This window comes from Notamacropus eugenii, assembly GCF_028372415.1.
Source record: "Notamacropus eugenii isolate mMacEug1 chromosome Y unlocalized genomic scaffold, mMacEug1.pri_v2 SUPER_Y_unloc_2, whole genome shotgun sequence".
NCBI classification, from domain to species: Eukaryota; Metazoa; Chordata; class Mammalia; order Diprotodontia; family Macropodidae; genus Notamacropus; species Notamacropus eugenii.
The window spans coordinates 758127-830215 of record NW_027325120.1 but is presented as its reverse complement, the minus strand read 5'-3'; the positions used below and the strand labels follow the sequence as shown (position 1 = coordinate 830215).

Here is a 72089-nt window from a genome sequence, read left to right as displayed (position 1 = left end):
ATTTTAAAGTGAGATTTGGATTTAGAACCTACATTTTGGAATAACAGTTTAAAAGAGGAGTTTGAAATTGGAATTTAGAATGAGACTAATAGAAATGAATTTGGAAGAGGAAATCAGTTTTGATTTGTTAATGAAATTTGAGTATTGAATTGGAATTTGAAACATGAATATACAATTGGTATTTCAAAGCAGAATTTGGATTGACAAGGTATAACTGAAATTTGGAATCGAAATTTTACTATCAAATTACAATGTGAAAATTGAAATAGGAATTTGGAATAAGAATTCAGAATTGAAATATGGAATTGTAATTTAGAAGTGGAATTTGGAATTGGAATTTAGAATTATAATTTGCAATTGGAATTAACAATTAGAATTTTGAATTAGACAAGGGAAGAGCAATTTGGCAGTGTAATTCCAAATTTAATTTGGCAATGAAATTTGAGCATGGAATTGAAATTTGCACCATCAATTTAGACTAAGAATCTGAAATTAGAATTTGGGATAAAATTTTAGAATTAAAATTTGGAATTAGAATTTGAGTATTTAATTTTGATGTGAAACTCGAAATAAGAACCTAGATTTTGGAATTACAGTTTGAAATAGGAGTTTGAAAGTGGAATTTGGAATTAGACTATGACAAGAAATTGAGAAGTGGAACTTCAGTTTTCATTTGGTGTTGAAATACAGGTATAGAATTGGAATTTGACATAAGACTTTATAATTGGAATTTAAAAGTAGAATTTGGATTAATAAGATATAATTGGAATTTGAAATCAGAATTTTAGTATGAAATTGAAATGTGAAATGTGGAATACGGATTTGGGATAAGCATTTGGAATAAGAATTCAGAATTGGAATATCGAACAAGATTTTGGAAATGAAATTCAGAATTGGAATTTGGTATTGGAATTTGGAACAGGAATTTGGTATTGGAATTAAGAATTGGAATTTTTAATTAGACTATGGAAGAGGATTTTGGAAGTGGAATTTCGATTTAATTTGGTGTTGAAATTTAAGCATTGAATTGGAATTTGCAACCTTAATTTAGAATACGAATTTGAAATAAAAATTTGGAGCAAAGCTTAGGATTAAAATTTGGAATTAGACTTTTTGCATTTGACGTTAAGGAGAAATTGGGAATAGGAACTTTAATTTGGAATTACAGTTCGAAATAGGGACTTGAAATTGGAATTTGGAATTAGATTATGGAAAAGGAATTTCAAGGTGGAATTTCAGTTTTAATTTGTTATTGAAATTTGAGTATAGAATTTTAGTTTGAAACATGAATTTACAGTTGGAATTTGAAAGTAGAATTTGGATTAATAATACAATTGGAATTTGTAATCAGAATTTTAATATGGAAATGAGGTGAAATGTGGTATAGGATTTTGGAATAAGAAATAAGAATTGGAAACTGGAAATATACATTGGAATTGGAATATGGAATTAGAAGTTGGAAGAGCACTTTGAAAGCTGAATTTAAAATTGGAAGTTGGAACTGGATTTAGAAGTTGGAATTAGGAATCGGAATTGCGTACTAGACTATAGAAAAGGAATGTAGAAGTGGAATTTCAATTTTAATTTGGCATTGAATTTAGAGTTTGGACTTGGAAATTGCAACATGAATTTGGACTAGAAATTTGATATTAGGATTTGGGATAAAGATTTAGGGTTAAAATTTGAAATTGGAATGTTAGCATTTAATTTTAATGTGAAATATGAAATGGGAACCTAGATTTGGAAATAGAGTTTGAAATAGGATTTTGAACTCGTAATTTGGAATTACACTATGGAAAAGGAATTTGGAAGTTGAATTTCAATTTTCAATTGGTATTGAAATTTGAGTATGGAATTGGAATATAAAACATGAATTTACGATGGGAATTTGAAAGTAGACTTTGGGTTAGTTAGATATAATTGGAAGCTGCAATCGAAATTTTAGTTTGGAATTGAAATATGAAATGTGCAATAGGATTTTGGAATTGAAATAAGAATTGGAATGTGTAACTTGAAGTTGGAAATAGAATTTAGCGTTGGGATATGGAACTAGAATTTGGAACCAGAATTCGGAATTTGAATTAAGAATTGGAATTTGGATCAGGAATGTGAAACGGGAATACAGAAATGGAATTTTGACATGGAATTTAGAATTGGAATTTTGAATTGAATTATAGACCTGGAATTCGGGTTTGAATTAAGAATTGTAATTTCGAATTAGACTAATTAAGAGCATTTTGGAAGTGGAATTTCAATTTTAATTTGGTATTGGTATTTCAGCATGGAATTGGAATGTGCAACATGTATTTAGACTAGGAATTGGAAATTAGAATTTGGATTAAGGTTTTAGGATTAAAATTTGGAATTAGAATTTGAGTATTTAATTTTAATGTGACATTTGGAATAGGAACCTAGATTTTGCAATTACAGTATCAAATAGGAGTTTCAAATGGGAATTTGGAACTAGACTATAGAAGAGGAACTGGGAAGTGGAATTTCAGTTTTCATTTGTGATTGAAATATGAGTGTAGAACTGAAATTGGAAACATGAATTTAGAGTTCTAATTTGAAAGTAGAATTTGGATTAATAAGATAGAATTGGAAGGTGGAAACGGAATTTTAGAACGGAATTGAAATTTGAAATGTGGAATATGGTTTAAAATTACAATTTGTCATAAGAAGTCAGAATTGGAAATTGGAACTGGAAGTTTGAAGTGGAATTTAGAATTGGAATGTAGAATTGGCATTTGGCACTGCAATTTGGAAGTGGAATTTCGATTTGGAATATGGAACTGAAATTTGGAAGTGGAATTTCAGTTTTGATTTGGTAATGATATTTGAGCATGTACTTGGAATTTGAAACATGAATTTACAGTTGGGATTTGAAAGTAGAATTTCGATTAAAAAAGATATAATTGGAATTTGGAATTGAAATTTTAGTGTCGAATTGCAATATGAAAATTGAAATAAGAATTTAGAATTAGAATGTGGAATAAGAATTCAGAATTGGAATATGGAACTGGAAGTTTGAAGTGGAATTTGGAATTGGAGTTTGGAATGGAATTTGCAAGTGGAATTAACAAGTGGAATTTTGAATTAGCCTATGGAAGAGGAATTTGGAAGTGGAATTCCAAATTTAATTTGGTATTGAAATTTGATTATAGAATTGGAACTTGCACCATGAATTTAGATTAGGAATATGAAATTAGAATTTGGGATAAAGTTTTAATATAAAAATTTGGATTTAGAAACTGAGTATGTAATTTTAATGTGAAATTTCGATTTGGAACCTAGAGTTTGGAATAATAGATTGAAAAGGGGATTTAAAATTGGAATCTGGAATGAGACTTGTGGAAAGGAATTTGGAAGTGGAATTTCAGTTTTCATTTGGTAATGAAATTTGAGTATAAAAATGGAATTTTAAACATGAATTTAAAATTGGGATTTCAAAGTAGAATTTGGATAAATAAGATATAATTGAAATTTGGATTCCAAATTTTTATATCAAATTGTAATGTGAAACTTGAAATCGGAATTTGGAATTAGAATTTGGAATAAGAATTCAGAATTGGAATATGGAACTGGAAGTTGAAAGTGGAATTTGGGATTAGATTATGGAAGTGGAATTTGGAAGTAGAATGCCAGTTTTAATTGGATATTGAAATTTGAGCATGGAATTAAAATTGGTAAGATGAATTTGGACTAGAAATTTGAAATTAGAATTTGTGGTAAGAAATCAGAATTTGAATTTGGAACTGGAATTTGGAAGTGCTATATAGAATTGGAATGTGGAATTGGAATTTGGAAGTGCAATTTGGAAGTGGAATATAGAATTGGAATATGGAACTGGAATTTGCAATTGGAATGAAGAATTGGAACTTGGAACAGGAATATGGAAGCGTAATTTAGAATTATAATTTGGAATTGGAATGTGGACCTGCAATTTGGAATTGGAATTAAGAACTGGAATTTGGAATTGCAATTTCAAATTAAACTATGGAAGAGGAATGTGGAAGTGAAATATACATTTTAATTTGGCATTGAAATTTGAACATGGAATTGGAATTTGCAGCATGAATTTGGACTAGAAATTAGAAATTAAAATTTGAGAAAAAGCTTTAGGATTAAAATTTGAAATTTGTTTGTCAGCATTTAATTTTAATGTGAAATAGGGAATGGGAACTTAGATTTTGGAAATACAGTTTGAAATAGGATTTTAAAGTTGGAATTAGACTATGGAAAAGGAACTTGGAAGCTGAATTTCAGTTATAATTTAGCATTGACGTCTGAGTATGGAAATGGAATATGAAACGTGGATTTTCAATTGGAATTTGAAAGTAGACTGTGGGTTACTGAGATATAATTGGAAGTTGCAATCGGAATTTTAGTTTGGAACTGAAATGTGAAATATGAAATAGGATTTTGGAATTAGAATTTGGAATAAGAAATCTGAATTGGAACTTCAAACTTGAATTTGGAAGTGGAATTTAGAATTCTGATATGCAACTGGAATTTGGAACAGGAACTTGGAATTTGAACGAAGAATGGGAATTTGGATCAGAAATGTGAAACTGGATTTTGGAAGTGGAAATTTAGCATTGGAATTTGGAATTGGAATGTGGACCTGGAATTGGGAATTTGAATTAAGAATTGGAATTTTGAATTAGATTACGGAAGAGCACTTTGGAAGTGTAATTTCAATTTTAATTTGGTATTGAAGTTTCAGCATGGAATTGGAATTTGCAACATGAATTAAGACTAGTAATTGGAAATTCGAATTAGGATGAAAGTTTTAGGATTAAAACTTGGAATTAACATGTGAGTATTTAATTTTAATGTGAAATTTGGATTTAGAAACTAGATTTTGGAATTACACTTTGAAATAGGCGTTTTAAATTGGAATTTGGAATGAGACTAGTAGAAGGGAATTTGGAAGTGGAATTTCAGTTTTGATTTGGTAATGAAATTTGAGTATAGAATTGGAATTTGAAACATGAATTTACAATTGGAGTGTGAAAGTAGAATTTAGATTAATAATATATAATTGGAATTTGGAATCGAATCTTTAATATCAAATTGCAATGTGAAAATTGAAATAGGAATTTATAATTAGAATTTGGAATAAGCATTTAGGATTGCAATTTGGAATCGCAATTTAAAACTGAAATGTAGAATCGGAATTTGGAACTGGAATTTGGAAGCTGTAATTGGAGTTGGAACTCAGAATTGCAATTTTGAATTACACTATAGAAGAGGAATTTGGAATTGGAATTTAAATTTCAATATGGCATTGAAATTTGAGAACGGAATTGGAATTGGCAACATGAGTTTTGACAAGGAATTTTAAATTGGAATTTGGGATAAGTAATCAGAATAGGAATTTGGAACTTGAATTTGGAAGTGGAGTTTAGAATTCGGATATGGAACTGAGATTTAGAACCAGGATTTGGAAACCGAATTAAGAATGGGAATTTGGAATGGGAATGTGTAAGAAGAATTTGGAACTGGAATTTGGACGTGGAATTTAGGATTGGAATTAACAATTGGAATTTTGAATTATACTATGGAAGAGGAATATGGATTATTAATTTCAAATTTAATATGGTATTGATATTTGAGCATGGAACTGGAATTTGCGCCATGAATTTAGACTAGGAATCTGACATTAGAATTTGGGATACAGTTTTAGGATCAAAATTTGAAATTAGAATTTGAGTATTTAAATTTAACGTGAAATTTGGATTTGACACCTAGATTTTGGAACAACAGTTTGAAAGAGGAGTTTAAAATTGGAATTTGAAATGAGACTAGTGGAAAGGCATATGGAAGTGGAATCTCAGTTTTGATTTGTTAATGAAATTTGAGTATAAAATTGGAATTTGAAACATGAATTTATAATTGGTATTTGAAAGTAGAATTTCGGTTAATAATATATAATTGGAATTTGGAATCGAAATTTTAGTGTCTAATTGTAAGGTGACAATTGAAACAGGAATTTGGAATGAGAATTTGGAATAAGAATTCAGAATTAGAATATGGTACTGAAATTCGGAAGTGGAATGTAAAATTGGAACATAGAACTGGAATTTGGAATTGAAATTAAGAATTGGAATGTGGAACAGGAATTTAGAAGCAGAATTTCAAGGTGGAATTTAGAATTGGAATTTAGCGTTGGATTGTGGAACTAGAATTTGGAACTGGGATTTTGAATTAGACAATGGAAGAGAAATATGGAAGTGGAATTTCAGTTGAATTTGGCGTTACAATTTTAGCATTGAATAGCAATTTCTACCATGAATTTACACTAAGAATCTGAAATTAAAATTTGGGATAAAGTTTTCAGATTAAAATTTGGAATTATATTTGAGTATTTAATTTTAATGTGAAATTTGGATTTGAAACCTAGATTTTGGAATAACACTTTGAAAGAGGACTTTGAAGTTGGAATTTGGAAATAGACTATGGAAAAGGAATTGGGATGTGAAATGTCAGTTTTCATTTCTTATTGAAACATGAGTATAAAATTGGAATTTGAAACATGAATTTACAAAAGGAATTTAAAAGTAGAATTTGGATTAATAAGATATAATTGGAAGTTGGAATCGGAATTTCACTATGTAAATGAAATGTGAAATGTGTAATAGGACTTGGGAATAATAATTTGGAATTAGAAATCAGAATTGGAATTTGGAACTTGAATTTGGAAGTGGAACTTAGAATTGGAATGTGGATTTGAAATTTGGAACTGCAATTTGGAGGTGGAATTTAGAATTGAAATACGGAACTGGAATGTGGAAATGGAATTTGGAATGGGAATTAAGAGTAGAAATATGGAATGGGAATGGTCCACTGGAATTTGGAACTAGAATTTGGGTGTGCCATTTAGAATTGGAATTTGGAATTGCAAATAACAATTGGAAGTTTGAATTAGACTATGGAAGAGGAATTTGGAAGTGGAAATACAAATTTAATTTGGTATTGAAATTTGAGCATGGAATTCTTATTTGCACCATCTGTTTAGACTAGGAATCTGGAATTAGGATTTGAGATAAAGTTTTAGGATTAAAATTTGGATTTAGAATTGTTGTATTTAATATTAATGTGATATTTGGAATAGGAACCTAAATTTGGAATTATAGTTTGAAATAGGTGTTTGAAAATGGAATTTGGAAATAGACTATGGAAAAGGAATTTGGAAGTGCCATTTCACCTTTACTTTGTTATTGAAATTTCAATATAGAATTTTAATTTGAAACCTGAATTGTAGAATTTGGATTAATAAGATATAATTGGAATTTGTAATCGGAATTTTATTATGGGAATGAAATGAGAAATGTGGAATAGGATTTAGGAATTATAGTTTGGAATAAGAAATCAGAATTGGAATTTGGAAATCTAATTTAGAATTGAAATGTAGAATTGGAATTTTGAACTGCAATTTGACAGTGGAATTTAAAACTGGAATTTGGAATTGGAAATAAGAACTGGAATTTTGAATTAGATTATGAAAGAAGAATTTGGAAGTGGAATTTCATTTTTAATTTAGTATTGAAATCTGAACATGGAATTGGAACTTGCAACATGAATTTGGAGTAGAAATTTGATATTATAATTTGCGATGAAGTTTTAGGATTAAAATTTGAATATCGATGGAAACTTAGATTTTGGAAATACAGTTTGAAATAGGATTTTGAACTTGGAATTTACAATTAGACTATGGGAATGGCGTTTGGAAATTGAATTTCAGTTATAATGTGGTGTTGAAATTTGAGCATAGAATTGGAATACGAAACATGAATTTACAATTGGAAGTTGAAAGTAGACTTTGGATTAAAAGATATAATTGCAAATTGGAATTGGAATTTTAGTTTGGAAATGAAATGTGAAATGTGCAATAGGATTTTGGAATTAGAATTTGGATTAAGAATTCCGAATTAGAGTACATAACTGGAAATTGCAAGTGGAATTTAGAATTGGAATTTGGCATTGGAATGTGTAGTTGGAATTTGGAGTTGAAATTAACAATTGGAATTTGGAATTGGAATGTGGAACTGGAATTTGGACGATGAATTTCGAGGTAGAATTTAGAACTGGAATTTGGCATTGGACTGTGGAACTGGAATTTGAATTTAGAGTTTTCCATTAGACTTTGGAAGAGGATAATGGAAGTGAAAATTCAATTTAATTTGGTGTTGCAATTTGGGCATTGAATTGGAATTTGCACTATGAATTTAGACTAGGCATCTGAAATTAGAATTTGGGATAAAGTTTTAGAATCAAAATTTGAAATTAGAATTTAAATATTTAATGTTAATGTGAAATTTGGATTTGGAACTTAGATTTTGGAAAAACAGCTTGAAAGAAGAGTTTGGAATTAGAATTTGGAATGAGATAATGAAGAAGAATTTGGAAGTGGAATTTCAGTATTGATTTGGTAATGAAATTTCAGTATATAATTGGATTTGAAACTTGAATTTACAATTGAATTTTGAAATTAGAATTTGGATTCATAAGATATAATTGGAACATGAATCTAAACTTTAGTATCAAATTGCAATGTGAAAATGAGAAATGGAATTTTTCGTTTGAATTTGGAGTAAGAATTCAGAATTAGAATATGGAACTGAAATTTGGAAGTGGAATTGAGAATTGGAGTATGGAAGCAGAATTTGGAATTGCAATTTGGAATTCCATCTGCAAGGATGGAAAAGGAACAGAGCACTGAGACATGGAATATGAAGACTATGTTTATGACCTTAAGGCCCTGGAGACGTCTGTGCCCGGATCGACTGAAAGCAAACTCTCTGGACAGCCCCACAGTGAGGACTGCGAACTGGAAGCAGATGATCAAGCAGAGGAAATGGAAGAAGATTACAATGATGAAGCAGATGGAAAGAGTGAGAATCACTGACGCAATGAGTACCCTGACCAGGAAGAAGGAACCAGTAACACAGAGAGCACCAGAGGGTATGATGCAGAATGTGGCAGTTTTACTGAAGAGGAAAGATATATCATTAGACCAAGGAAATGGAACAACTATCCCTATGATGTGCTCCATAAGTTTGAGTACGACAACTCCCAGGACTTCGATTCAAACTGAGGATCACTCAAGCATTCACCACTTACCTGGGGTCAAGGCTTTGGTGGCTCTGCCCATACACCTCAGCCACTTGGTTGCTGCCCCTGCACCTGCGCCAAACTCTTATCAATTATCTTGGAAGGCCAAAGGAGAAAAAAAAGTATGTGGGCGTGTTTGGCTCTAAGGTCCAATTCTGTGCTCTCGAGAATTTGGAGATACAGCGGAAAGGAATAAATAAATAAGTTCGGATCGATTACATTAACAATAAAAAAGATGAAACATTTAAAATTAAACATTCTTTATTTATTTTTCTTTTTCTTAAACTTCTTTATTTAACTTGTAACATTCATTTTCACAAAATTTTGGGTTCCAAATTTTCTCCCCATTTGTCCCCTCCCCACCCCAAAACACCAAGCATTCTAATTGCCCTTATCACCCATCTGCCCTCTCTTCTGTCATCCCTCTCTCCCCTTGTCCCCTTTTTCTCTTTTGTCCTGTAGGGCCAAATAACTTTCTATACCCCTTTACCTGTATTTCTTATTTTCTAGTAGCAAGAACAGTACTCGACAGTTGTTCTTAAAACTTTGAGTTCCAACTTCCCTTCATCCCTCCCTCCCCACCCATTCCCTTTGGAAAGCAAGCAATTCAATATAGGCCAAAGGTTTGTAGTTTTGCAAATGACTTACATAATAGTCAGGTTGTGTAAGACTAACTATATTTCCCTCCATCTTATCCTGCCCCCCATTGCTTCTATTCTCTCTTTGGATCCTGATCCTCCCCATGAGTGTTAACCTCAAGTTGCTCCCTCCTCCCAATGCCCTCCCTTCCATCCTTCCCCCCCACCATGCTTATCCCCTTCTTCCCCACTTTCCTGTATTGTAAGATAGGTTTTCATACCAAAATGAGTGTGCATTTTGTTCCTTCCTTTAGTGGAATGTGATGAGAGTAAACTTCATGTTTTTCTCTCACCTCCCCTCTTTATCCCTCCAGTAATAAGTCTTTTGCTTGCCTCTTTTATGAGAGATAATTTACCCCATTCCATTTCTCCCTTTTTCCTCCCAATATGTTTCTCTCACTGCTTAAATTCGTTTTTTTAAGATATGATCCCATCCTCTTCGATTCACTCTGTGCATTCTGTCTCTCTCTGTGTGTGCATGTGTGTGTGTGTGTGTGTGTGTGTGTGTGTGTGTGTGTGTGTGTGTGTGTGTAATCCCACCAGCTACCCAGATACTGAAAAGTTTCGAGAGCTATAAATATTGTCTTTCCATGTAGGAATGTAAAGAGTTCAACTTTAGTAAGTCCCTTATGCCTTCTCTTTGCTGTTTACCTTTTCATGATTGAAAGTCAAATTTTCTTTTCAGCTCTGTTCTTTTCATCAAGAATGCTTGAAAGTCCTCGATTTCATTGAAATACCATTTTTCTCCCTGAAGTATTATACTCAGTTTTGCTGGGTAGGTGATTCTTGGTTTTAGTCCTAGTTCCTTTGACTTTTGGAATATCCTATTCCATGCCCTTCGATCCCTTAACGTAGAAGTCGCTAGATCTTGTGTTATCCTGATTGTATTTCCACAATACTTGAATTGTTTCTTTCTAGCTGCTTGCAATATTTTCTCCTTGACCAGGGAACTCTGGAGTTTGGCCACAATGTTCCTAGGAGTTTCTCTTTTTGGATCTCTTTCAGGAGGGGATCTGTGGATTCTTTCAATATTTATTATGCCCTCTGGTTCTAGAATCTCAGGGAGGTTTTCCTTGATAATTTCATGAAAGATCATGTCTAGGCTCTTCTTTTTTGATCTTGGCTTTCAGGCAGTCCCATAATTTTTAAATTGTCTCTCCTGGATCTATTTTCCAGGTCATTTGTTTTTCTTTTTTCTTTTTTTTTTTCTTTCTTTCCCCTTATTTATTTATTTATTTAGCTTTTAACATTCATTTTCTCAAAATTTAGGGTTCCAAATTTTCCCCCCTTATGTCCCTTCCCCCCACCCCAAAACACCGAGCGTTCTAATTGCCCCTGTCTGCCAATCTGCCCTCTCTTCTATCATCCCTCTCTGTCCTTGTCTCCATCCTATACCTCTTTACCTGTATTTCTTATTTCCTAGTGGCAAGCACAGTACTCGACAGTTGTTCCTAGAACTTTGAATTCCAACCACTCTTCTTCCTTCCCTTCCCACCCCTTCCCTTTGGAAGGCAAGCAATTCAATATAGGCCAAATCTGTGTATTTTTGCAAATGACTTCCATAATAGTAGTGTTGTGTAAGAACTAATTATATTTCCCTCCATCATATCCTGTCCCCCATTACTTCTGTTCTCTCTTTGGATCCTGACCCTCCCCATGAGTGTTGACCTCAAATTGCTCCCTCCTCCCCGTGCCCTGCCTTCCATCATCCCCCCCACCCTGTTTATCCCCTTAACCCCCACTTTCCTGTATTGTAAGATAGGTTTTCATACCGAAGTGAGTGTGCATTTTATTCCTTCCTTTAGTGGAATTTGATGAGAGTAAACTTCATGTTTTTCTCTCACCTCCCCTCTTTATCCCTCCAGTAATAAGTCTTTTGCTTGCCTCTTTTATGAGAGATAATTTGCCCCATTCCATTTCTCCCTTTCTCCTCCCAATATATTTTTCTCTCACTGCTTGATTTCATTTTTTAAGGTACGATCCCATCCTCTTCAATTCACTCTGTGCACTCTGTCTCTATGTATGTGTGTGTGTGTGTGTGTGTGTGTGTGTGTGTGTGTGTGCGTGTGTGTAATCCCACCCAGTACCCCGATACTGAATAGTTTCATGAGTTACAAATATTGTCTTTCCATGTAGGAATGTAAAAAGGTCAACTTTAGTAACGTCCCTTATGACTTCTCTTTGTTATTCACTTTTTCATGCTTCTCTTCATTCTTGTGTTTGAATGTCAAATTTTCTTTTCAGCTCTGTTCTTTTCATCAAGAATGCTTGAAAGTCCTCGATTTCATTGAAAGACCAATTTTTCCCCTGAAGAATTATACTCAGTTTTGCTGGGTAGGTGATTCTTGGTTTTAGTCCTAGTTCCTTTGACTTCTGGAGTATTCTATTCCATGCCCTTTGATCCCTTAATGTAGAAGCTGCTAGATCTTGTGCTATCCTGATTGTATTTCCACAGTACTTGAATTGTTTCTTTGTGGCTGCTTGAGATATTTTCTCCTTGACCTGGGAACTCTGGAATTTGGCCGCAATGTTCCTAGGAATTTCTCTTTTTGGATCTCTTTCAGGTGGTGGTCTGTGGATTCCTTGAGTACTTATTATGCCCTCTGATTCTAGAATCTCAGGGCAGTATTCCTTGATAATTTCATGAAAGATGATGTCTAGGCTCTTTTTTTGATCATGTCTTTCAGGTAGGCCCATAATTTTTAAATTGTCTCTCCTGGATCTATTCTCCAGGTCAGTTGTTTTTCCAATGAGATATTTCACATTCTCTTCCATTTTTTCATTCTTTTGGTTTTGTTTTGTGATTTCTTGGTTTCTCATAAAGTCATTAGCTTCCATCTGTTCCATTCTAATTTTGAAAGAACTATTTTCTTCAGTGAGCTTTTGAATCTCCTTTTCCATTTGGCTAATTCTGCTTTTGAAAGCATTCTTCTCCTCCTTGGCTGTTTGAACCTCTTTTGTCAATTGAGTTAGCCTATTTTTCAAGGTGTTATTGTCTTCAGTATTTTTTTATGTCTCCTTTAGCAGGGTGTTTACTTGCTTTTCATGCTTTGCTTGCATGTCACTCATTTCTCTTCCCAGTTTTTCCTTCACCTCTCTAACTTGATTTTCAAAATCCTTTTTGAGTTCTTCCATGGCCTGAGCCCATTGAGTGGCTGGGATACAGAAGCCTTGACTTCTGTGTCTTCCCCTGATGATAACCATTGTTCTTCCTCATCAGAAAGGAAGGGAGGAAATGCCTGTTCACGAAGAAAGTAACCTTCTATAGTCTTATTTTTTTTCCCCTTTTCTGGGCATTTTCCCAGCCAGTGACTTGACTTCTGAGTGTCCTCTCCACCCCCACCTCGCCTCCAGATCCGCCCAGCCAGTACTTGGGGTGTGAGATTCAAATACTGCTTCTCAGCCTCAGGGCTTTGGGCGGGGCCAGGTCTGCTATTCAGTGTGAGGTTAAGTTCAGGTGCTCAGGTCAGGGCAGGGCCGCCTCTCGGGCTCAGTTCCCTCAGGGGGTTTATGCAGAGACTTTCGACAATGGATCCAGACTCCTGCCTGCTTGGGGAGCCCAGGTCTGCTCCCGCCTCTGCTGCTGCCTCCCGAGGGGGCCTGAGTTATGGGGGCACCCGACACCCCTCTCGACCCTCTAAAGAGATCGTCTCACCGACCCTTGACACCTGTGGGTGGGGGGCCCGTGCAGCTGCTGGAGATTCCGTCCCTGAAGCCTACTCGGATCCGCTCCTTTCCGTGCCACTCTGCCAAGGCAGGGTTGGGCTGTGCTCTGGGTCCTGGGCCAGAGGGACCTTTTGCGAGAGGTTTTCAGGCTCTCTGGAGCAGAAATCTCCTCCGCTCCAGTGTTCTGTGGCTTCTGCTGTTCCAGAATTCTCCGGTGGTCCTTTTTTTACAGATATTTTATGGGCAGTGGGTTCGGAGGTAGCTTATGTGCGTCTTTCTACTCTGCCATCTTGGCTCCGCCCCCAAGAAACTCCAGTTGTTTTTCCAATGAGATATTTCACATTATCTTCCATTTTCTAATTTGTTTTGTTTTGTTTTGTTATTTCTTGGTTTCTCATAAAGTCATTAGCCTCCATCTGTTCCATTCTAATTTTGAATGAACTATTTTCTTCAGTGAGCTTTTAAACCTCCTTTTCCATTTGGCTAATTCTGCTCTTGAAAGCAATCTTCTCCTCATTGGCTCTCTGAACCTCTTTTGCCAATTGAGTTAGCCTATTTTTCAAGGTGTTATTTTCTTCAGCATTGTTTGGGGTCTCCTTTAGCAAGGTGTTGACCTGCTTTTCATACTTGACTTGCATTTCTCTCTTTTCTCTTCCCAGTTTTTCCTCCACCTCTCTAACTTGATTCTGAAAATCTTTTTTGAGCTGTTCCATGGCCTGAGCCCTTTGGGTGGGCTGGGATACAGAATCCTTGATTTCTATGTCTTTCCCTGATAGTAGGCATTGTTCTTCCTCATCCGAAAGGAAGGGAGGAAATACCTGTTCACCAAGAAAGTAACTTTCTATAGTCTTATTTTTTTTTCCTTTTTCTGGGCATTTTTCCACCTAGTGACTTGACTTCTGAATGTCCTCTACACCCCCAACTCGCCTGCAGATCCGCCCAGCCAGCGCTTAGGGTCGGAGATTCAAATGCTGCTTCCCAGCCTCAGGGCGTTCTGCAGGGGTGGGGCTGCTATTCAGTGTGAGATTAAGTTCAGGTGCTCAGTTAGGGGCAGGTTCGCCACACAGGACTCAGTACCCTCAGGGGGTATGCGGAGACCTTTAACAATGGATCCGAGCTCCTCCCTGCTCTGAAAGCCCCAGTCTGCTGCTGGCTCCGCTGTTGCCTCCCGAGGGGGCCTGAGTTATGGAGACACCCCGCTCCCCTCCTAGTACGCCAAAAAGACTCTCTCATTCACCCCCGGTGCCCATGGGTAGAGGGACCTGCGCGGCCACTGCAGATTCCTTCCTTGAAGCCTGCTCGGATCTGCTCCTCTCAGCGCTGCGTGGCCAAGGCAGGGCTGGGTTTTGCTCTGGGTCTGGGGTGCGACAGACGTTTCGTAGGTTTTTCAGGGCTCTCTGGAACAGAAATCTCGTCCGCTCCATTGTTCTGTGGCTTCTGCAGCTCCAGAATTTCCTGGGAGTTCTTTTTTACAGATATTATATGGGCTGTGGGTTCGGAGGTAGCGTATGTGAATCTTTCTACTCCGCCATCTTGGCTCCTCCCCCTAAAATTAAATATTAGAAAAATAAAAGCATTTTAATGAAAGATACAATAAAGAAATACATAAATAACTGGGTAAATAAATAAATTGCTCAAAGAAATAAGAGCTCCTTTGCCTCTTAACGGCAGTGCCTCCTACTTGTACCAGAAGGAAATCCACTTTCACCTGACACTGCCAGAAGTTCTTTTCTTTTCCCGAAACTTTAATTTAGCCCTTTGTAGAATCTAAACGATTTTCCCCTCCAGTGTGAAGAATTGACTTGCCATGTCAAATGAACAACGTTCCTAAGATTGGATCTTGGTGAGAAAAGGGAAACTTTTGAAGCCAGTATATCAAGAAAGAGATTTTGGAGATGTGCTTCACGTGGAAAGGTTGGTCTTCAAAAATTCCTATCCTGCTGATGAAGGTGGGTCCTACTTCATGCTGCTGAGACATTTCTGTGGAAGACACTAGGGCAAGGGGAGCCAACACTGCCAAAGGCTTGATTGAAAGAATAAACCTTATAGACACATGAAAAGAATGCATGCGTGTTTAATAAGGTGATTTTTTGAACGGAATACATGCTAGTATTTTCCTCCCATTTCCCATCCATGGCCTTACTTTGATCCCGCTTGCAGAGCTGGGAGTCCTTTGACAGAAATGCCGAGGGAGCTGCGTGTGTACGTAAACTGATGAATTGACATGAATTTGATGAACTTCTTATATGGAAATAGTTTTGGAACATGGAAAGAAAGAAGTAGAGGAGAATTTGGACAAGGTGCCCTTACAAACTCTCCAGAACATGGTGGACACTTTGAAGCAGAGAGGACTCAGTGATTTCAGACCCACAGTTGGTTCTCCTTCCTGGCCCACAGTCCCCATCCCAGGCCTGAGAGAAACGCTCAAGGGAATGCCTGCTACGGTAACGGCATAACACACCGAGAGGAGCAAGTCTTATGCCTGGCCAGCAAGCTGCTCGTCCTCCTGTGGAGCTCGAGAGTAGAAAAATGAGGCGGGAAAGCAGGTTATGAAGCAAGTCTGATTTATTCAAGCAAGCACTCTGGTTATATAGTCTCTGCCAGCCAGCCCAATGAACCATGGTAAGACACACAAACAAACCTGAAACTATAGTAATGAACACAAGCTGGAACTATAGTAACAAACACAAACCAGGGGTGGGGCTGTCCCTTCCAGCTCCATCTTGTTCACCCTTCCCTGTTCTGGACTCAGTTTACCTGATGTCCCTCAGTGTGGCGTCCCAGATGGCATGGCGGTCAGTACCCCTTACAATTGCCCAGGGTTGGAACATTTGATTCTGAATCATGGAATATTCACCTCATCCTGTCCACAGATATGAATAGTGTTCAGTGTGGAAGGGTCCCGAAGGACTTGCCTGACAACAAAGATCGTTTGGACTGTCTTCTGGCTGAATTGTGAGGAGCCAGACCTTCACCTCAGTCAAACACCACTGGGAAGTGCATGGGGGGAGAGAGGGCAGAGTGGGAGTTGGGCATCTGGAAAGATTCAGTCAGCAGAAGTGGGAACCTCCCTTCCTCTTCTGAAGATGTAAGGATCCTGAAAGCTTTTACATCTGGAAATGGTGTCCTCCTCTGGAGTTCACAAACAGGCTTTGGATGCAGCACGCCCTTTGCAGACGTGGGCATTTTTGCTGAGTATGGAAAATGCCGTAAAGGATTTTCTGATGTCACAGACAGACTCCTTTTCTGCAGTCTCTCCAAGCTATCCTTGGCAGGGCCTCTACGCTCTTCCTTCTCTCCTTGACGGAGACCTGGATTCTTCATTATCCGCCCAAGTGAAGAATGGGAGCTACATAAAAGTTGTCAATGATGCTGATGGCTAAGCTGACTGTGGAAGGAAATGACTGCACATGACACTAACTGTGATTTTGCCTTTATTGCAACTCGTGTTGATCAATAAAGCTATGTATGGTTACGAAAGGCAATGAGAATCAAATCTATCTCCTTTATTCTGCGTCTAAAAAAATCATCCCACCAAACCTTAACGATTTCAGAAAAGGATTTGTTCTATCAAACTGGGACTGGAGTGAGAAGATGCAGCAGAGGAGTTAGAACACATGGTATGGCCTGAAGGCTGCTTCTTCTTCAGCCCTGCACTAAAGAATCACTGAGGTCCCTTCTGGCCAAACTTTCCTCAGTCAGTGGCGCTATTGTGTTCTATTCTATCCTTAAGAGACAGTGATCTCTGGATGCAAACACGAGGCCAGGGTGGTTAGCTGAACATGTGAAAACGAAAGTGTTGCGGGGCTGAATAGTGAAAAGTCCTTGGTTCTTGATAATATTGAGAGAAGGGCTCCTGAGCTCTTCTCTGAATGCACTCCTTTGGGAGTTTTGTAAAGCGGCTGCTTTCTTATTCAGGATCAACTTTTTAAATACCTGAAGTTATTACATTCGAGGTCACTGAAACTAAGGTTATATATTTTCTCTACCATCTGAGTGCATGAATGCCCCACAGAGTCCATCTGGAGATGTGCAATCATGTCTCTGCGTCTCTCCCATTTCTCCAATTCCATCATCCTTGGAGTTCGCTAACTTATCCTGGGTTCAAGAGAGCGCGCTTTCTGCTGGGGACAATTCTTTACTCCTTTGAGAAAATGTCCGGGTGATTTTTCACTTTTTTTGTGGTCAAAATTTTGTGAGTTTGTGACGCTGGAGCTGGAGTCAAATGGCTGGAAGTGGAATTTCAGTTTTCATTTGGTGTTCAAATGTGAGTGCAGAATTGGAATTTGAAACTTGAATTTATAATTGGAATTTGAAAGTAAAGTTTGGAGTAATAAGATGTAACAGGAATTTGGAATCGAAATTTTAGTATGTTATTGAAATGTGATATGTGGAACAGGAATTTCTAATTAGATTTTGGAATAAGAATTCAGAATTGGAATTTGGACCTGGAGTTTGGAAAGGGAATTAAGATTTGAAATGTGGAAATGGAATTTGGAACTTAAATTTGGAAGTGGAATTTAGGATTGGAATGTGGAATCGGAATTTGGACATGAAACATAGAATTGGGATTTGAAACTTTACTTTCGAAATGGAATTTGGATCTGGAATGTGGAATTGGAACTTGGAACTGGAATTTGGAAGTGGAATTTAGAAATGGAATTTGGAACTGAACTTTCAAAATGGAATTTGGAACTGCAATGTGGAAGTGGAATTTAGAACTGGAATTTAGATTTGGAAGTTGAAACTAGAATTTGGAACTGGTATTTGGAAGTGGAATTAAGAATTGGAATTTGGAATTGGAATGTGGAACTGGAATTTGGAAGTGGAATGAAGAACTGGAATTTTTAATTAGTCTATGGAAGAGCAATTTGGAAGAGGAATTTCAATTTTGATATGGCATTGAATTTTGAGCATGAAATTGGAAGATGAATTTAGACTAAGAATTTGCAATTAGAATTTGGGACAAAGTTTTAGGAGTAAAATTTGTAATTAAAATGTTAGTATTCAATTTTAAGATGAAATTTGGCATGGGAAACAATATTTTAGAATTGCAGCTTGATAAAGCAGTTTGAAATTGGAATTTGGAGGTAGACTATGGAAAAAGAATTTGGAAGTGGAATTTAAGTTTTCATTTGATGTTGAAATATGTCTTAAAACTGGAATTTGAAACATGAATTCACAATGGGAAATTGAAAGTAGAATTTGGATTAAGAAGATACAATAGCAATTTGGAATAGGAATTTTAGCATGGAATTGAAACCAGAAATGTGGAATTGGATGTTGAGATTAGAATTTGTAATGGGAATTCAGAATTGGAATTTTGAATTGGAATATGGAAACGGAATTTAGAATTGGAATGTGCAAATGGAATGTGGAACTGGAATTTGGAATTCGAATTAAGAATTGGAATTCCGAAGTAGACTATGAAGAGCAATTTGGAAGAAGAATTTAAATTTTAACTTGGTATGGAATTTTGAGCATAGAATTGAAATATGTAACATGAATTTAGACTAGGAATTTGAAATTCGACTTTGGGATAAAGTTTTTGGAGCAAAATTTCGAATGAGAATGTAAGTATTCAATTTCAACGTGATATCTGGAATGGGAACCTCTATTTTGGAACTACACTTCCACATAGTAGATTGAAATTTTAAAATGGAGTTAGAGTATGGAAAAGGGATTTGGAAGTGAAATTTCAGTTTTCATGTGGTATTGAAAATTTGGGGATAGAATTGGAATTTGAAACATGAATTCACAATAGGAATTTGAAAGTAGAATTTGGATACATAAGATATAATGGTAATTGGGAATCAGAAATTTAGAATGCAATTGAAGGGTGAAATGTGGAATAGGACTTTGAAATTACAATTTGGAATGAGAAATCAGAATTGGAATTTGCAACTGGAATTTGGAAGTATAATTTGGAAATGGAATTTAGAATTGGAATTTGGAACTGGAATTTGCAACTGGAATTTGGAAGTGGAATTCAGAATTTGAATTTGCAATTTGAATGTGGAACTGGTATTTGGAATTGCAATTAAGAATTGCAACTTAACAGTCTATACAGTCTATGGAAGAGAAATTTGGAAGAAGAATTTCAATTTTCATTTGAAATTGAATTATGAGCATGGAATTTGAATATGTAACAAGAATTTACACTAGCAATTTGAAACAAGAATTTGGGATGAAATTTTAGGATTAAAAATTGGAATTGGAATTTTATTATTTTAATATAGTGTGAAATTTGGAAATGGAACCTAGATTTTGAAATTACTGCTCGATATAGTAGTTAGAAATTGCAATTTGGAGTTACACTATGGAAAAGGAATTTGGAAATGGAATTTCAGTTTTCATTTGGTATTGAAATAAGTATTAAAATTTGAATTTGAACATGAATTCACCATGGGAAATTGTAATTAGAGTTTCGATTAATAAGATGTAACAGGAATTTGGAATCGAAATTTTAGTATGTTTTTTAATATGTGATATTTGGAAAAAAATTCAGAATTGGAATTTGGAATGGGAGTTTGGAATTGGGATTCAGATTGCAAATGTGGAAATGGAATTTGGAACTGGAATTTGGAAGCGAAATGTGGAACTGTATTTTGGAAGTGGATATCATAATTAGAATTTGGAACTGGAATTTGGAACTGAAACTTAGAAGTGGAATTTGACATTGGAACATGGAACTGGAATTTGTCCTTTGAATTAAGAACTGGGGTTTAGAATTAGATCATGAAGAGCAAATTGGAAGAAGAATTTCAATTTTAATTTCGTATAGAATTTTGAGGTTGTAATTCGAATATGTAACATAAATTTAGACTAGGAATTTGACATTAGAAATTTGGGGTAAAGTTTTAGGATTAAAATTTGGAGTTAGAAGTTTGGTATTTCATCATAGTGTGAAATTTGGAAAAAAGAACCTAGATTTTGGAATAACAGTTCGATACACTCATTTCAAATTGGGGTTTGAAATTAGACTATAGAAAAGGAAATCAAAACTGGAAATTCAGTTTTCATTTGGTATTGAAATTTGAGTTTATAATGGGAATTTGAAACATGAATTTACAATTGCAATTTGAAATAGACTTTGGATTAATAAGATGTAATAGGAATTTAGAATCAGAATTTCAGTATGTTATTGAAGTGTGATATGGGGAATAGGAACTTGGAATTTCAATTTGGAATAATATTTCAGAATTGGAATCTGAAAATGGAGTTTCGAAGACCAATTTTGATTTAAAATGTGGAAATTGTATTTGGAACCAGAATTTGGAAAGAAACTTTTGAATTGGAACGTGGAATTGGAATGTGGAACTGCAATTTTCAACTGGAATTAAGAATTGGAATTTAGAATTAGATTATGAAGAGCAATTTGGAAGAAAAATTTCAATGTGATTTTGGCATTGAATGTTGATCAAGAATTGGAATATGTAACATGAATTTTGACTAGTAATTTGAAATTAGAATTTGAGATGGAATTTTAGGATTAAAATTTGGAGCTATAATTTTATTATTTTATTAGAGTATGAAATTTGGAAAAGGGACTGAGATTTTGGAATTATAGTTCGATATAGGAGTTTGCAATTGAAATTTGGAATTAGACTATACAAAAGGAATTTGGAAGTGGATTTTCAGTTTCCAATTGGTATTGAAATTTGAGTTAAGAATTGGTATTTGAAACATACATTTGCAATTGCAATTTGAAATAGAGTTTGGATTGAAAAAATGTAATGGGAATTTGGAATCGGAATTTTAGTATGTTATTAAAATGTGATATGTGGAATAGGAATTTGGAATTAGAATTTGGAATAAGAATTCAAAATTGGAATTTTGAATTGGAGTTTGGAAGTGGAATTTAGATTTGAAATGTGGAAATCGAATTTGGAACTGGAATTTGGAGTTGGAATGAAGAATTGGAATTTTGAATTTAACTATGAAGAGCAATTTCAAAGAAGAATTTCAATTTTAAGTTGATATTGAATTTTGAGTATGGAATTGGAATATGTAACATGAATGTAGAATAGGAATCTGAAATTAGCATTTAGAATAAAGTTTTAGGATTAAAATTTGGAAATAGAGTTTTATTATCTAATTTTAATATGAAATTTGGAATAGGAAGCTATAATTTCGATTTGCAGTTTGATACACTACTTTGAAATAGGAATTTGGATTTACAGTATGGAAAAGGGATTTGGAAGTAGAATTTCAGAGTTTCATTTGATATTTAAATTTGAGTATAGAATTGGAATTTGAAACATGAATTCACAACTGGAATATGAAAGGAGAAGTTGGATTGATAAGATATAATTGGAATTTGGAATCGGAATTTTAGTATGGAATTGAAATGTGAAATGTGGAATAGGATTTTGGCATTAGAGTTTGGAATGAGAAATCAGAATTGGAATTTCTAATTGGATTTTGAAATTGGAATTTTGAAGTGGAATTTAGAATTGGAATGTGGAAATGGAATTAAGAATTGGATGTTCTAATTAGACTATGGAAGAGGAATTGGGAAGTGGAATTGAAATTTAAATTTGGTGTTGTAGTTCGAGACTGGCACTCGATTTGCAACATAAATTTAGAAGAGAAATTTGAAATTAGATTTTGGTACAAAGTTTTGGGACTGAAATTTGGAATTAGAATGTTAGTATTTAATTTAAATATGAAATTTGAAATGGGAAACAATATTTTGGTATTATAGTTTGATATAGTAGTTTGAAATTGGAATTTGGTGTTTGAGTACAGAAAAGGGATTTGGAAGTGGAATTTCAGTTTTCACTGAGTGTTCAAATTTGAGTATATACTTTGAATTTGAAACATGAATTCACAACTGGAATTTGAAAGTAGAGTTTGAATTAATAAGATATAATAGGAAGTTGGAATCGAAACTTTAGCATGGAATTGAAATATGAAATGTGGAATAGCATGTTGGAATTAGAATTTGTAATGAGAATTCAGAATTGGAATTTGGAATTGCAATTTGGAAGTTGAATTTAGAATTTTAATATGAAAATTGAATTTGGAACTGGAATTTCGAAGTGGACTTTAGAATTGGAATTTGGAATTGGAATTTGGAACGAGAAAATTGAATTGGAATTTGGAATTGTAAGGTGGAACTTTAATTTTGGTTTTAAATTAAGAACTGGAATTTGAAATTGGAATGTTATACTGGAATTTCTCATTAGAATTCAGAACTGGAATTTCAAATTAGATTATAAAGAGCAATTTCGAAGAAGAATTTCAATCTTAGTTTAGTATTGAATTTTGAGCATGGACTTGGAATATGTAATAAGGATATAGACTAGCAATTTGAAATTAGAATTTGGGATAAAGTTGTAGGATTAAAATTTAGAATTAGAATGTTCTTATTTTATTGTAATATGAAATTTGGAGAAGGGACCTAGATTTTGAAATTACAGTTTGATATAGTAATTTGAAATTGGAATTTGGAATTGGATGATAGAAAAGGAAATCAGAAGTGGAATTTCACATTTCATTTGGTATTGAAATTTGAGTTTAGAATTGGAATTGGAAACATGAATTTACAATTGTAATTTGAAAGTAGAGTTTGGATTTATAAAAAGTAATAAGAATTTGGAATCAGAATTTAAGTATGTTATTGAAATGTGATATCTAGAATAGGAATTTGGAATTAGTATTTGTAATAAGAATTCAGAATTGGAATTAGGAACTGGAGTTTGAAAGGAGAATTTAGATTTGAAATGTGGAAATGGATATTGGAAGTGGAATGTGGAAATGGATTTTGGAATTGGAATTAAGAATTGGAATTTCGAATTGGCTATGAACAGCAATTTAGAAGAAGAATTTCAGTTTTAACTTCGTATTGAATTTTGAGCATTGAATTGGAATATGTAACATGAATTTAGACTACAAATTTGAAATTAGAATTTCGGATAAAGTTTTATGAGTAAAATTTAGAATTAGAATGTTAGTATTTAATTGCAGTGTGAAATTCGGAATGGGAGCCTATATTTTGGAATTACACTTCAATAGAGTAGTTTGAAATTGGAATTTGAAGTTAAGAGTATGGAAAAGGGATTTGGAAGTACAATTTCAGTTTTCTTTTGGTATTGATATTTGAAGATAGAATTGGAATGTGAAACATGAATTCTCAATAAGAATTTGAAAGTAGAATTTGGATAAATAAGATATAATTGTAATTTGGAATCGGAAATTTAGTATGGAACTCAAATGGGAAGTGAGGAATAGGGCTTTAAAATTGGAATTTGGAATGAGAAATCTGAATTGGAATTATCAACTGGAATTTGGAACTGGAATTTAGAATGGTAATTTGGAATTAGAATTTGGAACTAGAATTTGGAAGTAGAATTTAGGATTGGATTTTGGAATTGGAATTTGGAATTGGAACTTGGAACTGGAATTTGGAAGTGGAATTCAGAATTGGAATTTGGAATTGGAATGTGGAACTGATATTTGGAATTGCAATTAAGAACTGTAATTTTGAATTAGTCTATAGAAGAGCAATTTGGAAGAAGAGTTTCAGTTTTAATTTGGCATTGAATTGTGAGCATGGAATTGGAATAGGTAACATGAATTTAGACTAGGAATTTGAAATTAGAATTTCGGATAAAGTTTTAGGAGTAAAATTTGGAATTAGAATGTGAGTATTTAATTTTAATGTGAAATTTGTAATGGGAAAGAATATTTTGGTATTACAGTTTGATATAGTAGTTTGAAATCGTAATTTGGAGTTAGAGTATGGAAAACGGGTTTGGAAGGGCAATTTCAGTTTTCATTGGGTATTGGAATTTAATTATAACTTGGAATTTGAAACATCAATTCACAATTCGAATTTGAAAGTAGAGTTTGGATTAATAAGATGTAATAAGAATTTAAGGTCAAAACTTTAGTATGTTATTGTAATGTGACATTTGCAAAAGGAATTACAATTTGAAATAAGAATTCAGAATTGGAATGTGGAACTGAAATTTGGAAGGATAATTAAGAATTGGAATTTCGAATTAGACTACAGAGAGCAATTTAGAAGTGGAATTATAATTTTAATTTGGTATTGAATTTTAAGCTTGGAATTACATTTTCAACATGAATTTAGAGTAGAAATTGGAAATTAGAATTTGGGATAAAATTTTAGGAGTAAAGATTAGAATTAGAATAATAGTATTTAATGTTAATGTGAAATTTGGTATGGGAACCTATATTTAGGAACTACAGTTCGTTATATTCATTTGAAATTGGAATTTGGAGTTAGAGAATAGAAAAGGGATTTTAAGTGGAATATCTGTCTTCACTTGTTATTGAAATTTGAGTATAGAATTGGAATGTGAAACATGAACTCACAATTGGAATTTGAAAGAAGAATTTGGATTAATAAGATATAAATGGAATTTGGAATCGGAATTTTAGTATAGAATTGAAATGTGAAATGTGGAATAGGATTTTGGAATTAGAATTTGGAGTGGCAGATCAGAATTGGAATTTAGAACTGGAATTTGGAAGTGAAATTGACAATTGGAATTTGGAATTGGAATGTGGAAATGGAATTTAGAGTTGAAATTTGGAACTGGAAGTTGGAAGCTGAATTTAGAGTCAGAATTTGGAATTGGAATTGGAATCTCGAACTGGAATTTGCAAGTGGAATTTGGAATTGGAATTTTGAATTAGAATATGAAGAGCAATTTGGAAGATGAAATTCAATTTTAATTTGGTGTTGAATTTTGAGCAAGAATTGAAATATGTAACATGAATTTAGACTAGGAATTTGAAATTAGAATTTGGGATGTGATTTTAGGACTAAAATTTCAGATAAAAATTTTATTATTTTATGATAGGGTGAAATTTGGAAAAGAAACCTATATTTTTGGAATTACAGTTCAATATAGTAGTTTGAAATGTGGAGTTGGAACTAAACTATAGAAAAGGAATTCAGAAATGGAATTTCAGTTTCCATTTGGTATTGAAATTTGAATTTAGAATTTGAATTTGGAACGTGATTTTACAACTAGAATTTGGAAGTAGAGTTTGGGTTAATGAGATGTAATAGGAATTTGAAATCAAAATTTTAGTATGCTATTGAAATGTGATATTTGGAACAGGAATTTGAAATTAGAATTGGGAATAAGAATACAAAATTGGAATTTGGAAATGGAATTTAGAATTGGAATTTGGAATTTGAATGTGGAACTGGAATTTGAAATTGGAATTAAAATCGGAATTTCGAATTAGACTATGGGAGAGCAATTTAGAAGTGGAATTTCATTTTTAAATTGGTACTAAATTTGAGCTTAGAACTGAATTTACCACATGAATTTAGACAAGGAAATTGAAATTAGAATTTAGGATAAAATTTTAGGATAAAATTTGGAATTAGAATTTTAGTATTTAATTTGGATGTGAAATTTGGAATGGTAAAATATATTTTGTAATTAAAGTTTGATATAGTAGTTTGAAATTGGAATTTGGATTTAGAGTATGGAAAAGGGATTTGGAAGTGGAATTTCAGTTTTCATTTGGTATTGAAATTTGAGGATAGAATGGGAATTTGAAACATGAGTTTACAATTGGAATTTGAAAGTAGAATTTGGATTAATAGGATATACTTGGAATTTGGAATCAGAATTTCAGTACGGAAATGAAATGTAAAATGTAGAATAGTATTTTGGAACTAGAATTTGGAATGAGAGATCAGAAATGGAATATAGAAGTGGAATTGAAAATTGCATTGTGAAATTGACATTTGGAACTGGAATTAGGAAATGGAATTTGGCATTGAAATTTGTAATTTGAAAGTGGATCTGGAACTTGGAATTGGATTTCAGAATTTGATTTTTGAATTAGACTATGGAAGAGCAGTTTGGAAAAGGAATTTCCACTTCAATTTGGTATTGAATTTTGAGCATGAAATTGGAATATATAACAAGAATTTAAACTGGAAATTTGAAATAAGAATTTCAGATAACGTTTTAGGATTAAATTTTGGAAGTAGAAATTTGGTATTTAATTTTAATGTGAAATTTCGAATGGGAAACCTATTTTGGAATTCCAGTTTGGTATAGTAATTTGAAATTGGAATTTGGAGTTCGATTACGGAAAAGGAAGTTGGAAGTGCAATTTCAGTTTTCATTTGTTTTGAAAGATGAGTCAGAATTGCGATTTGACACTGGAATTTGCAATTGGAATTTGAAAGTGGAGTTTGGATTAGTAAGATGTAAAAGGAATTTGGAACCGAATTTTTAGTATGTTGTTGAAATGTGATATTTGGAATAGGATTTTGGATTTAGAATTTGAAATAAGAATTAATCATTGGTATTTGGAACTGAAATTTTGAAGTGGAATTTAGATTTGAAATATGGTAATGGAATTTGGTAATGGAAATATGGTAACTGAAATTTGGGAGTAGAATTTAGAATTTGAATTTGGAATTGGAATAAGGATCTGGAATATGAAATTGTAATTACAATTGGCATTTCGAATTTCACTATAGGAGAGCAATATGGAAGTGGAATATGAATTTAAATTTGTTGTTGAAATTTCAGGTTAAAATTGGATTTGAAACATGAATTTGACTAGGAGTTAGAAATTAGAATTTGGAAAAATGTTTTAGGATTAAAATTTGGAATTAGAATTTGAGTATTTAATTTTAATGTGAAATTTGGAATGGGAATCGATGTTTTGGAATTATAGTTTGATATAGTAGTTTTAAATTGGAATTTGGAGTTAGAGTATGGAGAAGGGATTTGGAAGTGAAATTTCAATTCTCATTTATTATTGAAATTTGAATACAGGCTTTTAATTTGAAACATGAATTCACAATTGGAATTTGAAAGTAGAATTTGGATTCATGAGACATAATTGGAATTTGGAATTGGAATTTGGAATCGGAATTTTAGTTTGGAATTGAAATGTGAAATGTGGAATAGGATTTTGGAATTAGAACTTGGAATGGGAAATTAGAATTGGAATTTCAAATTGGATTTTGGAATTGGAATTTGGAAGTAGAATTTAGAATTGGAATGTGAAAATAGAATTACGAAATGGAAATTTTAAGGAGACTATGGAAAAGCAAGTGCTAAGTGTAATTTAAATTGAAATTTCGTGTTGAAATTTTAGTCTGGCACTGTATTTGAAGCATGAATTTAGAAGAGAAATTTGAAATTAGAATTTGCGAAAAAGTTTTAGGAGTCAAATTTGGAATCACAACGTTTGTATTCAATTTTAATGTGAAATTTGGAATGGGACACTGTGTTTTGGAATCACAGTTTGATATTGTACTTGGAAATTGGAATTTGGAGTAGAGTATGGAAAAGGAATTTGATAGTTGAAATTCAGAGTTTTGTTTGGTATTGACATATGAGTTAAAAAATGGAATTTGAAACGAATTTACCATTGGTATTTGAAAGTAGAGTTTGGATTAGCAAGATGTAATATGAATTTGGAATCAGAACTTTAGCATGTTAGTACACCATGGAAGAGGAATTTGGAAGTGCAATTTTAATTTCATATTGCAATTTGAGCTTGGAACGGGATTTTCAATCTGAATGAGGCTAGAAATAGGAAATTAGAATTTGGTATAAAGTTTTCAGAGCAAAGTTTGGAATTAAGACGTTAGTATTTAATTTTAAGGTGAATTTTGGAATGCGAACTTCTATTTTGTAATTATAATTCGATGTAGTAGTTTGAAATTGGAATTTGGAGTTAGAGTATGGAGAAGGGATTTGGAAGTGGAATTTCACTTTTCATTGGGTATTGAAATATGAGTATAGAATTTGAATTTGAAACATGAATTCACAATAGAAATTTGAAAGTAGAATTTGGACTAATAAGCTAGAATTGTTATTTGGAGTCGGAAATTTAGTATGGAATTGAAATGTGAAATGTCAGAAAGGATTTTGGGATTACAATTTGGACTGAGAAATAAGAATTGGAATTTAGAACTGGAATTTGGTAGTATTTAGACCTGGAATGTGGAATGGGAATTGAGAACTGGAATTTGGAAGTGGAATTTAGAATTGAAATGTGGAAATGGAAGTTAGAATTGGAATTTGGCACTGAAATTTGGAACTGAAATTTGGAAGTGGAATTTCGAATGGGAACATGGAATTAGAATGTAGAAAATGAACTTGGGATTGGAATTAAAAACTGGAATTTTGAATTAGTCTATGGAACAGCAATTTGGAAGAGGAATTCAATTTTAATTTGGAATTCAATTTTGAGCGTGGAATTGGAATATGTAACAGGAATTTACAGTAGGAATTTGAAAGTAGAATTTGGGATAAAGTTTTAGGGGTAAAATTGGAAATTAGAATCCTACTACTTAATTTAAATGTGAAAGTTGGAATTGAAAACTCTAATTTGGAATTACAGTTTCATATAGTAGTGTGAAATTGTAATTTGCAGTTATACTGTGGAAAAGGATTTTGGAAGTGGAATTTCAGTTTTCATTTGGTATTGAAATATGAAACAAAATTAGAATTTGAAACATGAATTTCCCATTGGAATTTGAAAATAGAGTTTGGATTAATAAGATGTAATACGAATTTGGAATCCGAATTTTAGTGTGTTATTGAAATGTGATATTTGGAATAGAAATTTGGAATTAGAATTTGGAATAAGAATTCAGAATTGAAATTTGGAGCTGGAATTTGGAAGTGGAATTTAGATTTGAAATGTGGAAATAGAATTGCGAACTGGAATTTGGAAGTGGAATTTAAAATTGAGATTTGGAATTGGAATGTGGAACTGAAATTTGGAATTGGAATTTGGATTTGGAATTTGGAACTGAAATTGGGAAGTGGAATTTAGAATTGGAATGTGGAACTGGACTTTGGAATTGGAATTAAGAATTGGAATTTGTAAGTGAAATTAAGATTAAAATGTGTTAATGGAATTTGAAGTTGGAATTTTGAACTGTAAGTTGGAAGTGGAATTTAGAATTTGAATTTGGAATTGGAATTTTTAACTGGAATTTGGAACTGAAACTAAGATTCGAAATGTGTTAATGGAATTTGAAATTGGAATTTTGAATTAGATTTAAGAATTGCAATTTCTTATTAGACTATAGAAGAGGAATTTGAAAGTTGAATTTCAAATTGAATACAATATTGAAGCTGACCACCGAACTAAATTTGCAACATGAATTTAGAGTAGGAATATGAAATTAGAATTTAGCATAAAGTTTGAAGATTAAAATTTCGAATTATGATAAGATGCCCTTGGAAATACTCCAGGACATGGCTGGCATTTTGAAGAGGAGAGAGGACTCAGTACTTCCAGACACAGAACTTGCTTCCCCTTCCTGGCCCACCATCCCCATCCCTGGCCTGAGAGAAGGGCTCAGGGGATTGCCCAAGGATAAAATTCTTCATCCTGGATCTGTCAATACTAACCTCAACCTATCTGCAGATCTGAAGAGGGTCCAGCGTGGAAATGTCCTTCAGCACGTCCCTGACAACAAAGATTGATTAGACTGTGTTCTGGCTGAATTGTGGGGAGCCAGACCTTCACCTCAGGCAAACACCATGGGGAAGTGCAGGTGGGAGATAAGGTAGAGTGGCAGTTGGGCATCTGTAAAGATTCAGTCAGCAGAAGTGGGGACCTCCCTTCCTCTTCTGAAGATGTAAGGATCCTCATAGCCTTGACACCTGGATATAGTTTCCTCCTCTGGACTTCACAAACAGGCTTTGGATCCAGCATGCCTTTTCCAGAAGTGGACAATTTTGTGGAGTATGGAAAACGACACAAAGTATTGTCAAAGACAGACTCTTTTGCTGCAGTCTCTCCAAGCTATCGTCGGCATGGCCTCTTTGCTCTTCCTTCTCTCCTTGACATCCTAATAACGAAAGTAGCCCTGGATTCTTCATTATGTGCCCAGGTGAAGAATAGAAGCTACCTGAAAGCGGTGAATGATGCTGATGGCCACGATGACCGTGGAAGCAAGTGACTGCACATGACAGTACCTGTGATTTTGCCTTTACTGGAATTCGTGTTGATCAATAAAGAGATGTATGATTACAAAAAGCAATGTGAAACAAGTCTGTCTTCTGTATTCTTGTCTCCAAAAAAATCATCCCATCAAACCTTAATGATTTCAGAAAAGGATTTCTTTTATCGAAATGGGACTTGGTTGAGAAGATGCAGCAGAGGACTTAGAACACCTGGTATGGCCTAGAGGCTGCTTCTTCTTGAGCCCTCCACTGGAGGACCACTAAGGTCCCTTCTGGCCAAACTGTCCTCAGTCAGTGGCGTTATTGTATTCTACTTTGTGCAATTCTATCCTTAAATGATAGTGACCTCTGAATGCAAACATGAAGCCAGGGTGGTTAGCTGAAGATGGGAAAAAGAAAGGGTTGCTGGGATGAATAGTGAAAATTCCTTGGTTCTTGATGGCATTGGGGTAGGGGCCCCTGATATCTTCTCTGAATGCACTCCTTTGGGAGTTTTGTAAAGCGGCTGCTTCCTTATTCAGGATCAACTTTTTAAATACCTGAAGGCATTACATTCGAGGTCACTGAAACTAAGGTTATATATTTTCTCTACCATCTGAGTGCATGAATGCCCCACAGAGTCCATCTGGAGATGTGCAATCATGCCTCTGGGTCTTTCCCATTTCTCAAATTCCATTCTCCTTGCAGTTCGCTAACTCTTCCTGGGATCAGGAAAGCTCTGTTCCTGCTGGGGACAATTTGTACTCCTTCAAGGAAATGCCAGGCCGATTTTTTCTTTTTGGGGGTCAAAATTTTGCTAATTTATGAAACTGGAATTGGAGTCAAACACCTGGGCTTCTTTGGCTGTTTCACTGCTTTTTATGTGAGCTACGCTGGGCAAGTCACTCTGTCGTCAGAGTCTCAGTGTCCTTTTGAATGTGGGGGTGGGGGAGCTGTGCAGGTCACCAGCCTCACTTGTTCTCCACAGCCATCTGAATCCAGAGAGCTGATATTCCTCAGGGTCACGGGAAATGAGCTTGAATGCACTGGGAGACCTTGGTCTCTTTAGGCCTCAGGGATTTGCAGGGACTCACTTAGGGTGAGACAACGCCCATTTATTGGATAAGACTGTTTAAGGAGCAGCTAGGGCATAGCCCTTTTCATGAGGCCCAGAGAAAGAAAGACTTCCGTCTGGGAGGGAAACAGTCACAGTTACTATTGACAATCACTCTCCAGCCAGGAGGGTCCAGAAGAGCCATTAGTCAGGGCCCCATTGGATTCCCAGCTGTAGAGTGCCATGCCTGCGATCTCTGAAGGGCTTTCTAGCTCTAAAGAGACCAGGGAATTATGGTTACTACCAAGATTTTTTAGTAACAGGTGGTCGATTAAATGAACCAAAAAAAAAGAGATAAAACATCTAAAATAAAAATAAATGAAATATTTTGAAAAAATAAAAACATTCTAATGAAACATACAGTAAATAAATAAATAAATAGGTAAATAAAAAATAGCTCAAAGAAATACGAGCTCCTTTGCCTCTAACGAAAGTGTCGCCTGCTTGTATCACAAGGAAATCCCCTTTCACCTGACACTGCCAGAAGCTCTTTTCCTTTCCCAAAACTTTAATTTAGCCCTTTGTTGAATCTCAACCATTTCCCCCTCCCATGTGAAGAACTGACTTGCCATTTCCAATGCACAACGTTCCTAAGACTGAGTCTTGATGAGAAATGGGGAAATTTTGGAAGCCAGTAAATAAAGAAAGAGATTTGGGTCATGTGCTCCACGTGGAAAGGTTGGTCTTCAAAAATTCGCATCCTGCTGCTGAAAGTGGGTCCTGGTCCATGCTGCTGAATGAGGCATTTCTGTGGAAGACACTAGTGCTGGAGGAGCCAACACTGCCAAAGGTTTGATTGACTGAATACACCTTATAGACACATGAAGAGAATGCATGCGTGTTCAACAAGATGGTTTCGTGAAAGGAATCCATGCTGGTGTTTTCCTCCCATTTCCCATCCGTGGCCTTAATTTGATCACTCTTGCCGATCTGGGAGTCCTTTGATGGAAATGCCAAGGCTGCCGCGTGTGTACATCAATTGATGAACTTCCGTGAATCTGGTGCACTTATTATAGGGAAATCGTTTTGGAACACGGAAAGAAAGAAGAAGCAGAGGAGAATTTGGACAAAGTGCCCTTGCGAATACAGCAGGATGTGGCGGGCACTTTGAAGAGGAGAGAGGATTCAGTGATTCCAGACAGAGAGCTTGCTTCCCCTGGAGGTCTGGGAATCCAGGTTAAGAAGTCCTGGATTAATCCAGCCTTTGCCTTGCAGTCAAAAGTATAGTGAAGCTGGTGACCTGCACTTCCACACTGGAGGCTGGACTTTTCTTATTCCTCATCTCAGTGCTCTCTTCCTTTTCCATCCTCGCAGATGGCCTGATACCCACGGATCACCCTAACTGAGTTAGAGATGATCACATGTGGATGAGACCTCCTCACTGCAAAGGAATGACGGCTCTGGTGGCCTTCTCTCTGCTCATCGCTTGTCTGCCGTGCTTCTCAACAGGCTTATCCCGGAAGCGCCCCGTCGCCGCCAACTTCAAGACGTTGTCCTCCAGGGACCCTGGCGCCGCTCAATCCGCCCTCTTCTCTGAGTCCCCCATCCTTAGGTGTTTACACGCCAGCATCAGGTCCTCGTCGGGATCCGCGCCACCCGTCCGTCTCACCCCAGGCACCGTGGGAGCCACACTGGCCTCCGAGTTCTTGGCACTCTTCCCCTCCAACTCGAAAGCCATTCGTGGCCATCATGGAACTTTTGGGACATCCTCACTGCAAAGCTGGTGACCTGGCAAGATGACTGCAGTCGCCTGCTCTCCAAATGCCAGGCCGCGTGTGCACAGGGACAAGTAGCCCTGCCAGGTGTGTCCGCTGCTCCCAGGGCTGACACACACAAGCCAGACTTTGATGCTGCCACACACACGTCACAGAGAGGAAGCAGGTCATCATCTGTGCAACAATTCCAACTCTGTGATAGCATTCAAGACGATGCTGCTCAGAAATAGACCCTCCCCATTCCCGCTACCTGCCCCGAGGAATCTCATCCACATGTGATCATCTCTAATACAGTAAGGGTGATCCATGAGCATCAGGCCATGTACGAGGATGGAAAAGGAAGAGAGCACAGAGATGAGGAAGAGGAAAACTCCAGCCTCCAGTGTGGAAGTGCAGGTCACTAGCCTCCCTTGTCCTCCAGAGCCATTTGAATTCAGTGTGCTGGTGTTCCTTAGGGTGATGGAAAATGACCTTGGATGCACTGGGAGACCTTGGCCTCTTTAGGCCTCAGGGAACTTGCAAAGACTCACTTAGGGTGAGGCAGCGCCCATTCATTGGATAGCACTGTTTAAGGAGCAGCCAGGGCATGGCCTCTTGCAGGAGGCCCAGAAAAAAAAGACTTCCGTCTGGGAGGGAAACAGTCACAGTCCCTCTCAAGCAAGGAGGATCCAGGAGAGTCCTTAGGCAGGGCCCCAGTGGATTCCGAGCTTCAGAGTACAGTGGCTTTAAGACTTGGGGAGAGCAGAGCAGGTACTAACTGAATCTCCCAGGATCCCAATGCGTTGACCTCTGCAAGGAGTGAAGCATGCCTGGGAACTCTGAAGGGCAACGTACCTCTAGAGAGACTATGGCATTATCGTTACTATCAACGTTTGTTGGTAGTGGGTGGCCTCGGGCATGGGTAGTGCAAAGTGGGCATGATTGTCAGCCAACTTTGTGGGCTTGATTTCTGTTCATAATCAAGGGACTGCAGGATACACCTTGGATTCCTATGCATTTAAGTTTTACTTAATGTTCACTCTGTGCTGGCTCACAAACCACTCACTCTCGCTAAATTTGCGAGGTCACTCACGTAGTCAAGAAGTCCAGCTGAAGATGGGATGCACATCCCATGACTGACATCTACTTAGCATCCACAAATTGACTCAGTCCTATATGGCTTTTGACTCCTTCCACATCTTTCCCTGTATTCATATCCTGACAGCCTACATTCTGAAGGCCAGGAAATCTCAAATCCTCCTGGGCCCTTCGTCTGGGTGTCCCATTCCTAGCTTCCTGCCAGATTTGAGACCCCTTGCACTCATTCGGCTTCTCCCCTTCCTCTCCTGCTGACCTTCACTCCTCTTGCTGAATCCCTTGGAGTTCTCACAACGGTCGGAACACTGAAAAGTCAAGGAACGGTGACATAGCCTGACTGACGGGCTTGTCCTCCCCACATCCCTTCATTTAAGTAAAGCCGTGCTCAGATGCTTCTACCCTGCTCGGGGAGTGTCCTTGACATGGACCGTAGACAATCGACCTGGAACAACCTTAGCTACTGTCCCACACAAGCATCCTGTCGCTTTTTTGTGTCCTGGTCCCGTTTGCCTGTCTGGGGAAGTCCATGGACCTCACATCCAGTGAAAAAATTTTGAAATCCTTGAAGGCAAGGGAAAGGTTCTTTTAGGTCTTAGCGGAAAGAAAGATGCTTTCCACATCCTGTACTTTCACACACCCCATGAAATGCACTTCTGCACCCCGTGGCCGTCTGGGAATCCAGGTTAAGAAGTCCTGCCTTAATCCAGGCGTTGCTTTGCAGTCAAAAGTATAGTGAGGCTGTGACAACTGAGCGACTCTCCCACACGAGCTCAGATAGAAAACAGTAAACGGGGCATCATGTACCCTCTCCCTTTGGACTCCCAGTCCAGTGGTGGAAGTCACCGAAGCGTGACCAAAAAGATATCTGCTTGACATTTGTCCCAAGGCATAAAGATGTATTCCCAGCAAGGAGGGCGCTTTCATGACCAAACGGAAAGTACATCAGCTCCAGGAATTGTGGCATTTGAGAAATGATGAAGAACGCAGTGTTATGAGTCAACATCACCTACTAAGCTGGAGAAATGAGATATCGAGGGACCCTGGTTGCCCCTGCCCCCACAGGCCTTCAGCTGCTTAGGTAGGTGGAGTCAAGGGCGGGGCTAAGTAGGGGAGGCCTCCTTCAAAGGCCTCCACAGCTCTGGGGCGGTATCAGTTGCTGCCAGAGGTCTAGCGCAAGAGCCCGCATTCTCTGTCCTGTGCTGAGGGGAAGCTCTGACAAGGAAGGGATCAGCATCCTTCGAACATGGACTCAAGAGCCTTGCTTGGAAATCTTAAGGCAGAGCTCACTTGCTCAATGTGCCTGGGCTACTTCACTGACCCAGTGACTGTCGAAGGTGGCCAGAGCTTTTGGACAGTGTGTCTTCTGCAGGCCAGGGAGGGAGTCAACGAATGCGTGACTTGCCCGCAATGCCGAGGGCTTAGGGAAGTTAGTGAGTTGGGGCTCAATAGCAACCTGCAAAATCTGTCCCTCGCTAGGCAAAGATGTTATTTGAGGCAGAGCATGGTGAGTCTGACTAGCTGCGATCAAGAAAGAGAAAAGTTCTGTGAGAAAGAGCAGAGCTTCTTCACTGATTCCTGTTTATTCCTCCCAGAACGCAAGGATCACCTAATGCTTCCCTTGGAAACAGCCACTGGCAAGAACAAGGACAAGCCCCAGGAGGCTCTCACTGCCTTAGCGAACAAAGGAGAGGAGTTGGAAAGGGCTTTGGGCCAAGTGAGAGAAAGAGAGACCCTCCTTCAGCAGGATGAGGACACGGGGAAGCACTTCATTCTTGCTGAACGTGGGAAAATACTCCAGTTCCCAAAGGATGAGTAATATTCATGTTTGCAAAGACTGAAGGAGGAATCCAGACACAATGGTGTCCAGCTGAAGGAGAGCGAGGCCAACCTGCCCCAAAAGATCCATCATGGCCACGAATGGCTTTAGAGTTGGAGGGGAAGAGTGCCAAGGACTCGGACGGGGCATGCGTAGGTGCCACAATCTCACACCAATTCATGAGAACTAGGGAGTTTGTTTTATGATAATCGCTGAGGCAGAAAAATACAACATGGATCAAAGATGCCTTGGGGCTGTTGTTGATTATTGAATGTTCTCTGAGGAACTGTGTATTTTCCCAGATAGTAAACTTTCTACAGATGTGTGAAGGTCTGATATTCTTAAAGAAATGATGCACTCAATAAACTCTGGCTGTTGTAATCTTCAGTCTGCCTAGGACGTTTCACGACTGTCACCTCGGATCAATCAGCTGCTGGCAGTGATCCAGCTCTAATTCACTCCAATAGGAATAATGTTGAACCCTGACACGAATCAGAGTGCCACATTCATATTCATTTTCCTAGGATACTCTGAGCACTCAGAGCTCCAGATGCCCCTGTTTTTACTATTCCTCATCATCTATGCAGTCACTGCAGTGGGGAATGTGGGCATGGTTGTGGTCACTAAGGTCAGTCCCAAACTCCACACTCCCATGTACTTTTTCCTCAAGCTGTTGTCATTTGTGGATTTCTATCATTTCACCACAGTTACACCAAAACTACTAGAAAACTTAGAGAAGACAGAAGCGTCTCCATCAAAGGCTACAACTCACAGTTTTCCGTTGGCATTTTCTGTGTGGTAACAGAGATGTTCTTATTGGAAGTAATTGCCTATGACCGCTTTGTTCCTATATGTTATCCTTTCCAGTATACAATTTTCATGTCCAAAAATTTCTGTCCCCTGCTCGTGATTGTGGCATATTCATGGGGCATAATATCTTCTATTGTACTCACCTACTCACTTCTTGTACTGTCATTTTGTGAGACCCAAATCATTACTAACTTTGTATGTGAATATTGTCTTCCTCTCTGCTTCCTCCTCTGATAAAAGTTTCAATGAGAAAATAAATTTTATCTTCACAAATTTCAGTGCAGTTTGCACCCTTGTCATTATTCTTACATCCTGGATTTCCATTTTTGTCACAATCCTCAAAATGCATTCAGCCAACGGGAGATGTAAAGCTTCCTCCACTTGTGCCTCCCACTTGACAGCTGTTATGATCTTCTGTGGGACCATCATCTCTCTCTATTGTATTCCCAATTTCAAAAACTCATGACTTGAGCCAAAGTGGTACCGTTTTTTATCTGTTATTGATTCATATGTTAAACCCTTTCATATACAGTCTAAGGAACAATGAAGTGAAGGAAATCTTCAGGAAAATAATGGATCTCAAAATCGTTTCTTATTAAGATCTTTTTTTGTTTTGTAAATTCTATGACTACAGTCTAAGCTATTCGGATGGAATTTATAGTGATTTTTAATTAATTCTCTGAGTCCTTTTCAGTTACTCCCCTCTCTGGTGTTCATTCCTTCAGTTTCTACAATAATCTGAAAGAAAGTCAGAAAAGTAGCAGGCAAATGAACAAGTGATGTTTGAAATGAGAAAAACAGTGGCAGAAAATCATTATAATATACTTAATGAGTAGCATCCACCTCAGAACCTTTTATTAAAACTCCTTGACAATTTATTGTAAAAATAAATCTAATCCTACAAGAGTGCAAACCAATTTTCCTTTTTTCTTCAGCATTATGATTCCGCTACTTCACATATAAGAATGGAACAATAATGTTTGTGTGAGCTAGTGGGTAAAGAAGATGGCTTTTGGAGAACAACCAGACAGCGATACCTTGACGAGTAACCATATTCACTTTTGGAGGATACCCACACATGGAGCACCTCTATTAATAGAATTCTTATAAATACACATTTAACCCTACAAAGGGCTTTGTGTAGTTCTTCCATCACAGGGCAGGCTCAATAAACATTGGTTTATTCATTGATTTTTAGTGTGGAGACAAAGATTCCTGGCTCTCCGTTGTTTCAACATGAGCAACTCTGTCATAAAAGTTAGCTTCCAATTTATTTCTCTTTTGATTTACTGCAAACCAAACAAGCATTTCCGTATCATAGTATGATAAAAAGATGATTACAAAGGAAACTGGAAATCTATTACGTACAACTTCTTATTCTTTTAAAACATATGTTCAATTACCATGTATTTTTCCCTTTTCCCTTTGCACCTCTCCCATAGAGATAGCTGCCATTTCATATATGTATGTACATATACATATATGTGACACATATGACATATATATGTCTGTTATATGTGTCACATATATGTACATACACACATATGTGACACATATGACATATATATATGTCTGTTTAAACACATATATCCATATAAGTACTTATATTGGTATGAATATATATCTATGTATATGCAAAATCATTCTATGGTACTTCAGTTCATCAGTTCTTCCTCTGGATGTAGATAGTGTTTTACTTCATATGTTCTTTGCAGTTCATTTCATTATTTATAATAATCAAAATGATTTAGTCCCTTAATGTTCTTACTAAAGCAATATTGCTTTTAATGAATACATTTTTTTGGTTCTGCTCATTTCACTTCTGATTATTTTACTCAAGTCTTTATATGGTAAAACTGCAAATTCATCAACCTCAGCTTATACTCCGGAGTTAAAAAAGTTCACTGGCAAGATAAAAGTAGAGAAGACTGGTGATGGTCTGGGACCTAAGGGATAGCCTTGGCTCAATTATGAGAATAATTTTAATGCAATTGATACATGTTCTATACCAGTAAACATTATGTGTTCGTCCTTCATTGTTGAAAAAGACCATGCCATCAGAGAAATTATGACATGACGTGCACTTGACTTTGCTTTGAGTGAGGGAGGGCTGTGCAGGTCACCAGATTCATTTCTCCTCCAGAGCCGTCTGAATCCAGTGATCGTATATGCATCAAGATAACTGGAGATGACCCAGGATGAGGCAAGTGTGGTCAAGTTATTTGTCCAATGTCAAACACCTAGTGAGTGTCAAGTGTCTGAGGTGCGACTTGAACTCAGATCCGCCTGACTCCTGCACTGATGCTCTATCTACTGCACCACCCAGGTGCCCCAACCAGTCAATATTAGTGTTGAAATGAAAGAATAAATTTAGAATATATGCATACAAAAGCTCATATTATGAAACACAGGGTTTCATGATTTGAAGGCAGCTATAAAAAGCACATAAGAGAAAGAAATTTGAGAACACTTAATTTCAACTTCTGTTAGACATCACTTCAGTAGTTTATAATATATGAGATAATTAAAAGAGGAACAACATCCCTGTACTTGAATGGGTGAATCCTGTATTCTTTCTGTTAGAACAATATAGAGAGTACAATCTTCATATCTCAGTGTGTCACCATGGAAAAGACATAGATATGTAGGACAGACATAAACAAATTCTGGGGCTGAAGAAGCCACAGAATGTCAAAGTGAAGCAAATCTCCATCACAAACTTGCCCTATACATACGCAGTAGGAGGGGAAAGAGGAAGGAAAAGGGAGGGGATGTTAAAATGTTGGGTAGTCGGAGAAAGGTAAAAGGGGAACAAAAAGGAAGAGAGAAAGATACAGATAGTAACCATAAATCTGAATGTGAATGGGATGAATGCTCCCGTAAAACGGAGGCAGATAGGAGAATGGATTAAAAGCAATAATCCAAGAATATATTCTTTACAAGAAACACATTTGAAACAGGGGGATACACACAGGCTTAAGGTAAAAGGTTCGAGCAAAATATATTATGCTTCAACTGATGTAAAAAAGCAGGGGTAGCAATCCTAATCTCAGAAAAAGAAAAAGCAGAAATAAATCTAATCAAAAGGGATTGGGAAAGAAACTATATACTGCTGAAAGGCACCATGGTGAATGAAGCAATATCATTACGTAACACACATGCACCAAGTGTTATAGCATTCAGATTCTTAGAGGATAAGTTATGGGAGTTACAAGAAGAAATAGCAAAACTACACTACTGGGGGACCTCAGCCTCTCCCTCTCTGAAACTGATAACTCTATCTTCAAAATAAAGAAGAAGTTAAAGGGGTGAATAGAACGCTGGATCAGGTACATATGATAGATGTCTGGAGAAAAGTGAATGGGGATAGAAAGGAATATATCTCTTTCTCAATGGTAGATGGCACATATACAAAAATTGACCATGTATTAAGACATAAAAACCTCATAATCCAGTGCAGAAAGGCAGAGATAGTCAAAGCATCCTTCTCAGACCAAAATGCAATAAAAATTATACGCAATAAAAGGTCATGGAAAGATAAACCAAAAATTAATTGTAAACTACATATAATGCAATCCTAAAGAAGGTTGTTTGTTAAACAACAAGTCGTAGAAACAATAACTTCATTCAAGAGAATGGCAATAATGAGACAGTCTACCAAAATTGATGCAATGCTGAAAAGGCCTTCCTTGGGGGAAGTTTTATGACATCGAACGCCTACATGAAGAAAATAGAGAAAGAGGAGATCAATGACTTGGATATGTAACTGAAAAACTAGAAGAAAAACAAATTATATATCTCCAAATAAACACCAAATTAGAAATCCTGAAAACCAAATGAGATATTAATAAAAACTGAAATTAGGAAAACTGTTGGACTATTAAATAAAACTAAGAATTAATTTCATGAAAAAACAAATTAAATTAATAAACCTTTGGTCAATTTGGTTAAAGAAGAGAAGAGAACCAAATTACCAATATCAAAACTGAAAACTGTGAACTCACCTTCAATGAGAAGGAAATTAAAACAGCAATGAGAAATTGCCTTGCCCAACTGTATTCCCATAAATGTGCCAATTTAAGGATGATAGATGAATATTTATAAAAATATAAATTGTCCAGATTAACAGAAGTGGAAGTTGAATAGTAAATGACACTATCTCAGAAAAACAAACTGAACAATCCATCAGTGAAATCCCTAAGAAAAAAATTCCGGGTACAGATGGATTTAAAGTGAATTCCATGAAACATTTAAGAAACAATTAAATCCAAAACTATATACACTGTTTGGGAAAATTGTCAAATGAGTACTGCAAAATTCTTTTGATAATACAAATATGGATAGAACAGCTAAACCAAGAAGAGCCAAAACAGAGAAAGAAAATTATATACTAATTTGTCTAATGAATATAGATGCAAAATTTTTCAATAAGGTACTAGCAAAAAGAAAGCAGCACCTTAACAAGAGAATAATACATTATGATCAGTAAGCATTTATACCAGGAATGTAGGGGTAATTCAATATAAACAACATTACCAGCATTCTTGATCTTATCAACAACAAAAAAACTACCAGAAACCATATTAATATCTCAATAGGTGCAGAAAAAAGCTTTTGAAACACTACAGCAGGCAATCCTGTTGACAACACTGGAGAGCATAGGAATAAATGGAAGCTTCCTTAAAAAAAATAAGTAGCATCTACCTGAAACCATCAGCAAGCATTTTATACAATGTTAATAAGCAAGATGCATTTCCAATAAGATCACAGGTGCAACTAGGATGTCCTTTGTCACCACTGTTATTCCGTATGGTACTAGAAATGTTAAATTTATCGATAAGAAAAGAAAAAGAAATTGAAGAAATTAAAATATGCAAGGAAGAATCTAAGTTATCCCTCTTTGTAGATGATATGATGATATATAGGGCAGCTAGGTGGTGCAATAGATAGAGCACCAGTGCAGGAGTCAGGAGGACCTGAGTTCAAATCTCACCTCAGACACTTGACACTCATTAGCTATGTGACCTTGAGCAAGTCACTTAACCCTAGTTGCCTCATCCTGGGTCATCTCCAGCCATCCTGATGAATATGTGGTCACTGGATTCGTATGGCCCTGGAGGAGAAGTGAGACTGGTGACCTTCACAACCCTCCTTCACTCAAAACAAAGTCAAGCGCAAGTCATGTCATTATTTCTCTGACGGCAAGATCTTCTTTGGCAATGACAGATGAACACACACAGACACACACAGACACACACACATGCACGATGATTTATTGAGAGAATCCTAGAGAGTCAAGTAAAAAACTACTTGAAATTATAAACAACTTTGGCAAAGTTACAGGTTATAAAAGAAATCCAAATGAACCGTCTGCATTTCTATATATTACTTACAAAGCCAAGCGGGAAGAGATAGAAATAGAAATGTCATTTAAAGCTATGTTAGACACTATAAAATATCTGGGAATCTACCTGCCAAAACAAACCCAGAGGCTGTATGAACACAATTATAAAATATTTTTTACACAAATAAAGGCAGTTCTAAGTTAGTGGAAAAACATCAGTTTCTTGTGGGTAGGCTGAACTAATAAAATAAAAATGAAGATTCTACCTAAATTGATTTGCTTATTTAGTGCCATACCAATCCAAATACTAGCAAATTTTTTCTAGAGCTAAAAAAATATATCAAAATTCATCTGGAAGAGAAAAAATCCATGATATCAAGGAAGCTAATATAATGCTAGGGAAGGTGGCCTAGCCCAACCAGCTCTCAAATTGTATTGTAAAGTAGCAATCATCAAAATCATTTGGTACTGGCTAAGAAATAGAGGGCTGGACCTGTGGAATAGATTAGGTACCTATGACAGTAATCAATGAATATAGCACTCAAGTGTTTGATAAATCCAAGGAACCCAATTTCTGGGATAGGAACCCAGTGTTTAACAAATATTGCTGAGAAAACTGGATCACAGTGTGGCAGAAACTGGGCATAGACCAATGCCTGAATAAATTCAAATGGATACAGAATGTAGGTATAAAGACTGATAATATAAACAAATTAAGGGAGTAAGGAATAGGGTATTTGTCAGATTTATGAAGAATGGAGAAATTTTTGAAAAAGAGGAGATAGAGAACATTATGAAGTGCAAAATGGATAATTTTGATTACATTAAATTTAAAGGTTTTTGCACAAACAAACCCAATGAAACCAAGATTTGACTGGAGACAAAAATTGGGAAAGAATTTTTGCAACTAGGGTCTGTGATAAAGGCCTCATTTCTAAAATATATAGAGAACTGAATCAAATGTACAAGAATACAAGTCATTCCCCAATGGATAAATGGTCAGAGGATATGAACAGGCACTTTTCAGAGGATGAAATTAAATATACCTATTGTCTTATGAAAAAATGCTCTAAGTCTTTGTTGATTAGAGAGATGCAAATCAAAACAACTCTGAGGTACCACATGACACCTATTAGATTGGCTAATATGGCAAGGCAGGAAGATGATGAACACTGGAGTAGATGTGGGAGAGTCAGAACATATTCTTTATTGGTGAGGCTGTGAGCTGATCCAACCATTCATGAGAGCAATTTGGAACTATGCCCAAAGGGCTACAAAAATATACATACCCTTTGACCCAGCAATATTGCTTCTAGGACTATATCCCAAAGGGATCGTAAAAATGGAAAAGGCCCCATATGTACAAAAATATTTACAACAGTTCTCTTTGTTGTGTCAAGGAACTGGAAATTGAGGGGATGCTCATCAATTGAGCAATAGCTGAACAAATTGTGGCATATGAACTTAATGGAATACTATTGTGCTGTAAGAAGTGATGAACAGGAGGACTTTCGAGAGGCCTGGAGTGACATGTACACTGATGCGGAGTGAAATGATCAGAACCAATAAAACACTGGACAGATTATCAGACACTAGTACTTCACAGCAATTCAAGGACCGAAAGCATTCCCAAAGGACTCTTGAAACAAAATGTCATCCACATCCAGAGGAAGAATTACGCAATTAGAAGGCACAATGAAGTAGAATATTTTCTCTTGTCTTATATTTTGCTTTGTTTCCTTTTTGCTTATGGTGTCTTCCTTTCCTTTTGATTGTTCTATGCAACATGACTAATGTGAAAATGTGGTTAATAGAAATGTATGTGGAACCCATATAATACTGCATTCAGTCTCTGGAAGAAAGAGGGGGGGAAGAAAATCTAAGACTTATGGAAGTGATTGTAAAAAACTGAAAACAAATAAATTCATTTTTAAAAATGAGAGGAAAGACTAACGTTAATGGAAAACCGGGAAACCCTTCGTACAAAATAGGATTTTAAATGATACTTGAAGCAAATCAAAGAAGCAATAAGCTAAAACCACGTAGGAGGTAAGTATGTATCTCCTAAGCAGCTTGTTACTCTGTTTTGGGATTGGTCTGCACAGTATTCTTTATTGGACTGTCACCATCCTAGCCCACCGTGGGATCAGTTATTGAGTTAGTTGATTATTTATAATATTTTAAATAAGAATTGGCTCTTGTTGCTTCATCTTCAGAGACTTCTTCATTAATACTAGTAAAAAAGATTTTAGCTTATAACAAATAATATGATTGGAAAGTAAACGGACAGTAACTATCCCTTATGATTTCAAGAAATTACTCTTCCCTAAAGGCCGAATTGTCTTTGATACTTGTTTGGGCCCTAGCCAGGCAAGGTTCTTAGGCTCTGGAATCTCTTTCACAATGTTTGTTGAGCTACAAGTAAAACTGATGGCATCTCTCTCAAGACTGAGGTTACTAGTCCAATAGGAACATCTGTACCTCTGGTTGCGCTTTGGGGCAATATAGAGAGGGTTTTATTGTCGTGTTGAAGACAGTTGAAAAAAATTAATTAGAGCCTCATTTTTGTAGACCATTCAAGAAGAAGAAAATATTTTCTATTAATGGTCATTTTTTCTACCATGTCCAAGCTCAACATTCATTTCTCCCTGGATCTAGGATACAACCATCCACAATCTGGTGATTGTAGGAGATTTGCCTAGAAAAGTCCTCTCTATTTCCTTTTCAGAAAGAATTAATGGTACAAGAAGATTTTTACAAGTTTCTTGATCTGAAACTATCTACCAGGCAAAAGAGGTAGGTGCTAGTCTCAAATCACATTTTCGCGATTGTCAGTGCAGCTTTACTGGATAGTTATCTTTCAGAGAAAACTGTGCTAAGTGCAAAGGATGCTAGGAAATATCACACTTTGAGTTACATAATTCACAATCTATGTGTGAAGAGAGTACAGATACACACTGACAGCAAATGACGTCAGAAGGTATATGTTAAATGAACATGGATTCTTAACTATAATCTGGGGAACTGGTTTTAAGAGAAAGTGCAGACTTTAAGGCTCGGTTCCCAGAGAACACTTGTGAAAGAGGCAAGAAGACTGAGTACATTTCAGGCAGGGGTACTTATGTGAGTAAAAGCAGGAAGGAAGGACTTCATGCTGTATTTCAAGAAATTATGATTAGTATACTTTAGCTGAAGCAACAACTCCATTTAGGAAAACAATATGGAGATAAGTTCGTGGAAGTATGTAATTTGTTAGATTAAAACAGTACTTGAATTTCAGAGAATCCCGTTGCATAAGGTCACTAGTTTTCCAGATAATCTGCTAGAGAGATTGAACCAGATAATTCCAAAGACTTTTCTTCTATCAAGACTCAGTTAAGGTGTCAGTAGCTCAGGTTTTTCACTCATAAAATTCTGATGTACCACATGAATATGTTTTTTCCATCTCTACTGAAATTTTCCTAGAGTCAGAGAAAGCCCTGGGTCTATTCCTCCCCCCCCCAAAAAAAAACCTTATAACTTCTACTAACTCTATTACTGAATATGTCAAAATTGAAAAGAGAGAACAAACCAAGTAGAGAATAGAGTACTTCTAGACAGTGATCATCACATTTTTAAAGACCTAGACATTGATTTTTTCCAGTTCCATAAATAAGTCTTTTTTTACAATGAGAATTGTATTATAAATTATAAATTTATTAGAGCGATACATAATGCAAATGAACTTGGGAAGGATTCAAAGAGTAGATTACATTGGAGGTTAGTTGACATTCTTTCTGGAGTGCGATTTCTTAACTACTTTTTTTTTTAAACTTCCTCATTCAGTTGTCTTCAGTGAGTAGATGATTACTGAGTTCTCAGATTCAAGTGCATTTGAGGAATGTATTCAAAATCAATGCACACATATTTTAGCAAGTCGTAAGAGGGTATTTTCTTCATTCTGTATATCTTGGGATAAATTTGGAAGATTTATGAAAGTCAGAAGGCCAAGTTCTGAAGTGTATATGAAGTTTTTGCTATGTGACCCACACCATGGTAAGAAATCACATAATTCACTAAGAGGAAGTAAAACAAAAACAAACGTGCATAAAAATTTGGAGTAGGGAGAGAAATGAAAATCTATATGGGAATATGTAGCATTTTGGAAAGATAAGCAAAATGATGAGATGGATTTATGCAGGTAAACGATTGCAGGTGGAATGTCAAGAAGTTTGGTAGGCAAAAATTTAAAAGGAATAAGGATTGGAGTATAAAATTATTTTGTTTTATTCCTGTTTAGAAAGGGATGGCAGGAAAGAAAAAAACAAACAAATAAATAAGCTTATTTTTCAAATGTTGATTTAGAATTTTCAAGGTTTGAGAAGAACTCCCATTTGTATCATTTCCTGTGTTATATGGCTGTCACAGTCAGAATCACGACATATCTAGTTATTAACACCTACTTCAAGACACCACTCAACATTTAACCATTCTTTTCTAGTCTCCACTCCACTCCTCTCCTGTCCTTGTTCTTCTGTAAAGTGTGAGTCCGTCTTGTGTTCCATTGCCCTCATTCATTCAATTCAAAATCTGATTTTGTTTGACTTTTCATAAATAGTAATTTCACTACTGAATTACTTTATTATGTTGTCTAAATCCATAAATTCATTACAATAAGGAGATTTTTCTGTGAAATCTACTCTTCTAAACTAGACTGGCAATTGATCTGTATCTTGGATTAATTGTAAATTCTGAGTCACCAGTAGGTTAAGTGATTAATGCAGGGACACAAACTGTTACTTGTCAGAGATAATATAAGAATCTGGGACTTACTGACTTCAAAGTTGACCTTTTATCCATCCAGAAACATTTCCTTTCATCAGGGAAGTGATAAATTCCTTTAAATATCCTTTGTCATTTATTTAAATCTACCTTCTTCATGTTATTATTTGTGTTCTTATTACTGTACCCTTCTGTTTTTCAGGATTTCTTTTCAAATTGCTTTCAACCTTAGCCATGATAATCTCTGACAGAAATCGGAGTACTTCAGTCATATTCATTCTCTTCGGATTTTCTGACTACCCAGAGTTTCACATTCTTCTCTTTTTGCTTTTCTTGGCCATCTATGTGATTACTGTGATGGGGAATCTTGGAATGATTGCAATCATTATAATGAACCCAAAGTTGCACACTCCAATGTATTTTTTCCTTAAACACTTGTCCATTGTGGATTTCTGTTACTCTACTGCTGTTACACCAAAGCTGTTGGAAAACTTAGTTCCAGAAGATAAGACGATGTCTATACCTACTTGCATCATGCAATTTTTCTTTATCGCTAACTGTGCTTTGACTGACACTGTCATGTTGGGAGTGATGGCATATGATCGTTTTGTGGCCATTTGTAATCCCCTTTTATATATGGCTGTCATGTCCCAGAAACGTTGGAGTCTCTTTATAGCTGCAGGGTATTCCTGGGGCATACTCTTATCTCTGCTCTTCACTTACTCTCTTCTTGTTTTATCTTTTTGTAGGCCTAAGATTATTGATAATTTTGTCTGTGAGTATTCCGGCATACTCTCTGCCTCCTGCTCTGATAAGTACTTCAGTCAGCTGATACTTCGTATAGTTGCAAATTTTAATATGTTGAGCACACTTATGATCATATTCACCTCTTATATATTTATTTCTGTAACTGTCATGAAAATGAATTCTGCTGGGGCAAGGCATATGCCGTTCTCCACTTGCGACTCTCACCTGACAGCTGTTGGAATCTTCTATGGAACAATCCTTTTCCTCTACTGCATACCCAATAGTAAAAGCTCCTGTTTCACCATCAAAGTGGGTTCTGTTTTCTATACAGTGGTCATCCCTATGCTGAACCCCCTAATACACAGTCTGAAGAACAAAGATGTTAAGGAAACACTCAGGAAATTAATGGACAAAAAAATGATGTCTCATTAGATTTTTGCCATCATCTCCAGCACCACCAACAGTATAAACAAAAAAACAGCAACTACAACATAAAGTAAACAGGGACAACAAAATTTGTTGCTTACATAATGTTGTAACTGATGACCCCATTCCCTTAAATGAACGACGATTATAGGCAGAAGCTCTTAGACTCATCTTGTGTTCAGACTTTTAGCTTCATATCTTATGAAAGAGTCCCATGCATAAGTAAAATAAGAATATGAAAAGTGGAAAGAAAAATAAAAAGTAGTCACCTAAAGTCCATTACTGTTTACTGTGAAGGGTGGATTGGCCTCCATTCCATCACCATAATTCTCCTTAGACTAACAAGCCAAATAAAATAATATTATTAATTTATTATTTTTGAACATCTCTCTTTCCTTAGTTCTCTTCAGATCTTCCTATCCTTTCTCTAGGAGTTGGTAAATTTCTTGCTATTGGAAGATGGTCTGCTACAAAATACATTGGGAAGTGACTATTGATGAACACAGAGGAGAATAGTGATCATTAAACATTCAGAAACACTATCAGGTTGATATAATTCATTACAGTGGTAAACAACCCTACAGAAATACAATATGTTTCAAAATATTTGATGTATCCTCTTTTCTGAAATGAACTTCTACACCATCTCTGTCTTGTCTTACTTCTAGCTTCCTTTCAAGATCAGTACAAGCATTGCCTTCTAAACATGTACTATTTTCTAATCATTTTCTTCCCATTGCTGTGTATTCATCACAGATGCATGGATACTATATGTGTAACTGTATGCCTATCATGCACAAACACAAACTCTCATACACATACATGCATATGCATATGGACGTTCATCCGTATGAACAGAAGTAAAGATATGTTCTGAAATATTATTTTTCTAGTACGTATAAAGAATTATTTGGGAACTGATAGATGTGTGTAATGATGACTGCAAAGCATTAGACAAGGCCACGTTATCTTCAATATAATCATTTTGTTCAGCCAAGTGAGACAATTAAAAAACTTGAGAGACATAGTTTCCAGGTAATTTAATCATTTTATTAATATAGTCACCAGGTAATTGATTTAAAAATGGTGATTTGACCACGTCTCTTAGATGAAATACCCCTTAGGCTGGTGAGGTTATAGTTTAAATGGCCTTTGCGGAGGAGGTGTTGTCATGGGTTGGAAATCAAGTTGGAATCCGTTAAAAAAAATGAGAGTTGGGGTACCTTGGGTACACGACTTAGGTCACTCAAATCTTGGTCAAAGAGGTATCAATTTCCATATTACCTTTCCTGATAATAAGTAAAGTCAGTATTTTCCCCAGACCTGTCTGAGCAAACACAATAAGAAGGAATACACTCATTAGCCTTAACTTGGAATTTCTATTCCTGTCTGATTAGATCTTGACCTGAATAAATCTGTAAGACAGATTTCCCGCACTGGTTGCTTTCTGGGGAAGGAAGTAGAAAAGGGGAAAATACTTGGACCTCATACAATCATTAGTTATTAAAAATAAGAGAAAATTTTCATTCTTTAGAAAAAAAAAAGATTTCCCAACACAATTCTTGTGGAAAATTATTTTTGAGCAAGAATCCATTAATTTCCAAACTGCAATTTAATGTTAAATCTCTAGGATGCCCTTATCGAAAAACATTATATGACTATAAAATATTCCTTTGATTTTAATACCACTTTTAAATGGATTTGCATTCAGTAAATCTAAACATTTACATTCATTTGGAAAACTTTAATGCATATGTGTGAAACAATATTTATTCTATCTCATGTTACTTGTCCACTTCATAGGGGTTTGGAACTGAACCAAGAACAAAAAGATAATGTGTAGTGTGCATTCGAATTTCCATATGAATAAAAATCAAAACAAAATTATGATAACAATAAAATCCCTCCTGCTTCAAGTTCAGCTTTTCAGACTCTGAGAATCTTGTCTTGCTCTCTGGTTTGCTGATGGACTTGAAAATGAGGGTAGGTAAATGACATGCAGCATTCTTTATTTCCCCTTTTCTCTATTTCTTCTCTGATAAACTCTACTTTGTCACTTATTTCTTAACTAAATCATAACACATCTTACATTTACATCAGGATTATCTGAGCATTTCATAGTTTTTCATAATCTGAGGAATCGAGTAAAAGTACCTGTCCGAAAAAGGAGCCTGGAGAAAAATATAGTCTGCCATTCGAGACTAAGCACTTGTTGCTGCTCAGCATTTTCTGTTGTCCCCAACTCTTTATGACCTTTTTTGGGGGTCTCTTTGAAAGACACTGGAGTACTTTGCCATTTACTTCTCCACACCATTTTGTGCACGAGGGTCACACAGCTAGAGATTATCTGAGATCAGCTTTGAATTCAGTTCTTTCTAACTACATTCCCTTGCTCTGTGCAGTGAGGCACGAAGCTCCCCAATATATAATAAAAGTAATAGTAATAAAATAGTATATCAATGATATAGAAGAACACGTTATCATTCTGCTTATATATTTACTCCAGGTAATTAGAGAATACGGAAGAAAGGAAACAAGAAGTGAAGAAAAGGAAATTTAATTTAAAATATTTTATATAAAGTACCCAAACTGTTCAAGTCAATATGCTGATAAACTGGGGTATTGAGGCAAAAAAAAAAAAAAAACAGCAATACCATCAGAAGAAGAGATTGAGAAACACACACAGACATACATACAATAATGGATACAAGTGATTCATTCTTTTTCTGAGGGGCAATTAAAGAGTTTTTGTCACTTTAAATAAAATTCATACGATAAAATAGTTTTCTCTTTTTTTTGCATAATGCATCTTGGCTTCAGATCTTGGAATGCATGGTTTAATATTCCATAAGTCTAACCTTTTTCTCTCATAAATCCTACATTTTGAAACATGTGCCATGAAATAAGATCGTTAAGTTTCAATTATTTAGTACTTGCACTCTTGTGGAGATAATTCTTGGTGAGTAACCCAAGTAAAGTAGGATATTAGAATATTAATTGTCTAATCTAAACATTCCAATAATTTTCCTAGCTGCTTTCTTTAAAATCAGAAATTTACTTTTTGTTTTCATATATTATAGAAAGTTTGATGAGACTCCTCATTTCCATGGTTTGCTTTCATTTGTTTAATTTAAGTATTGCTTCTCTTCTTAATCTGTGGTAACGCAAAGAGACTGGGCTTAGCCTCAGGGGTTAATTCATCCTTCCTTTTGGAAAACCCCTACACATGTGTTTCTTATGAGTCTTCATTTGGTGTCATCTAAGTTGCTGAGGCTGTTGACTGGATGAAGTTTATGCCCCATATACAATCAGTTCTTCCTTCCAGAGTCCTTCCCCTTCTTTCTACTCTAGAAAATAGTGTGATAAGCTCTTTACTCTTGCGTCCCTCCCTTTCCACTAGATAATCCATATTATCAGAGCAGCCTGGACTGAATTTGCTGTAGTACTTAGGTGCGGTTGAGATATTTTAGAATGATACAGACATCAGGGAGAATTCAGAGGAAAACTTCCTTGTAGGCTCTTTCAGTTTTCTTTGTTTTCAAACATTAGAATGTAAACTCTCTGAAGATAGGGGCTGTATTCATGCTTGCATTTGTATTTCCATTGCTTAGAATCATGCCTGGAACATAGGAAGTACTTAATAAATGCTTGTTTCCCCTTCACAGTGTCTTCTCTGTCCTGGGAAAGGTGAAACCCAGAAATACTTCTTAAATTCTCTCCGTAGGCATTTATTTTTTCTATTAATTGTATTTATTTTTAGTGTTCTACAACCACTTCCATAAAATTTAGATTCTTCTCCCCCCCCCCCGCCACCGACCCCCACCTCCCTCCCTCCCAGAGACGGCATGCAGTTCTACATAGGACCTACACACACGTTTCTATTGAACACATTTTCACTGTAGTCATGCTGTGTAGAAGAACTAAAATAAATGGGAGAAATCATACAGCAAATCAAAACATTAAATACACACAAAAAATTATCTGCTACATTCTGCGATTGAATTCCATAGTTCTTTCTCTCTATGTGGAAGGAATTTTGCCTTAGAATATCTTTGGGAATTATTTTTTAGTCCTTGCATTGCTATGAAGATCCAAGTCTACCAGATAAAACTATCTCACACTGTGGTCGTTGCTTTGCACTAAGTTCTCCTAGTTCTACGCCTTTCACTGAGCATCAGATCATATAAGTCTTTCCAGGCCTCTCTGAAGTCTTCTTGTTCATCATTTCCTATAGCACAATAGTATTCCATTACATTAATATACCATAATTTATTCAGTCATTCCCCAATTGATGGGCACCCTCTTGATTTTCACTTTTGGCCACTACAAAGAGTTCAGCTGTACATATTTTTCTATATGTTGTACCCTTTCCCATTTTTATGATATCTTGGGGATATGGTCCTAGAAGCGATATTTCTGGGTCAAAGGGTATGCACATTCTTGTAGCCCTTTGGTCATAGTTGCAAATCACTCTCCAGAATGGTTGGATCAGCTCACAGCTCCACCAACAATGAATTAGTGTTCCAACTCTCCCATTTCCTCTCCAACATTTATCATTTTCCTGTTCTGTGTTTGCCAACCTGATAGGTGTGATGTGGCTCAGAAGCCTCTCACTCTTGCTAAATTTGCGAGGTCGCTCATGTAGTCAAGAAGTCCAGTTGAAGATGAGTTGCACATCCCATGACTGACATCAACAGGAGGCTCTCACTGCCTTAGCGAACAAAGGAGAGGAGTTTGAAAGGGCTTTGGGCCAAGTGACAGAAAGAGAGACCCTCCTTCAGCAGAATGAGTACACTGGGAAGCAATTCATTCTTTCTGAATGTGGGAAAATGCTCCAGTTCCCAAAGTATGAAGAATATCCATCTTAGCAAAGACTGAAAGGAGGAATCCAGACACAATGGTGTCAAGCTGAAGGAGAGCGAGATCAAGCTGCCCCAATAGATCCATGATCGTCCACGAATGACTTTCGAGGTGGAGGGGAAGAGTGCCAAGAACTCGAAGGCCAGTGTGGCGGCCACGGTGCTTCGGGTGAGATGGAAGCGCGGCTCGGATACCGACGAGGACCTGATGCTGGCGTGTAAACGCCTAAGGATGGGGGACTCTGAGAAGTGGGCGGAGGGGGCGGCGCCGGAATCCCTGGAGGACAACATCTTGAAGTTGGCGGCAACGGGGCGCTCCTGGGAAGACCTTGTTCAGAAGCATGGCAGACAAGCCATGAGTAGTGAGAAGGCCACCGCAGCCCTCATTCCTTCGCTGGAAAGGCATCAGAGAATCCGTCACCACCTCCTCACTGCAAAGGTGCTGACCCAGCAAATGACCGCCAGCGCCTGCTCTCCAAAGGCCTGGTCGCGTGTGTACAGGGAGAAGCAGCCCTGCCAGCTGTGGCCGCTGCCGGCAGACCTGACACACACAAGCCAGACTCTGATGCCACACACATCACAGAGAGGAGGCAGGTAGTCATCTACGCAAGAATTCCAACTCTGTGTTTTCATACAAGACGATGGTACTCGAAAGAGACCCTCTCCATTCCTGCCACCTGCCCCGAGAAATCTCATCCACATGTGATCATCTCTAATACAGTAAGGGTGATCCATGAGCATCAGGCCATGTACGAGGATGGAAAAGGAAGGGAGCATGGAGACAAGGAAGAAGACTCCAGCGTCCAGGTGGAAGTGCAGGTCACCACCCTCCCTTCTCCTCCACAGCCATCTCAATTCAGTGAGCTGGTATTCCTTAGGGTGATGACAGGAAATGACCTTGGATGCACTGGGAGACCTTGGCCTCTTTAGGCCTCAGGGACTTTGCAGGGACTCACTTAGGGTGAGACAGAGCCCATTCATTAGATAGGACTGTTGAAGGAGCTGCCAGGGCATGGCCCCTTTAATGAGGCTCAGAAAAAGCAAGACTTCCGTCTGGGAGGGAAACAGTCACAGTTACTCTTGATAATCACTCTCAAGCCAGGAGGGTCCAGTAGAGCCCTTAGGCAGGGCCCCATAGGATTCCCAGCTTTAGAGTGAAGTAGGTTTATGTTTTGGGGAGAGCAGAGCAGGTACTCACTGAATCTCCCAGGATCCCAATGCGTTGACCTCTACAAGGAGTCAGCCATGCCTGGGATCTCTGAAGTGCTACGTACCTCTAGAGAGACTATGGCATTATCGTTACTATCAACGTTTGTTGGTAGTGGGTGGCCTTGGGCATGGGTAGTGCAAAGTGGGCATGATTGTCAGCCAACTTTGTGGGCTTGATTTCTGTTCATAATCAAGGGACTGCAGGATACACCTTGGATTCCTATGCATTTAAGTTTCACTTCTTGTTCACTCTGTGCTGGCTCACAAACCACTCACTCTGGCTAAATTTGGGAGGTCACTCACGTAGTCAAGAAGTCCTGTTGAAGATGGGATGCACATCCCATGACTGACATCAAGTTAACATCCACAAACAAATTGACTCAGTCCTTTATGGCTTTTGACTCCTTCCACATCTTTCCCTGTATTCATATCCTGACAGCCTACATTCTGAAGGCCAGGAAATCTCAAATCCTCCTGGTCCCTTCGTCTGGATGTCCCATGCCTAGCATGCTGCCAGATTTGATACCCCTTGCACTCATTCGGCTTCTCCCCTTCCTCTCCTGCTGCCTTTCCTTGCTGTTGCTGATTCCTTTGGCTCTCTCATAACGGTCAGAACACTGCGACATCAAGGAACAGTGACATAGCCTGACTGACGGTCTTGTCCTCCCCGCATCCTTTCATTCAAGTAAAGCCGGGATCAGATGCTTCTACCTTGCTCGGGGAGTGTCCTTATCTGGGACCGTAGACTCTCGACCTGGAACAACCTTACCGACTGTCTGACAGAAGCATCCTTTTGCTTTTGTGTGTCCTGATCTCGTTTGCCTGTCTGGGGAAGTCCATGGATCTCACATCCAGTGAATAATTTTTGAAATTATGGAAGGCAAGGGAAAGGTTCTTTTAGGTTTTAGTGGAAATAAAGATGCCTTCCAAAACCTGCACTTTCACATACCCCCATGAAATCCACTTATGCACCCCGTGGGCGTCTGGAAATGTGCGTTACAAAATCTTGGGTTAATCCAGCCTTTGCCTTGCAATCAAAAGTATAATGAGGCTGTGACAACTGGGCGACTCGCCCACATGAGCTCAGATGGAAAACAGTGAACAAGGTGCCATGTACGCCCACCCTTTTTACTCCCAGTCCAGTGGCTTAAATCACCGAAGTGTGACCAAAAATATATCTGCTTGATATTTTCCCCAGGGATTAAAGATTTATGCACAGCAAGGAGGGGGCTTTCAAGACCAAAGGGTGAGTAACTCAACTCCAAAGATTGTGGAATTTGAGAAATGGTGAAGGACGCAGTGATATGAGTCAACATCACGTGCTAGGCTGGAGAAATGCGATGTAGAGGGAACCTGGTCGCCCCTGCCCCCACAGGTCTTCACCTGCTTGGGTAGGTGGAGTCAAGGACGGGGAAGTAGGGGAGGCCTCTTCAAAGGCCTCCACAGCTCTGGTCAGTATCAGTTGCTGCCAGAGCTCTAGAGGAAGAGCTCACATTCCTTTTCCTGTCCTGAGGGGAAGCTCTGAGAAGGAAGGAATGAGAATCCTAAGAACATGTACTGAAGAGCCTTATTTGAAAATCTGAAGGTAGAGCTCATTTTCTCGATGTGCCTGGCCTTGTTCACCCATTCAGTGACCGTCCAAGGTTGCCAGAGCTTTTGGACAGTGTGTCTTCTCCAGGGCAGGGAGGGAACCAATGAAAGCGTGACTTGTCTGGAATGCCGAGGGCTGAGGGAAGTTAGTGACTTCGGGCCCAAGAGCAACCTGCAAAATCTGTCCCTCGCTAGTCAAATGCTCAGACATCATTTGCGCCAGAGCATGGTGAGTCTGACTAGTTGTGATCAAGACGGGGAAAAAGAGAACCTCTGTGAGGAAGAGCAGAGGGTCTTCACTGATTCCTGTTCATTACTCCCAGAACACAAAGATCACCTAATGCTTCCCTTGGAAACAGCCACTGGCAAGAAGAAGGAAAAGTTCCAGGAGGCTCCCACTGCCTTAGCGAACAAAGGAGAGCAGTTGAAAGGGCTTTGGGCCAAGTGAGAGAAAGAGAGACCCTCCTTCAGCAGGGTGTGGGCACTGGGAAGCACCTTCATTCTTTCCGAATGTGGGAAAATGCTCCAGTTCCCAACGGAGGAAGGACACCCCTCTTTGCAAAGACTGAAAGAGGAATCCAGACACAATCGTGTCTAGCTGAAGGAGAGCGAGGCCAAGCTGCCCTAATAGATCCATGATCGGCCGCGAACGGTTTTGGGTGGAGGGGAAGAGTGCCAATATCTCGGAGGCCAGTGTGGAGCCCAAGGTGCCTCGGGTGAGACGGAAGCGCGGTGCAGATCCCGACGAGGACCTGATGCTGGCATGTAATCGCCTAGGGATGGGGGCCTCCAAGGAGAGGGCAGAGAAGGGGGCGCCGGGGTCCCTGGAGGACAACGTCTTGAAGTTGGCGGCGACGGGGCGCTCCCGGGATGAGCCTGTTCAGAAGCATGGCAGACAAGCCATGAGCAGAGAGAAGACCACCAGAGCCCTGAGTCCTTCGCTGGAAAGCCATCAGAGAATCCGTCACCACCTTCTCACTGCAAAGGTGCTGACCCGGCAAGATGACCGCCATCGCCTGTTCTCCAAAGTCTGGGCTGCATGTGCACAGGGAGAAGCAGCCCTATCAGCTGTGGCCACTGCTGGAAGGCCTGACAGAGACAGGGCTTCTTAATATTTAAATATCATTCAGGAGTTTATGAAACTGTCTGGATAGGCACCTCTCCCTGTTGATTCTACAGATTTACTTCTTCTTGGTCCTGTTATTTATGCGTCTAAGTACTCTGACTAAGTCTCCTGCCACCATTTTATTGCACTTGAAGGGAAAAAAAACTCTCAGCAAATGTCTTTTTTTACCCAACGAAGCTCTCCAAGGGCCTTAAGTGCCCAGAAATCAAAGGAAGCTTTAACCTTTGTGGCCTCCAAGAGGCTTTCACTCTCCCCCTGTTGGGGGGTTGCTGGAATACAGTGGACTGTCTTAGTTGAAAAGAGTCGTAGAAAGTACAACAGGGAATAGGAGATACAACATAGTATGTGAGAACAAGGTCAACACCTTGTATTTGAAGAAGACAACACAGCATGTAAGCCATGGAAAACACCTTGTAACCCATAACATAGAACATGAGGGCTGGGAGGAACATTAGACATCTTCTAGCGCAATCTTTCCATTTTATATAGTGGGGGGGGGGCGGGAAGGAAATGAGGGGGAATGGGTCCGTGGCCAGTGAGGTCTTGATCCTTAGAACAAGTTCAATATGTTTTTCTTGTGGCAGCCCATGTGGAAACTTGGTAAGATTGCTTCTACAAATACATGATGGGAGATTCCTTTCCCATTTTGTCGTTGTTGAGATATAACTGAGTGTGCGTACAAGACTGGGGAAGATGCCTTCTTTCCCTCTTTCTTAGTGGAAAACGAGGCAAGAATTCCATAGGCCTGCACATGGCGAGAGAAAGAAGCCTTAAATGCTCTCTCCCAGCCTGGTTTTCATGTGTCTATGAACACCTGATAACTGTCTTCTGTCTGCTACGTTTCTTGATCTTATATGGATGACTATGAAATACAATGATCCAGATTACAGTCTTATGGATTATAGAAGGTTAGATGTACCATTAAATGTCCTCTAAATAATCGTATTTCTTGGAACTAGTAGCTACGTCTAGTGAGAAAGCTTTCTCTGAGGAGTGGCCTGTTTTGACCCATTCTAGCCAAGAGTTGACAAGGCAGGTGAGAAAAAAAATGCCTGCAAGCAGGGGTCACATTCACCCATTACTGAAGCCACATCAAGACATGAAATTTCTGAGGATGCCAAGAAAGGTTAGAAGGATTCCCTTAGCGAGGAAGTAAACCTCCTTCATACTTTGGGATGGTGGAATATTTTAAAGCAACACTTTCACCTTTGAAACCCCCAAGGACTGAATATATGAGGAAAGAGAAGAGTATCTTCTCAATTTCAGAAATTGCCTCTTGCTATAGCTTCTCAGGAAATATCACTTTGCAGAAATCCAGTTGGTATTACCTGGGTAATTGATATTGGGGTGATATTGATTGGTCAAGTGATAATAGGGGAAAAGCCAGACTGGGATTCATGAACATAAGGACCAGAGAGAAGCCTGGCATTTTAGGATTAACCCTGAGACTAGGGGGAGAGAGGCAGTGGTCACATCCGGGGACTTGACCTGCTTAGTGGAGTGCAAGATGAGAAAGCTCACTGAGCCCAGAGCCTGACTGCTGTATTTATAGAGGATGAAAAGATAGGAAGTATTTGTTCAAGAACACATGGTGACTCTAGGGAAATGCTGGGACATGAATACAGGGCTCCCAGATCCAGAGTTCTTTCCACAGAACCACACTCATCAGTTTGCTTTTTGCACACACCACGTTAAGTCACTGGATACATAATGGTGAGATCAGGATGATTTGCATGGATTGTATGGTGGGAATATTGTTCTCAGTCTTATGCTCAGTGCAGTGGGGGACATAAAATTTGTGAGGGATGAAGTCTGTGCCTTGAGGAACTTGTCCCCATGTAAGGATAACGCTACACTCTTTGGTACATACTCAATTCCTGGCCATGGAAGCGGTCTAAGTCACCTTGGTCCAAACTCTTTAAAACCTGACACCAGGAGCCCTCACCTCCAGGTCCAGGCTTGCAAGTCTTGTTATACTTCTTCATCTACACTTGCTTCTGCACTATGAATAAGAGTCCCTACTTACATATGTCTCCAAGGATCCCAGATTGCCCTGAGTAGAGCAACTCCATTAACTCTTTGCTCACTGAGGACCCACATGAAATCCATGCCTGTGATGTTAATCGTAAGGCTATTTCCTATGTATTATGCCATGTGATCCCCACAAACGCTAGTGGGGCAGACACTACATGGTCTGGTCAGAACATGTTCCTGGAAGTTGAAGGGATATTGATCTGATGGACTACCTCATGAAGATCTTGACCAAGAGAGGGTACAGTTTCACTACCACAGCTGAGAGGGAAATCGTGCATGACATCAAGGAGAAACTGTATTATGTCACCCTGGACTTTGAGCAGGAGGCTACTGCTGCATCTAGCTCCTCTCTGGAAAAAAACTATGAGCTCCCTGATGGTTAGGTTATCACCATTGGCAAAGAGAGGTTCTGGTGCCCAAAAGTTCTCTTCCAGCCATCTTTCTTACGTATGTAATTCTGTGGAATCCATGAAACTACCTTCAACTCAATCATGAAGTGTGATGTTGACATTTGTAAGGATTTCTATGCCAATACCGTATTGTCTGGTAGTATCACTATGTACCTAGGCACTGCCAACAGAATGCAAAAGGAGATTACAGCCCTAACTGCCAGCACAGTGAAAATCAACATCATTACCCCAACTGAACACAAATGCTCTGCCTGTAATGGAGACCCCATCCTGGTGTCTCTTTCCACCTTCCAGCAGATGTGGATCAACAAGCAGGAGTATGATGAATCTGGGCCCTCCATTGTTCACCACAAATGCTTCTCAATGGACTGTTTGTGTTTTTTTATTGTGCTTTTTTTTTTTGTCAAAACGGTGTGACATGATAATTGCCCCCCAAAAAGAGATGAGATTGGCATGAATTTATTTGTTTGTTTTTGTTTTGTTTTGGTTTGGTTTGGTTTTTTTGGCGCTTGACTGGAACTGGAAGAGTGAAGGTGATGAGCAGTCTAGGTATGTTGGAGACAAACATCCCCAAAATTCTACAGTGCGTCTTCAGGAATCTGATTGTACATTTGTTTTTTGTTTTTATTAGTCATTCCAAATATTGCATAATGCATTGTCACAGAGTTATGGGCTTCCATGAAGGCTGTCCTTAGCTAGAGCAAAGAAGCTAAGTAACAAATCTGGATGCGGGGGAAGGTACTAGTATTGCTTCATATGTAAATTAATGTAATCCTTTAAAAAAAATTTTGGATCTTCCACCGTAGTACTTGTTCCTTTTTTAAAAAAATTGTTAGCCATATTAAATGGCCCCTGAAATTCCCTCCCTACCCTTAACGTATATGTGTATGAAGACTTTGCAGTCTCCCTGCGAGTTTTATGAGATTGGTGCTGGGACCTGGGGGAGGGGAGGAGCTTTACCTGTACACTGACTTAAGACCAGTTCAAATAAAAGTGCACATGTAAAAGAAAAAAAAAAGAAATTGAAGGAATGCCCATCCATTGGAGAATGGTTGAACAAGTTGTGGTATATGAATGTAATGGAATACTATTGTTATATAAGAAATGATGGGCAGAAAGATTGCAGAAAACCTGGAAAGACTTACATGAACTGATACTGAGTGAAGTGCACAGAACCAGAAGAAAATTATAAACAGTGACAGCAACATTAGGTGATAACTGGCTCTGATAGACCTAGCTCTTCTCAGCAATACACTTATTCAAGATAATTCCAAGAAAAATCATCACAGAAAAAATGCTAGCCATAGAAATAACTATGAAATCTGAAACCAGATTGAAGCACCCTATTTTCATTTTTTTTCTTTTTTCTTTCGTGTGGTCTTCCCCTTTTATTCTGATTCTTCTTTCACAGCATGACGAATGATTGTACATGTATAACTTGTATCAGATTGCTTGCTTTCTTGGGGAGGGGAGAGAGAAGGGAGGAAGGAAAATTTTGGAACTCAAAATTTTAAAAAAGTAAATGTTGAAAACTGTCTTTACATGTAATTGGAAAAAAATAAAATATTAATACTAATCTAAAAAAATATTGTTGCTGGTAATGATGAGGAAGATAATGAATGATTTTGCAGAGATGGTATATCTATCAAAGCCAAGAGAGGAGCAGGACAGTTCTACAGCATTGAACTAATTGTGCCCTCTAGTTGACAAGTAAAGGTAAGAATTTATGCATAGTTTTGAGTGTGTATGGTCCCAAAAAGTACATTGAATCAGGAGTAGACTCTGTGAGTCAAGCAGTGCATCCAGATGCTGCATACAACCTCCCTCTTAATTCCACATAGACAACATATTGTGGAAAAAAAGAGAGGAAAAGAGAAAATGTGTCGGGGATGAAGATGAATTATTGGAGAATGTCTACTTCTGTTGACTGAGTGCTTCTGGCTATGGGGAATTCAGAGCATTTCCCTCCGAAGGCTTCGTTTGCATTCAAAAAACATGTTGGATTCACAGATTGATAAAGAGAGCTGTGCTAAAATGTTGCATTGCTGTGCACCTCAAGTTTGTTCACTCATTGCCATGTCCTCCTTCCAAATTAGGGCATCATGTGAGTCTATGCTGCTAGTAGATATAGTTTCCATTTGCTGAGTTTAGAGGGAAATTAAAACACACACTCACACGCACAAACACACACAGCACATTTTTTTGTGCAGAATAATTGATAGGAGCAGTGATTCATGTCCCTTCAGCAATATTTCCTTTCATGATAAAGAAATCTGTACCTTTTCCAGGATACTCTCCCTCCTTAGATTCAGGAAATGTTGAAGCATTCAGCAGGTTTTCTTTGGTATTTATTTATTTTCTACTTTAATTTATTTTTAACTGAATTGTTTTATTTGTTTTCAGTGTTAGACAATCACTTCCATATATCTTAGGTTTTTTTCCCACTCCCTCCCCCTCATTCACTCATTCCTCCCCGCTCCATCCCTGAGACAGGATAATTACATAGGTTCTACACATACATTTCTATTAAATGCATGTTGCATAGAAGAATGAAAATGAATGAGAGAAATCATTAAAAAAAAACAAACAAACCGTAATACGAAAGAAAATGGTGTGCTTCTATCTGCAATCAAATTTCATAGTTCTTTCTCTGGATGTGGAAGGCATTTTGCCTCAAGAGTCCATTGGAAATTTTCTAAGTCCATGCATTTCAATGAAGTACTAAGTCTACCAGAAAAATTCCTCACACACTGTGGTTCTTGCTGTGTACAAAGGTCTCCTGGTTCTGCTCCTTTCACTCAGCATCAGTTCATATAAGTCTTTCCAGGCTTCTCTGAAGTCTTCCTGCTCATCATTTGTCATAGCCCAACTTGTTCAGCCATTCCCCAATTGATGGACATCTCCCTGATTTCCAATTTTTGATCATCACAAAAAGAGCTGTTATAAATGTTTTTGTACATGTGGGACCCTTTCCAATTTCTATGATCTCTTTGGAATAGAGTTCCAGAAGCAATATTGCTGGGTCAAAGGCTATGCACACTTTTGTAGTCCTTTGGGCATAGTTCCAAATTACTCTCCAGAATGGTTGGATCAGTTCACAGCTCCACCAACAATGAATTAATGTTCCAATTCTCCCACATCTTCTCCAACATTTATCATGTCTCTGTTTTGTCATGTTAGCCAATCTGATAGGTGTGATGTGGTACCTCAGAGTTGTTTTGATTTGCATCTCTCTAATCAATAGTGACTGAGTGCATTTTTTCATATGATTATAGATAGATTTAATGTCTTCCTTTTCTTTGGTGTTTATTAATGGAAAGGTATAGGAAATACGTAAGGTATGACGACTGCAAGAGACGATTGTGCCAGAAGGGAGGAGGAGTGAAGATCAAGTGATGGGATCATTCCAAATGACCCAATCTCAGAGGGACAAAGAACTTCAGAGGCCATCAAAGTCAAACTACTGACTGGTAGATAAATTCCCTTTCCATTACCAGCACTGCAGTACAGGCTTTCTGCCACCCTTCTTCTGTCACAGGCTTTTTCACATTCATTTTGTAAAAGACTGTTGAGGTCTTCTGTTTTTGAAATGCCTAAAATTTACTCTCTGTATCCCTCCCTCTCTTGCCTACCAGACAGCAACCCCATAGAGCAAATAAGATTTTGTGGGAAAAGAAGGAAAAGAAAAAAAAAAGTCTTAAAACTGGTCAATAAATTTTTTTAAGTTTAGAAAATATATTCTTGTTCCATACCTGTGGATCTCTCACCCCTGAAAAGGAGAAGTAGGAAATATCTTTTCCTATGTATTTCTTATTCTTTGAAATTTTCCAGTGAATGTTATTTTTTATTGTTTTTTTGATAGTTGTCCTTTCTGTTTACATTGTCATCATTTTATGGATACTGATTTCATCTCTCTCTTACTTCACATTATTTAAAAAAAATTGAACAGTGGGTGTGGAGCCAAGATGGTATAGTTAAGGCAGGAATTCATCTGTGCTCTCCTAACTTCACCTCCATACAACTTAAAAATAACACCTCGAATTAAATTCTGGGGTGGTAGAACCAACACACGGTTGGGATGAAATGGTTTCCTCATCCAATACAACTTAGGAGGTGAGCAGGAACGGTCTATCTCACTAGGGTTTTGGCAGGGCTTTGGGCACAGTAGAGTGCAAGCCCTGCATTAGCAAGCCAGTAGTAGTCCTTGCTGGTGGCTGCATCCGCAGCAACTGTTCAGAAGGAGGTTACAGGGGATCCTTTGCTGGCAGGATTCTATTGTATCACCTACATGTGGATCTGCCTCAAAGCTCCTGGATGAGGAAAAAGTACAAAGGGAAATCATAAGGGATTCAATAAGGTAAAATTTTACATTCTTATGTGGTAAGATGATACTTGTAACTCCTACGAACTTTGTCATTATTAGAACATTTAGAAGTAATATACATAAACAGAGGGCATGAGTGTAAGTTGCATGTGATAGGATGATATCTGAGAATAATTAAATTAAATGGTGAGAAAGATGATATGCTAAGAGAAGGGGGAGGGAGAAGTAGAATGGGTTAAATTATCACGTATAAAAGAAGCACGAAAGAGCTTTTATAGTAGAGGTGAATGTGGGGGAAGTAGAGAAGAAGGGACACTATAACCTTACTCAGAATTGGCTCAATTGGGCATAGAAATCTAATTTACCCTATGGGGAAGTAGATGTAAGGGAAGGGAGAAGGAGGCTGGTAGAAAACAGAACAAATTAAGGGAGACAGTGGTCAAAAGGAAAACAAGTGTTAGAGACTGACAAGTTTAAATGAAAGAGAGAAAATCATACGAAGGTTAAGATAGGATGGAGGGAAAAAATATTTAGTAATCATAACTGGGAAAATGAATGGGATGAACTCATCTATAAAATGCAAGCAGACAGGATGGATTGAAAACCAGAATCCAACAATATGTCATTTACAGGAAACACATTGAAGCAAAGAGACACACACAGAGTAAAAATAAGAGACAGAAGGAAAATTTGTTATAATTTGTAAGGGGCCCAGGAGGGTGCAAGTCCTGGGACCAAGGCTATAGTAGAGGCAAAGCCTGTTCCCGTGGGATTTGTGCTTATTCAAACCGTTGCAGAAGCTCTGTAAGACCCTGGAACCTGATGTTCCTGCAGATACTGATGTTCCGTACAGTAAAGTTACAAGTGGGCCTGGGAACCCAGGAACTAGCTTCAGGAACAAGATAAGCTTCGTTACTGCGGGTGTTAGGATGTGGAATAGTCATGAAGTGATGAAGTAATGGTCATGATATGGCGAAGTAATGGGATGAGCTCAGCCTGTATATGATTGGTAGTTACAGTCTTTATAAACCCTAACTTTCAGCTGAATAAAGAGAGTTGCTTGGAGTTGCTTATCATCTTGTCTCCAGTCTCCTTCCTGCAGAGCTCACAGATCACGCAACCCAAACTGACAGGTATTCAGAGACCTGTTGGTCAGGGGGACTCCAGGGGGCTCGGGCCCTGACCCCGAGCAATGATTTAGCTGATTTTCTTTAAAGTAGGGATAGCAATCGTGATCTTGAACAAAGCAAAGGCAAAAATAGATCTAATTGAAAGAGACAATCAGGGAAACTATATTATGCTAAAAAGTCCATAAACTAACAAACTATGAAGTGATATCAATATGAAATATTTTTGCACGAGCTGGTGAAGTACCAAAACTCTTAAAGAAACACATACACACATGCACACACACACACACACACACACACACACGTATAAACATGTTATCTCTCCCATTAAAATGTAAACTTCTTGCTATAAGGGTTAATTTCAGTCACTGTGTCTGTCCTCCACACCTACCACAGTGCCAAGTAGATAGGAATTGCTTAATAAATATGTGTTTATTGATTAATAGATAGTTGAGTTATAAACCATGAGCTGAAACACTTTTGGTGCACTAGCTTTCCTCTTGTTAGAGACATCCGGCTGATTCATGTATTTCTTCAAATGTGGCACACCAAATCTAACATAATGCATCACATGCATTGATAATTGTAACTCCTACGAACTTTGTGAGATCACATAGGTTAGAATGGTCCTGTTATTTCCTCAGTTCTGTACACAAAACTTTTAATGTAGCCTTAGATCACATTAGCTTACCTGGCTGGCAAATAATACAATTTTCACCTGGGAAATCTATTTTTCCACTAATTATCTCCCTTTCCATCTTTCCCATGCCCTTAGTGGACTATTTTTTTTCAAATGAACTGTTGTACACTGCTGTGTCACCTATAGAATATTTGTAAAATGTGTTTTTTGAAAAAAATGTGTAATACTTTACTCTTATCCTTATTAAATTTAAACTGAATCAACTGTGCCTGATGTTCTATCTGATAAATATATCTTTGCAAACTAAGACAAAACAAAACAAAACAAATCACAAAGATCGTGCATTATAATCAGGTGGGATTTGTACCAGGAATACAGGACCAGTTCAATATTAGGAAAACTATTGGCATGACTGACCACATCAATAACAAAAACAAAAATTATATGGTTGTCTCAATAGATGCAGAAAAATGTTTTTTGACAAACTACAAGTCTCATTCCTATTAAAAATGTTGAAAAGCATAGGGATCAATGGCTTTCGTTAAAACGATAAGTAACCTCTCCTAAAAACCATTACAAAGAACTATCTGAAATAAGGATAACCTAAAACCTTCTCAGGAAAATCAGGGGTGAAACAAGAATGCCCCTCAACACCAGCATTAGCCAATATTGTCATAGAAATACTAGCTGTAACAGCAAGAAAAGGAAAAGAAATTGAAGGAATTAGAAAAAGCAATGAAGAAACAAAAATATTGCTCCTTTTAGATGGCATACTTAGAGAATCCTATAAAATCAACTAAAAAAAACTTAGTTGAAACAACAACTTCAGTAAAGTTTCAGTATATAAAATAACCCAACTAAATTTTCAGTATTTTATATCTTACCAACCAATAAAACCCAGGGAGAGAAAAGACATTTAAAATAACTGCAGACAACATAAAATAATTGGAAGTCTACCTGCCAAGACAAATTCAGGAATTCTATGAACACAACTGAAAAATACTTTTCACACAAATTCAGATATAAGTACCTGGGGATATATTAATTTCTCATGTGTAGGTCAACTCCATTTATTAGAAATGCCAGTTTTACATAAATGAATCTACTTATTCAGTGTCATACCAATCAAAGTAACAAATGTCATTAAAAGCTGGAAAAATATAAAAAATTCATCCAGAAGAACATAAGGTCAAGAATATCAAGGGAATCAATGAAAATAATGTGAAGGAAGATGGTCTAGCAGTACCAGATTTCAAACTATATTTCAAAGCAGTAACCATGAAAACAATCTGATGGTAGCTAAGAAATAACAGAGGTGGATCAATGGCATAGATTAGGCACACAATGCATAGTAGTAAATAATCATATTAATCTAGTGTTTGATAAACCTAAAAATCTAAGCTTTTGGGACAAAATTCACTATTTGGCCAAAAATTACTGGGAAAACTGAAAGCAGTTTGGCAAAAACTAAATATATAGAACAAAATCCCACACAATATACCAAGTTCAAAATGGTTACATGATTTAAACATAAAGGTAATATCATAAGAAAGTTAGGAAGCATGGGAAAATTATCTGTCATTTTCATATCTAAGGAGAAAAATTATGACCTAACAAAAGAGAGAGAGCATTACAGGACATAAAATAATAATTTTGATTATATTAAATTAAAAAAGATTTGCACAACAAAACCAATGCAGCCAAGATTAGAAGGAAAATAGAGAACAGGGAAATTTTTTTACAGCACATTTCTCTGACAAAAATCTCATTTCTCAAACATATATAGAGAGAACTGAGTCAACTTAATGAGAACATGAGTCATTTTTCAAATGAAAATTGGTCAAAGGATATGAAAAGCAGTTTTAGATAAAAATCAAATCATATAAAATGCTCTAAATCACTATGAATTAGAGAAAGGGAAATTAAAGAAACTCTCAGCTACCACCTCACACCTATCAATCTGGCTAATATGAAAGAAAAAGAAAATGATGAATGTTGGAGAGGATATGTGGCAATTTGGACACTAATCCATTGTTGGAGTTCTAAACTGATCCAACCATTCTGGAGACCAATTTAGAACTATTCATGAAGGGTTATAAAATTCTGCATACCCAGCAACACAAATACTAGCTCTGTATCCTAAGAGATCAAAGAAAATGGAAGGAACCCATGCGTACAAAAATATTTACAGGACTTCTTTTTGTGATGGCAAACAACGAAAAATTTAGGAGATACTCATCAATTGAGGAATGACTGAACATGCTATGGCATATGACTGTGAAAGAATAGAGTGCTATAAGAAATGATGGACTGGATACTTAACAAAAAACCTGAAAAGACTTACATGAACTGATGCCAAGTAAAGTGAGCAGAATCAGGAGAATATTGGACATAGTAATAGCAATATTGTATGATCATCAACTATGAATAACTTAGCTTTTATCAGCAATGCAATTATCCAAGACAATCCTAAAGGGTTTATGATGAAAAATGCTATCCATCTCCAGAGAAAGAACTCTTCTTTCATCCTTTCATTCACATAAAATCTGAATGCGAATCAAAGCATACTTATTTTTTACGTTTTTGGAGGGAGTTGTAACGGAAATATGTTTTGCAAGACTGAACATCTATAATCTATAGTAATTAACGTGCCTTTTCAAGGACGAATATTGGTAGTAGAGGAGGGAAAGAATTTGGAACCCAAAAGCTTTTTCAAAAATGAATGTTAAGAATTGCTTTACATATAATTGAGAAAAGTGAAATAAAAAATAAAATAGAACTGTGATTTCATTGGTTAGTTGAACTCTTGTGAGGAAAATTCTTCTTTCATTCACACTGAGATTATTTTCCCTGGAATTTGTACTGTCAATGAGTTGCCAGTAGGTAATGAGAGCTTATGACTGGCCTAGGGTCACACAGAAGCAGAAGTTTTAAACAGATATTCCTGATTTTAACCAGAATTATCTATCATGATATACATGAGCACATCTTAACATGCAATGATACTCCCTCCTTCCTTTTTCACCCATGTGTTGGTTTTTTTGGGGGGAGGGGGCATTCTATGTGTTTTTATTTTTACTTTGAAGGTATGAGGACTTTTAAGTCAAGAATTCCGAAATGGATATATGATCTCATCATTTTGGAAATTTTCTTCAACAATAAATAACAACATAAATAGAAAGAAAAACAATGGCCCTGCATGGCTCCTGTTTCCTTCCGCAGTAATGGTAACATAATGGCAGCAAAGGGCTAAGAGTTGCAGGTTTTTAGATCATCTACAACATGACTTGACTGTTAGAGCTCACATTTTAATAGGAGACAATACCTGCAGGAAGGTTTAGCCAGAGGAACAATTCAAAGGAACGCAGCCCTAAGGGTTCAACTGCAGGATGCATCCATACTGTGAGTATCAGTGGTGCAGATAATAAGAAATCCAGGTTGGCATTTTATGCCTCTCTTGAGACTTGTGTTAAAGAACGATTTTTCTACTGAGCTCTGACCTTTTTATCAGGAAGGTTTGGAAATCCCTTATTTCATTGAATGTCCATTTCCTTGCCTGAAATACTATGCTGAACTTTGATGGGTAATTGATCCTGAGTTGTAGTCCGATCCTTTGCTTTATGGAATATTATATTCCATCGGTTTCAGTCTTTTAATATGGAAGCTGCAAGGCTCTGTGATCATGACTGCAGTCAAACATTTTTCTTTGGAAGGAGATATGCCCTTCTAGGGTCAAATTCCAGACAAATGTCTCATCCTACCCCTCAGTCCCTATTATGGCCCATCCCTGGTAAGGATCTTGCCCTTCCTGCTGTTGTTGCTGTGGTAGAAGCATCTGAGAACGGCTTGACTTGAACGAAGGGATGTGGGGAGGACAAGCACGTCACACAGGAAATGTCACTGTTCCTTGACTTCGCCGTGTTCCGACCATTGTGAGAGAGCCAAGAGATTCAGCAAGAGGAATGAAAGGCAGCAGGAGAGGAATGGGAGAAACCGAATGAGTGCAAGGGGTCTCAAATCTGGCAGCATGCTAGACATGGGACATCCAGATGAAGGGACCAGGAGGATTTGAGATTTCCTGGCCTTCAGAATGTAAGTTGTCAGGATCTGAACACAGGGTAAGATGTTGAAGGAGCCAAAATCCATAAAGGATTGAGTCGATTTGTTTGTGGACGCTAAATTGATGTCAGTCATAGGATGTGCATCACATCTTCAACTGGACTTCTTCACTACGTGAGTGACCACGCAAATATAACAAGAGTGAGAGGTTTCTGAGCCCCCACGGAGCGAACATGAAGTAAAAGTTAAATGCATAGGAATCCAAGGTGTATCCCGCAGTGCCGTGATTCTGAACATAAACCATGCCCACAAAGTTTGCTGACAAGCATGCCCAATTGGCATTGTCCATGCCCGAGGCCACCCGCTACCAACCAACCTTGATAGTAAAGATATTGCCCTAGTCGCTCTAGAGGTATGTAGCCCTTCAGAGATCACAGGCACTGCTCACACCTTGTAGACGTAAACGCATTGCGAGGCAACTTCCAATTCTAAATCTAACTTCCAAATTCCAGTTCGAAATTCGAATTGAAATTTCCACTTCCAAATTCCACTTCCATATTCCAGTTCTAAATTCCAATTACAATTTTGGCTTCAAAAATCCACTTCTAAATTCCACTTCTAAATTCCAACTCTAAATTCCAGTTCCAACCTCCAATTGAAAATGCTATTTTGAAATTCACCTCCACAATCCTGTTCCCAATTCCTCTTCTGATTTCCTTTTCCAATTTCTGATACTATAATGCTCTTCCAGCATGTGGCACTTCAACTGCATCATGAAATTTTGAATCCAGATTCAAATTGACCCTTTTTAATAAAATTCTGCTTTCTAAGTACCCTTGTAAATTTGTGTTTCAAAATCCTCTTCAAAATTACACTTTTAAATTCCAGTACTAAATTGCATTTCCAAATTCAGGTAACAAATTACAATTCTAAATTCCTATACCAAATATGACTCTCAAATTCCAGTTCTAAATTCAAATAAGAAATTCTGCATCAAAAATTCACTTCCAACATCCAATTCTAAATTCCACTTCCAATTCCAGTTCCAAATTCCAGTTCTAAATTCCAATTCTAAATTCCAATTCCAAATTCCAATTCTAAATTCCAATTCTTAATTTCAATTCCAAATTCCACTTCCAAATTCCAATTCTAAATTCAAATTCAAAATTCTGCTTCAAACATCCACTTACAAATTCCAATTACAATTTCGACTTCCAAATTCCACTTCCAAACTCCAGTTCGAAATTCCAATTTTACATTCCACTTCCAAATTCCACTTCCAAATCCAGTAATTAACTCCAAATCCAAATTCCAATTCCAAATTCCGCTCCAAAAATCCACTTCCAAATTCCAACTCCAAATTACACTTCTAAATTCGAGTTTCAAATTCCAATTCCAAATTCCAGATCAAAGCTTCAATTACCCAATGCATTGATGAAATACACTTCCACAATCCTGTTCCCAATTTCCCTTCTGATTCCCTTTTCCAATTTATGATACTATAATTCTCTTTGAAATGTGGCACTTCAATTGCATCCTGAAATTATGATTCCAGATTCAAATCCCACCTTATTAACAAAAGTCTGCTTTCTAAGAACCCTTTTAAATTTGTGTTTCAAATTCCAATTCCAAATTCAATTTCCAAATTCCAGTTCTAAATTCCAATTCCAAATTCCAATTCTAAATTCCAATTTTAAATTCCATTTCCAAGACCACTTCCATATTTCACTCCAAAAATCCACTTACATATTCCACTTCTAAATTCCAATTCCAAAGTCTGCTTCAATAATCCACTTCCAAATTCCATTTCTAAATTCCAATTCCAAATTCCACTTCCAAACTCCAATTACCAAATACAATTCTGAAATTCACTTCCACAATCCCGTTCCCAATTCTCCTTCTGATTTCCTTTTCCAATTTCTGATACTACAATTCTATTTCATATGTCGCACTTCAATTGCATCCTGAAATTATGATTCCAGATTCAAATCACACCTTATTAATAAAAGTCTGCTTTCAAAGTACCCTTTTAAATTTGTGTTTCAAATTCCAGTTCCAAATTCCACTTCCAAATTCCAGTTATAAATTCCAATTCTAAATTCCACTTCCAAATTCCACATCCATATTCCAGTACTAAATTCCAATTCCAAATTCTGCTTCAAAAATACACATCCAAGTTGCAAATCCAAATTTCACGTCCAAATTCAAATTCCAAATTTCACTTCCAAATTCCAGTTCTAAATTCCAATTGTAAATTTCACTTCCAAATTCAAGTTCCAACCTTCAATTAATAAAATGAAATTCTAAAATTAACTTCCACAGTCCTGATCCTAATTACCCGTGTGATTCCTTTTCCAAATTCTGATACTCTAATTCTCTTCCACACATCGCACTTCAATTGAATCCTGAAATTACGATTCCAGATTCAAATTACACCCTGTTAATGAAATTCTGCTTTCTAAGTACCCTTTCAAATTTGTGTTTCAAATTTCAACTCCAAATTTCACTTCCAATTTACAGTTCCAAATTCCAGTTCTGAATTCCACTTC

At 37.2% G+C, this 72089-nt stretch overlaps 1 protein-coding gene and 1 pseudogene across 1 annotated transcript; both read left to right on the top strand.

The window, feature by feature from the left end:
- The first annotated feature begins 36543 nt into the window (after nucleotides 1-36543).
- Nucleotides 36544-37480, top strand: LOC140516992 (olfactory receptor 5D13-like; annotated as a pseudogene).
- Nucleotides 37481-47220: 9740 nt separating this feature from the next.
- On the top strand, nucleotides 47221-48165 carry LOC140516987 (olfactory receptor 5D13-like). The gene has a single exon (XM_072627840.1). The coding sequence runs from the start codon at nucleotides 47221-47223 to the stop codon at nucleotides 48163-48165; it is 945 nt and encodes a 314-aa protein (XP_072483941.1).
- The last annotated feature ends 23924 nt before the right edge of the window (nucleotides 48166-72089 follow it).

Bases quoted from the DNA above. Each gene is read 5' to 3' on its own strand.
- LOC140516987 (XM_072627840.1), top strand. From the start codon at position 47,221: ATGATAATCTCTGACAGAAATCGGAGTACTTCAGTCATATTCATTCTC.